General features: G+C 47.7%; 2 protein-coding genes and 1 non-coding gene across 5 annotated transcripts; 2 read left to right on the top strand and 1 right to left on the bottom strand.

The window, feature by feature from the left end:
* Nucleotides 1–610: 610 nt before the first annotated feature.
* On the top strand, nt 611–25,456 carry Slc37a2 (solute carrier family 37 member 2). Of its 2 annotated transcripts, XM_040730034.1 has the most exons (19): nt 611–997; nt 14,384–14,465; nt 14,916–15,009; nt 15,127–15,205; nt 16,428–16,563; nt 16,960–17,036; nt 17,796–17,962; nt 18,457–18,494; nt 18,766–18,918; nt 19,251–19,341; nt 20,686–20,748; nt 21,078–21,163; nt 21,702–21,750; nt 21,897–21,970; nt 22,205–22,283; nt 22,409–22,506; nt 22,738–22,802; nt 23,006–23,061; nt 24,468–25,456. In XM_040730034.1, exons 1-18 carry the CDS (start codon nt 939–941, stop codon nt 23,034–23,036), a joined length of 1,521 nt encoding a protein of 506 aa, XP_040585968.1. In that variant the 5' UTR covers nt 611–938; the 3' UTR covers nt 23,037–23,061; nt 24,468–25,456. The 2 variants fall into 2 exon arrangements, with proteins under 2 accessions (XP_040585968.1, XP_012980461.1); XM_013125007.3 differs by lacking the exon at nt 23,006–23,061.
* Nucleotides 25,457–31,508: 6,052 nt separating this feature from the next.
* Nucleotides 31,509–46,043, bottom strand: Tmem218 (transmembrane protein 218). Of its 2 annotated transcripts, none has more exons than XM_040730104.1 (4): nt 45,877–46,043; nt 36,072–36,182; nt 35,165–35,267; nt 31,509–32,196 (listed from the first exon to the last, which is right to left on the bottom strand). In XM_040730104.1, exons 2-4 carry the CDS (start codon nt 36,179–36,181, stop codon nt 32,062–32,064), a joined length of 348 nt encoding a protein of 115 aa, XP_040586038.1. In that variant the 5' UTR covers nt 36,182; nt 45,877–46,043; the 3' UTR covers nt 31,509–32,061. The 2 variants fall into 2 exon arrangements, with proteins under 2 accessions (XP_040586038.1, XP_040586039.1); XM_040730105.1 differs by lacking the exon at nt 45,877–46,043 and adding an exon at nt 45,634–45,859.
* On the top strand, nt 38,756–38,862 carry LOC121133580. The gene has a single exon (XR_005870463.1). It is a non-coding gene; the product is annotated as a U6 spliceosomal RNA (small nuclear RNA).
* Nucleotides 46,044–56,553: the final 10,510 nt, after the last annotated feature.

Raw genomic sequence — 56,553 nt, 5'->3', positions numbered from 1 at the left:
AAACCCATTTGCACAGACACATTCCTATTTTATATTCTATTAACAAGTTTACTTTTCAGGCGAATACTTCCCTTTCCACCCCCGTCGCTTTCCTTCTCTGTATTTCGCCCTTGGTTTCCTATACAAGAATCTCAGCATAGCTTCTCTTTATAGGTGGGAATACACCCTGCTGTCTTCAAGCTACAGGTAGTCATTGTTAAGAGCACTGAAGACCCTTCCTTGTAGCTCTTCACTGCCACCTGGCTGCTTGCCTCTAAAGCGGAGGTTGGAGTACTAGCAACATTGTTACTGCCAGCAGAACAATGGGTATCTAGTGGAGGTTCGGGAAGGCTCCCCACTGGCTTAGTAAGCAGTTTGGAATCTGAGCAGGCAGGACCAGAGACCTGAGATGTGGGTTTGGGGCTAAATACTTTTCCTCCCTGAGACACTTCCAGGGCTCTCGGTGAGCGCCCACACTCAGATCACTGGTCCCACTGCGCTAACTCTCACAGAGTGCCTGATTTGTACTCTGTCACGGCACAGTATCAATCAAGACAGGTAGCACTGCAGAAACAGGATGTCACACAGAGTTGATGACTTGTAGGATTGCTGTTTTCAGTTCCCTATCCTCCGCGAGTAGTGAAACGGAAAAGCACAGACCAGAAAGAGGAGCCCCAGGAAACTCAGACTATCGATCTCTGACGCTGATAGAAAGTTCAAGAAAACAGGCGGTAGTGCACAGAAAACAGTTTTCAGTGAACGCAGAGAGATAGCAAGGGTTTGCAGTTCGTTGCAACCCAGAGGGCAGGGAGGTCAGGTGCAAGGGGCGGGAGCTCCGGCCATGGGCCTGGCTGGGGCGGGCCAGCCGGCGGGGCATTTAAACCACAGTCGACCGCGACGGGGACGCGCGCCAGCTTTGTACCCTCTGTCGTCCCAGCTCCGGGTACCACCCACGCAAGATGCGGTCTTCCCTGGCTCCGGGTGTCTGGTTCCTCCGTGCCTTCTCTAGGGACAGCTGGTGAGCAAGGCTGGGGAGGGAGGCTGTCGGGACGCTCAGAGACGCACTCGGCGGCGGCTGAGGTCTCTGCTTGTTCCTGGGGTGGGGGGAGGGGGTTCTAGCTCTATCTGGCACGAGCTCCTTCAGTGGCTCCGGCGTAGAAGGTTAAAAACACAGACCTATTAATTCCATATTAGCCCAGACTAATGTATGACCCTGGTGAAGAACAGGCTGCTAGGAGTCTTCATCCTTTCCGTTTGCCATCTGTATCTGCAAACACGGGCGCACAGGCCGGTACCTGTAGAGTAACTCCAACTCTTAACCTGAGAACTTAGGGGAACCGAGGCCAGGGAGTGGTAGAATATAGAGGTGGCCAGGAAGCTTAGGCCCCATTTTAGTTTATTTTATTGATTGGATTAGGTAACAGAAGCCAGAAATCACTGGTTCTGGGATCCTTCCTGGGGGCACCGGTCCAGTCTCAGGGATACCTAGCTAGGGCAGGCTTATGGGAGCAGAGCTGCAGCTGCTCCCAACACTGGGTGGTCACCCTTAAAAGCGTGAGCTGGCTTTCACAGCAGCTGTTCCATGACCACAAGGTCACCCGTCCGCTGGGAGGAAAGGCTTCAGCCTCTTCTCCATTAGAGCGTTTGGAGCAATGTGCTTGCTGGGGGGGAGGGGGGGGGTAAAATATTTTGTTAGTTTCCATCATGTAAAACCATAAAACTTATCAAAATGATCAGCTGCTGGCTTCTTTTGAACAAATGACACAGCATTGCCAAACCTAAATTCTCAAATTAAACTAAGGGTCACCTTTATATTGGGCAGATCAATTTAGAGTGTGATCCATTTGGCTTGTTTTGTTTTTTTGGGGGGGGGTTCTTTGTTTTGTTTAGTTTTGAAACGGTTTCTTGTGTAGTGTAGCCCAGATTGTCCTGGAACTAGCTTTGTAGACCAGGCTGGCCTCAAACTAAAAAGGATCCTCCTGCCTCTGTATCCTGGATGCTGGGATTAAAGGCTGTGATACCAGGTGGTTGGCCTGGTTTTAAAAGTGTTTGGTTTCCAGCCCTCTCAATCAGGCTAGTCACCACATATAATATCCATTAGATGGTTTGTCTGATCCTTTTTAAATTTAGAATTATTGAACAGAAAGATATAAAATGACTCTGATAAGGATATTAACATGGGCATGTGCTAGAGAGTGGATCTCCCTCATAATGAAGGAGCTAGAAGATGTCATAATTGAATGGAAAGAGAATTCAGAGAGGGGAGTAGAGAATTACTGTTTAGTGGACATACATATCAGCCATGGGTGAACAGTGCCTCTGACTTTAAATTTAAAGGTGATTGAAATTACTTTTTATGCTATTTATATCTTACCATAATTTTAAAAGCATAATACTCATAAACTCATTTATACATTAAGACTCTTGATGATATCTCACAAGTAGACATATTTTACAAGACTTATCTGTTAGCTACCACTTCAGAGAATAAAATAGCTCAATGTCAAGAAAAACTAAAATCAGGATAAATGATGAACCAGATTCAGATAACCCGGAGAGTGTCCTCTGTTCAATACATTGTTATTTTCTCTATAGACTTCATTTCAGCTCTTTTTTATCTAAGAAAAAAATTTGATCACACAATAAAGTGTGTCTCCTTAGATTTAAATCTCATTGTTTGCCTATGTACAGCAAAAGCATTAACTAACCATGTAGGCCATGTTGTGAGAAGTTTTCATAAGGGATCTTTAAAAAAATAATTTAAGCTGTGTGTGTGTGTGTGTGTGTGTTCCTTTGGTGGGTGGTGCATGTATGTCCCAGAGGTCAACCTCAAGTGTCCTTCAGGAGGTATCCCATCTTGCTTTTTGAGACAGAGTTTCTCACTGAGGTCCAGAACTCAGCACTCAGCTCCATGGAGCTTCAGGTAGCTCTAACCTGTCTCTGCCTTCCCAGCCCCGAGCACAGATGCCGCCTCCACTGCGCTGGGCCTTATGTAGCTGCTGGGGATAAAGCTCAGCTTGTGCAACAAGCGCTTTGCTGACTGAGCCCCCGCTCCAGTCTTTCATAGGCAGTTGTGTGTTGTGCTGTTTTTTATAGTCATTTTACTGTTTATTGCCTTGAGATAAGATGCCAAGAATGTTTTTACCAGATTTTACCCGCTGTAGCTATAGATTTGGACAGATCCCTCTTCTGCTAGGTCCCCTAAATATCCTAAGGCTTTTAGACCCCCCCCCCAAAAAAAACTGAGTGACTGTCTTCTCTACCTGTAAGACCAAAAAACCACTTTCCTTGGGAGTGCTCTGTTAGTACTGACTTCATGTAGTGAGCCTTGGTTCCTTCAGAGGAGTTGTTATCGTTATTATTAAATAGCTGTCCTTCAAGCTCCTGAAGTACAATGAAGTGAGGGAGGAGTAATACTATGAATAAAGGAGTCAAGACCATGATGGGGAAACCCATAGAATCAGTTGGCCCGAACTAGTGAGAGATCACTGACTCAGTTCTGACAAATGGGGAACCCGCATAAGACCAAACTAGACTCCCTTAATATAGGTGACAATGGTGTGACTGGGATAGTATATGAGGTCACTGGCAGGGAGTCCAAGATCTAACAACCTGACTTGGTAGAGCCCATTCTATATGGAGAGATACCTTGCTCAGCCTAGACACAAGGGGGGCAGGGGTGGGGGTGGGGGTGGAGTGCCTTGGTCCTTCCTCAACCAGAGGATGGGTTTTAGTAGACTTCCTGGGGGGAGGCATTTCCCTCTCTGAAGAGCAGATGGGAGGTGGAAGGGTGGAGTGGGAGGAGGAGAGGAGGGAGGGGGAACATGATTGGAATATAAAAAATAAATCCAATATCTAATACAATATCTCCCCAAGGCCTTGACTGCCTAACCAGCTCTTTTAAATCTGTTCTTGTTAAAAAAGAAAGAAGAGATTCATGCAGAAGCTTTACAAATAGCCATACCACCCTGTAAGATTCAAAGTATTTGCATTTCAGTTTATAAAAAATACAATGCCTGCTGGGCAGTGGTGGCACATGCCTTTAATCTCAGCACTTGGGAGGCAGAGGCAGGTGGATCTCTGTGAGTTTATGGCCAGCCTGGTCTACAGAGCAAGTTCCAGGATAGACTCCAAAGCTATCCAGAGAAACTGTGTCTTGAAAAACAAAATAAAACAAACAAATAACCCCCCAAAAAATGCCTATTAAATTGCTGTGGGTTATGGATTGCTTAAGAGGAAAGAAAAAGGTCTTTCTTATACAGGTGTCCTGAAAATGGAGTGCTATAATAAGATTTCAAGCACAAGTGACGGTCACTATCAGTTCACTTACTCCTGGGTTATTAGTGCTGGTCCTCCACATCTTAGCAATCCTTGGAACTCAGCTTCTCCAGACAGAAATCTTCTAACCGTCCACTACCCATGTACTTACCGTTGTCCAGGTGGGACTGTCAGAAGAGCGAGTGTTCAACTTATAAAAATGAACACACACAATTTTTAGAGAGGAAAACCCTTAAGAGAGAGCCAACACAAAAATTCTGAGATGGACTGGAGAGATGGCTCACCCATTAAGAGAGGTGGCTACTCTGGCAGAGGGCCCAGGATCTGTTCCCAGCACCCACATGGCAGCTCACACTCTAATTCCAGGGGATCTGACACCTTCTGACCTCCATGGGAACCAGGCATGCAAGTGGTACACAAACATACATATAGGCAAACACTCATACACAAAAAATAAAAATAAATACATTCTTAAATTCACATAATATACCAAGACCATAACCAAACAAAAAAGAGTAAGTTTGGAGTCAGTCTCTATGCATCTGATTCGTGGGTGAAGACCAATGGCCTGGATGATGCTATGTTTCAAATTAAAGAAATTGAGTTGTAGCCTGTGCAGCTCTGCATGCTGCCATCAGACAAAATGACATCAGAGTCAGTGAAAATGTGGCTGGGTCTGTAATTCTCTTCTACTCAGGAAGCTAAAACAGGAGGGTTGGGAGTTCAACCTGAGCAAGGAGGAGGACCCTGTCTCAAAATAAAAATGTAAAAAGGCTAAGCATGTGTCTTAGTGATAGAACACTTGTTTAGAACATACAAGGTCCTAGGTTCAATCCCCAAATATGAAAGGGGGGTGTGGGCAGAGAGGGCATCCAGAAATCTGTGTAACTTCTCACACAGAAATTTCTGAACAATTTGTACAAATTACCTATACGTTCAATGTAGAGAAAACTGGTTATCTCTTCTGATTTCCTGGGGATTCTAACAATAACTGATAAACATTGGTATACCAAGCCTTATTAGTTTCAGGCTTCTCTTTTTAAAAGGTAAAAGACCAAATCTGGGTGGTTTTCCAGGAACCTGATTTTCAGACTGCTGTGAGACAAGTCATCAAACCCGAACCTGCTTTGGCAAGATCTTAACACACTAATTGCTTCTTTTCAGACTCATTACTTGAACCTACTACAACATCCACAAAACATATTTCATAACCATGTGTGGCAAATGCTCTACCACCAAGCTACATCCTGAGCCCAAAGTAGCACACATCAGGGAAAACAAAGCGTGACAAGGGTGGATCATGGTAAAGAATCTGGCACGCACCAGCCCCTCAGCACAGGAATGCACACACACAGGGTTCTACACACATCGCTTGTTTGCTGTCCTTTAAAAACAAGGTCTCTAGCACATACTGGCCTTGGGCTACTTATATAGCCAAGGATGACCGTGAATTTCTGCTCCTACTGCCTGCCCCCACTTAACAGCCAGGACTACACGTGTATTCTACCACTTCTGGTTTATGTGGTACTAGGGATGGAAGCCCAGTGTGCTAGCTAGGCAAGTACTCTTCCAACTGATCTTGCACACTTCTTAAAGTGTGACTCTAGCTGCCATAGTCTCCAAAATTCTAACATCTCCAACATTCAGGACATACAGGCTTAGGAATCCTCTTACCACTCTGTGCTTTTACAGACTTTTTGGAGCCTCTGTATTCTCATCAGTAGAAGCTAGGAGGTTCTAGACTATTGTCTGATAGCTCATGTAAACACGCTTGACTTCTGTGACTGATGGAGGATCCTCAATAGATGCTCTTTTCCATCTTTCCTAAAGAGTGTGAACTTAGATGCTCCCCCAAGAGCCAAAGTATAGTTTTGCTTTAAAAAAAAAAAAAAAAGACATTGTGGTGGGGCTTGCAGAAAAAAAGAAGATATTGTCCTACCTTCTTGGAATTAATGGTAGATTTGGAGAGTTGCTATGTACATAGCTGTCATCAATCTTATTTTTATTTTGTTTTATTCATTTGTGTAGCCCTCAGGTTGGAGCCCAGGGCCTTATGCTAAGTCCCCACTCCCAAGTTAACAACTTCAGCGGTAGTGTACGCACTGAGTGTCAGAGGGTGATGGTTCGTATGTTCTGTGCCTTATAGAGGTCAGTTAGGATTGATTTTGAAGAAAACTCCTGAAGTGTGCCTGATACGTGAAGTCTTAGAGATTAGAGGCAGACATGACTTGGCATGTAAGAAGCATGCAATAATGGTGGCTCTCTCTGTAACTGTTACTGGTGATCATTACAGATGGATGTTAACCCAATGCACATTTCCTTTGCTAAACAAAGTAGAGGCTGAGGTGGAGACAACAGGATAAGGATGTATAGTGTGAAAGAAAATTAGAAAGGAGCTCTGTGGCACACTGCTTTCACATGGCCCTGAGCAGACTCAAGACAGCAGGTAGTCTTGGACTCCTCACCTGTGAAATAAGGACAACATCTGTACCTACTCCTAAGATCGCTGTGAGGTTTAAAATGGGGAGTATTTGGATGGGTGCTTTGCTTATGTTCAGCACAGAAACCTCACCACTGACTGCCGTTCTATAACTTTCCATGCTACTGTTTACCAGGTATCATTGATTTGTCTTTTTTGTTGTTGCTGTTATGAAAGGTTAGTTTCCCCATGGGACATACTGGTCAAGCATGGTATTGCTGGCAAATGACTGCACTGGGGTTAGATCCGGGTTAATCTGACTCCTAAGCCTTTGGTCTTCCCCGATGTACTCCTGATGATCATATGGGTGGGAAATAGAAATTACACTGTCATTTGACTTTAGACAAATCACTTAATCTCTATGAGGCTACATTTTCTTAATCATACAAGGAAAAGGACAGTACCTATATCTCAGGGTATTGAGATTAAATAAGAAGCTTGATAAATTTTAGCCAGGTGTGGTGGTGCACACCTTTAATCCCAGCACTCAGGAGGCAGTGGCAGGCAAATCTCTGTGAGTTCAAGGCCAGCCTGGTCTATAAAGTGAGTTCCAGAAAAGCCAGGGCTGTTACACAGAGAAACCCTGTGTCAAAAAACAAATCAAAACAAAAAAAATTTTTAATTGAAATAGAATTATCATTTTCCTTCCTCCAGCTCCTCCCAGCTACCCTCCCTTAAACCCCTCCCATGCCCCCCACTCAAGCTGATAGCCTCTTTATCTTTGCGATATATATGTAAATGGAAAGCTTCCTGAAGCACTTAGGCTAATGTAGTTGGGATTTGCTAGGCAGATGAAATGTCTCTTGTAGAAGGGATTCCCCCTTAGGAGGAGATCACCTTTGACTCAGTGGATCTGGCAGTCTGGACAGATTATATGGTAGCCCAGCCAGCGGGAGCAGAGCAAGCAAGCAGCCCCTGAGGGGGGCTGTGAGCAGGTGGCACCAGGTATGTGGAGGCCATCAGAGTCTATGGAGTTTCCACCCAGCAGGCGATACTCCACCCCTGTCAGTTCTGAGTAGCCAGCCAGTCCAGGGCATTTCTGAGCCACCAAATACCCAGGGGGTCCCTAGCCCTGGGTCTGCCTGGTTCCTGGCCTTTTGTGTGTGGGCACGCCTGGGGGTGGCGGACAGCATGGGCATCTTTCCAAAGTGATGACTGTGGCTACTGCTGACAGGGCTGGGTAAATTTCCCGGGGCCTTGTGAGGAGGAGAAACTCAGGACCTGGAGGAGGGAGCGGGGTGACACAGCAGCTGGATGAGCAGGAATGGGTGTGGGAGGGAGGGAGCTTCCACAGGAGCAGCACACTGGAGACTCCCACACTGTTTTCCCCAGACCTTCATCTTCCAGTGGAAGCCCAACAAGGAAAAGCCTGGAGTCGGTGAGGAAGAGAGAGCAGAGAAATGCTCAAACATACTTCGAGATCCTGCCCGGGTCAGATCCTTGTACTGCCATTTGTCGGTCCTTGTGACAATCTCGTGTGGTTGTTTACTCTTTTAGGAATAGAACTGAGACTTGAGAGGTTAAACGAGTTGCTCAAAGACTGACAGTAAGTTAGCAGAACCAGAAATGAAGACTCAGCCTCTCTTGGCTTAAGTCTGATGTCCTCGTCCCCATTCTGTAGCCTGAGGGCCAGAATCAGATCTGAGCCCCAGATGGTTCCCGTCTCTCATCTTATTTTCCTGGTTCCCGCAAAGACGCGCTTGAAAAGGGCAGCAGAAAGAACTGCTTCTGAGAGCCGTGAAGGCCGGGCCTGCAGTACCCTGAAAACCAGTGATCCCGGGATGCTGGAGTCTAACCCATTTTTCTGTCGCCCAGCATGTGACCCCCGAGGCCCATCCCCCACGTCTTTATTATTGCAGCTCGCTGCAGCTGCCTTCTGGGCTTCCCCTTTTCTCCCTGATGTTTCCTCTTTCCCTCCTTAAAGGACAGACCTGTGTGCCCAACCCCCACCTCGGTGAGGGGTGCTGTGTGCTCAATCAGTGTGGACTGGCCTAGGAGGCAGCCAGAGGCTTAGAGTTGCCTGTGTGGTTTGTTGAGACTCTTCTCTGCCAAGCTGTACCCAGTACTGAGGACAGAGTCAGGCAGTCCCAAAGCAACACCAGCACAGAGGCTGCCTTGCAAACAGTGACATGAACTCCATGTTTCTGGTCCCGTTCTAGCTGGGACTGAGTGCTGGATCAGAGGGATCTAGTGGATATAAGGCTGTCTCCCAAGATCCTTCCCAGAGAAGAAACCGCCGTCTAGTTGCCACAGGATCTCGGAACATTCTAGATGAAATGTATGGTTAAGGCGATGATCATTTTTTAGGAAAGAGGAAATATGTATTTGAGAAGAAAGCCAATTAGGGGAGCCCCAAATGCTCAGCAAGGATGAATGAACAGGGCTATAGGCTGCTACACAAGGTCATTTAGGCAAAGAGGGGAGTTATGAAGGGAGCGAGTTTGTGGGCTTTAGAAGAGCTGCCCAATAGGGGTAGAGCCCCAAAGCCAGATCCCCTCGCCCCATTTGATTGTCACTGAGTTGGTGTGTGTGGTGGGGTGACTGGTATCACAGCTTCTCTGATCTCTAACTTAAGCTGTGGGTCTTGAGTTCTGCATGCTCGGGAGACTGTGAGGGTGGGGCGAGGGCCAGGCCTCTGAGGGTCCCGCAGAGAAGGCCATCATCCTACTTCCCTGGGCAGGACAACAGCTATGTGGCCACGAGCACCCCGCCACCCATGCTGTATGTGCAGCCATTGTTCCAAAGACTGGGAGGTTCGCCAGTTAGCTAACTGAGCCCCAAGTCATTCCTGTCTCTCAGAACAGAACCATCTAGGGGAGGAAGACAAGAGGCATGAGATCCATGGGCCTGATCCCTACCCCAAGGAAGCTTTCTCCTCAGGCCTTCCCAGCCTGGCCCGGCCCCGCTTCCTCTTGACAACTGCAGGCATGACTCAGGACTCTGCCCTTGGGTGTCTGTTCTTGGCTGGCCCTTCCCTACTAGGATATCTCCCAGTGTTGGTGGAGGGCTTGGTAGAGGGTGAGGGTGGTGGCACTGTCCGCGTTGACCCTGGTCTGGCTGTTACCGTACCCAGCCCTCTATCCTTTTCAGAACTGCTGACCCTAGGCACACCCAAGAATAGGTCACCAGGTTCATTTCCTCAGGGGAAGTGCCAAGGTCACCTGCAGCCACATCCCAGTGTTGGTCTTTGAGATTGTCCTAGTTGAAGCATGCACGGGTGGTAATGAGTTTAAACCCCATCATCTCACGGCCTTGGTCATGGTTGCAGAGCAGTGGAGGAGGAGACAGTGCGCAGGGGTGACTGAGGCGAGGGGCCTGTTTCTACCTCTCCAGACATCAGGCTGCTCTTGGGGTCTTGTGGTGGTGGTGAGGGGGGTACCTAGGGGTAGTGTTTGCTCATTATCTGTTGCTACTTTGAGACACATAGTTCTCTGTTCCTAGCCCAGAATTAATCATTCTTAGTTGATAAAGTCTTAATGAAGTTGATAAAGTTATTATCGAGGTCCTGGGAAAAAATGAGTTGGATTGTCAGCTAATAGCTAGGAGATAGCTGGTCCCTCTCTATCTGACTTGGTTATTCAGTAACCACCGGCTGGTGGAGGAGGTGGGACTCTAAGAAGTGCCACCCCTTGCTAAAAAATGCTTGGGGGGGTTGGGGTCATGAGGCAGCTAGTCCCACGTGGGTCTAGCTAGTCTGGGGGCCTTCTCCCACATGTTCCTTGACCCCCGGACTACCTGCCCTGTCCATCTCTGCACCACAACAGCCATCTCTTGCCACATGACTCCCTGCTCCTCTTGTGGGGTGGCTTGGTTCCTCAGGGAAGGGCTTGTGAGAAGTGAAACCTGCAGGTCCTGCCCTGGCTGGAGTCCTCTGCTGTCAGGCCTGTGAGTAAGCTTGAGTTGCAGCCTCAGTCTATCCCCACCCTTGACCTACCCCCATGTTCCCGGGCCCCTTTGAATGACAGCCCCTGGGGCCCTTTCCATGAGCACTTGAAAGGGGCCTGACCAGTAGGAGGCCGGGCTCCAAGTAGGCTGGGGCCCAGCCAGAGTTGTGACTTGGAGCTTAACCTTCTACCCTTTAGAGGCCAGGCAGGAAGTCCCAGAGGAGACAAGTGTCAGGCTAACACCACACAGTACAGCCAAGGAACCCTGGCTCTCAAAGTCCTGTCCCTCCTGCTGACTTAGGGGTCAGGCTTTTTGTTGGAGGTTGGGATCTAGGTTGGGCAGGCCCTGGCAGGTCTGGAAAAAAAAAAAAATCACAGATCAGAATGCCAGTGTGGACTGGCTGGTCCTCCTGTCTGCTCCCAGGAAGACCTCAGCTACCTAGAGTCTTTCCTGTATGGTTACAGTCTCTCCCACCCACGCTAAACAAGGCAGGGCACTTGTCTTTGTGTCCTAGGAGACTGAGGTAGGCATCCTGGAGAGGTAGGGAGGAGCGGCTGATGGCTTCCTAATTGCTGCTAGGCAAATAAAGACCCAGACCCCCCCTCCCCCCTTGTACTTGCTGCAAGAGCTGCTCCTGGTCCTCTGGCTTCTTCATGTGCTAATCTGAAACGGTACCAGCCATTTTTAAGGGTCAGCTGGGTGTCAGGAATGCTGTAAGGTCTGTAACAAGCATCTGTCAGTAATAGCTCCATGAACAAGGTGGAAAAAGTACTTCTCAGAGGAGTTAACACATCTGGGGAATAAAACTATCTTTTGCCTGATTCTAAGTCCTTACTTTTTGACCCTGTAGACATGACCTCGAAATCTAGGGCATCCTGTGGAGCTGTCATGCACCCTGAATTGGTGGACAGGATGGGAAGGCACAGGGACTGTCACCACCTTGTAGTGAGGAAGCCCACAGGGGGCTTCTCCCTGATTTCACCTGACTCATCTCTGAAACACCCTTGCCCAGGAGAGCCCAGCCCTTGTGAAGTCTTCCAGTCCTCGAGAGAGAGCCCAAACTCAACTTCTTGGCTCACAGGGCCCTACCTGGCCTAGGCCCTGCCTCGCCCAGCCGCTTTTCCTCCTGTGCTTGGCTCGGTCTCCCCTTCCAGATCTCCTGAGCCATGCAGCATTCCCATACTGGAACTGTTATTTCACGCCTCTGTGCCTTCCCTGTTGCTTGTTCCCTGGCACATCTCCCTGCCCGGCCTTGGTTGACTTAGCCATCTCCCGCTTGACTTCGAAACCGTCTCCTTTTCCTGACACCACTGCCATCCCACTGGAGGCTCCCTGCTTTCATGGCACAGTCACCCCAGTTCTCTGTACTTGCTTCCCCCGACTGACCTGTGAGCTCCAGAAGACAGGATCTTCCTTCCCGTTTCTCATGCAAGTGTAACATTCCCAGCGCGGTGCCTACAACACGGTAGATGTGTGTGGATGCAAAAGCAGCCTTGTTTTCTTCCAAGAATGTCAGGATTTTAGGTTTGGACATGAGTATGCCTGTTCTCTGCAACGGTTTTTCCTACCCATGGTTGGGAGGTATGGAACTCTGGATGGCAGGGGCATGGAGCAGATAAGGATGAACACCTGGGAACTCAGATGGGCGAAAGCCGGGGAAAGATGGGCTGAACCTTCCTCCCTAGGAAGTGCCTGGTGTGCGTGTGGGGGGGGGGAAGTAGTGTGGAAGCTGGGAGTTGAGGTGGAAGGGGAAGGATTTGGACAGCTGGGTTGTCCCTCTAGTGCCTCTTTGGTTCCATCTCTCAAGGCACTGGGGGTGTCTGCTGAGGTGTAGCCTGACTTCCCAGATAACACTAGGGTCTGTTATTGACCAGTCATCACTGCTGGGCTCTCAGGGGATACAGTGGGACTTGAATTCTGATACATTGCAACTGTGGCCACACATCCTAGCAAGGACCCTGGCACCTCTACGTGGTCAGCCAAGGTAGTGGTCACAGAAGCTGAGCTGTTGTGGCACTTAAAGCTGATACCACCACAGGTACCCAGGGACTAGGATAAGAGTGACCTGGGGAGGGTAGGACTGATGTTACCATCCATGTACAACTGAAGAAGCCAGAAGCAGAAGGCTTACCTGGTGAGTGAGTGGGAGGTGTCACTCAAAGCTGTCTGCTTTTCGCTGGATTAGGCAATAGCCCAGTTAACTATAGGGCTGCAGTTCCTGTCCATCTATTACTCTTTGACTGGGTTAGCTGGGTCTTCTCTCTAAAGTTTCTCAGAGAATTCTAGAAATCCCCGAACTGGCAATCAGCTATATGGCAATTGGTGGACCTGGAAAACTTTGGTGTCATTAAGTTTTTTTGATGTCAGTCCTGGAACAGGCAGGCATCTGGGGTAGCCTTGACTTCCCTGAAGTCCCCCAGAAGACCTGTGTAATTGACACAAGTGCCTTGGAAACAAGTAGTCAAAGGAAGTGCTTTGAGATTGGGTCTCATTATGTAGCCCAGGCTGGCCTCAGGTTCCCATTACTCCTGCCTCAGTCTCCTGAGTGCTGGGACAACAGGTGTGCACTACCATCCAATGTTGAGAAGAAAAACCACAGTGTCATAGAGAGGATAGAAACCGATGCCCAGGTAGGAAACTAAAGTCCAGGGAGACATGAGACAGGGTTCAGCAGCTCAACTCAATTAAGGCTTTGCAGAAACACTTTTTGTTTCACAAGAGGTGGCCTACATTGCTTAATTACATGCTTCTGGGAAGTGAATTTAGAGTTTGGGGCCAGATTATCAGATAGGGCAGGGTGAGCATCCAGTGTCTGCTTTAGGTTCATGGAGCCAAGGGAGATGAGGGCTCCAGGGCCTGCTCACACTTCCTCCAGACCCTTCTCTTTTATGAGCAGAGTCCTCTCCTAATGTCTGACTTCCCTTCCAGTCTGCTTTGTTTGTTGGTGGGTTGGAACTTGGGGCCTCCAGCACACTAATCCCGTGTTCTGCTGAGCTGTACCCTCAGCCCCATTCTGAGATCTATTTTCCATATGCCTCTTGGTTCCTGGTTGCGGATTCAGCTCAGCTGATGCCTTGCTGGGGAAACAGTGACTCAGGGGGGCCCTGCAGGATCCTGCCTGGACCCTTGGGTGAGGTGAAGGGGTACAGTGCTGTGGAAAGTTTGAGGCTGTTGACTAGACTGCACATGAGATAAGGGAAGGGTGGGGGAGGGCACACGGAGTATGTGAGCCACAGAGGAAATCATCTTTCTGTGCGGTGGAATTGACCAGCCAGGGACCATGAGGCTGAGGACTCAGGTTTTGTCACCAGCTGTCCCAGCTGAGTCATCTCTTCCTATAGTCTGAAATAAGTCTGCTGTCTTCTAAGCACAATCGGGATATGAACCTCACTCTATAGACAGACCCCTCTCCCCTTTAACTCCATTCCATGCCCATCATTTCTGACATTTAGAAAGTGATTCCAACTCTCTGTGGCCATAGCTGTTCCACACATCCAGACAGAGACAGCCTTGCCTCGGTGAGGCCCTAGAAGGGCTAAGGGTTGGGAAGAAGGTGGCTGGAGCAGGGAAGGTGCTTCCGACAGTCGGATCCTTTGCTCCTAGACACTCCTGGTCTTTGCCCTGGGAACGTGGGTCTAGAAGAGAACCCGGAGGTAAAACGTTGGTGCTGAGGTCTTAGTGATGCCGTCGCTGGGCCTCTGCGGACTGTGCAGGGATGCCGTCGCTGGCCTCTGCGGACTGAGCCGCTCCTCTCTCCTCCAGGTTCCGTGGCTTCATCCTGCTGCTCACCTTCCTCGTTTATGCCTGTTATCACATGTCCAGAAAACCCATCAGCATCGTTAAGGTGAGACTGGTTGCTAAGGGACAGTGCAGGACATGTTGGGCCTGGCAGACGTGTGCTGCAATTGGATACTCTAGACCCCAGACAGTCAGCCATCTTCCAAATTCCTCTACCCTGGTCATTGGGACTGCTCCTTCTGCCTGGCAGATACCCATTGCTGGTGGCTTTCTCTCTTTCCCACATCATGCCTGCAATGTTTCCCTGCACGGTCCCTTTGAGTTTACCTTCCAGACGGCACTGCTGCTTGGTTGGGTGAGCTAAGAAGGTAGAGGCTTTAGGCTCTGTGGATTCCATTCATGAGAGTCTTGTTGGAGCAGGTGCTGGCAGGAGGGAGCATGGCAGGTGGGGAGCAATGGTACTTGTGATTGAGTAGCAGGCTAAGCATTCTCTCTGGGCTGAATGGGTGCCAGGGGATGATGTGACCCTTGACCCATGTGTGCCATTGCCTTCCAGAGCCGCCTGCACCAGAACTGCTCAGAGCTGGTCATTCCCAATAATGACACCCACGATCCCAATGACACCACGTGGTGCAGCTGGAGTCCATTTGGTGAGAATAGGGTGCATCACTGGTCTCCATCCCCCGCTCCCTCCCCATCTGGAGAGAGAAAGGGTCTGGGGGGGGCAGCCAGCCAGCCAACTTTGTGTCTTTCCCAACTGCTTCCAGACAAAGATGACTACAAAGAGTTACTGGGCGCTGTGGACAATGCCTTCCTAGTGGCTTATGCCATTGGCATGTTTATCAGGTAAGAGAAAGGCAGAGTCTGTGCCCACTGGGGATTGGGTGGGGTAGGTGTTCATAACTACTGCTTCTCCTGACTGACCTGGGGCTGCGGGCTAAGGCGAGGAAGCTGATAGTGCCTGGGTGTGGGCCTGAGGCCAAGGCCCCACCCAGGCCATTAGCCTCCTTTTTTCACGGTGGTCACCATTTCTCCACCTGCTTCTGGTGGACAGGAGCCTTGGTGGCTGCTGACCAGGGTCCTCTAAGCCCCGGACGTGTAGATTCCAAACAAGAGCCTACCCAGCGCTGTCTAAATTATGTAACCAGTGTGGGTCTCACCTAGCCAGCACTGAGCTTGCTCCCAGGAATCACAGATAGACAGGCAAGGCAGGGTGTGGCCTTTAATGAGCTCTCAGCCTAGTAGAAAGACCCTTATCTTAGCAGCTAATTGAAAATTGTTGAAGTGTTGGGTAACCAGGTAGCACAGGCTGGGATTGAAGACGAAAGGCAGGCTGTATAGATGAGCCCTGAGATGAGAAGCACCCGGGGCATGGCTGGGGGGAAGGACACCCAGACCAGAGGCTTGAACACCACCAAGTAGGGACCAGCCGGGAGTGCAGGCGGAACCTTCAGGGTTACCGGAAGGGGGGCTGTGAGGGATGTGCCAGCCGGAGACAGGGCTAGAGGATCAGCCGAGGGCCTGCTCTGGGCTGTGGAAAGGGAGAACCACCGGAGGAGTTTGGCTATTTGTGAGGGAGAAGCTGAGGTAGGCTTGAGGTGCATAGCAGGGAATAGCGAGGTTATGTTTTAGTGTAACAGCTGCCTAAGCTGCTGAACTTGGGACAACTGGTGTTCCAGAGGCTTCTATGATGAAAGAGCGAGGGAGAAGTTAGAATTTAGAGTATCGGGTTTCCATTGCTTTAGGGACATCCAAGTGATGCTACCCAAAAGGCAATCTGAATATGACCCACATGCGTGAAGGGACACATGGGAACCGAACACAAACGTAGAGGATGTGCTGGGGGGGAAAAGTGACTAGGAGTGGTCAGCCAGCAGGGAGGGACATGGGCAGCAGGATTGCCAAGGTAGTGTCCGATAAAGCAGAGGACTGGGGTCAGTCTCAGGATGCAGTGGGACACAGGTCATCGCTGGTTACCATGGCCACCGTGGCTTCAGCAGTGTGTCTCGAGAGGGCGCTGGTAGAATGAACCCAGTAGTGACCTGCAGCTCATCGTCTTTTTCTCCAGTGGGATCTTTGGGGAGCGGCTGCCCCTCCGTTACTACCTGTCAGCTGGCATGGTGCTCAGCGGCCTGTTCACCTCCCTCTTTGGCCTGGGGTACTTCTGGAATATCCACATGCTCTGGTACTTTGTGCTTATCCAGGTATGAGCCTGACTTGCACTCGGCTCTTTGTTCCCCTCAGAGATTGGTCCCCTGAAGTCCCCGGCCATCCCCAGGTCAGAGCAGACAGGGATTTGGTCTCCTTGCTCCAGTTCCAAGCTCCTTCTGTCACCCCGCTCAGGGCCCTGTTCCCCCAAAGTCTCACAAAGGCTCAGTAAAGTGTGCCTCGGGCTGCTTCAGATGCACAAGAAGTCTGGTCTGAGCTCACATGACCTTGAGCTAGGAGAGGCCAGTGCGTGTCTTGGTGCGTGGACGCGCCAGTGAGAGAAAGGCATGGTTTTACAGCGTAGGGTGTGGAGGGTTCCTCAGCCATGACAACTGAGCCTCCTGTACCCAGGGTGCTTGAGCTCACTCTCACCTTCCCTTCCTTCCCCTCAGATCTGCAACGGGCTTGTTCAGACCACAGGCTGGCCGTCCGTGGTGACCTGTGTTGGCAACTGGTTTGGAAAGGGAAAGTGAGTGTGACGAGGGAGGGGGTGGGGAGGGTGGGGCTGGGAAGGGGGAGGGGTGCCTGGATTACTTTCAGGGGAAAAGATCAGAAGATGTGTCTTCTTACTGTTGCCTCACCCACTGAGAAGAAACAGCTCTGGGACTAAAGGGCAGCGCTGTTTTTCTCACTGTGAGGATCCAGCCCATAGAGCAGACGTGCTCCCCAGAGCAGCTGTATTGAACCTTTTGATTGACGGTAAAGGGCCCCACAACTGTTTTCTTGGACTGGCTTTCGTGTGAGGTTGCCTCAGTTTCTCACCTTCAGCACCGGTGGTCTGAGCTGTTTAGCTCTTGGCTATGTGGGCTTCCCGCACACAGTTTCTGCAGTGCGCGTGGCATCTCCCTAGTACGTGCCAGTAGCAAAACTCAAGTCTTGGCCACTGAAAATCTCCAGATGTTTCCAGATGTGCCCCGAGGGGGCAGAATCGCTCCCCCCATCCCCCGCTGAAGACTACTTTTTTAGAGTGATATTGATGGGGGTCAAAAGAGAAGGAGGTTCATGGTTTCCCTGTGGTCAGAGTTCCCATCTGTGCCTGCCCAGGGGGCTGGTGGAAGCAGGGACCTCCAAGCAGTGCTGTCACCTGCTTGACAGCGGCCTGATGCTTTCTCGGCACTGTCTTTGGGGTCTCTGAGACTCTCAGCTGTGTGAACGTCCTGGAGGACAGAGGCAGCCAGCCTTTTGAGCTCGGCTGGGCAGGTTCTCTTCTTCCTTCCCTTCTCTCCAGGCGGGGATTCATCATGGGCATCTGGAATTCCCACACTTCTGTGGGCAACATTCTGGGCTCCCTGATCGCCGGAGTCTGGGTGAACCAGCAGTGGGGCCTGTCGTTTATCGTGCCTGGCATTATCACCGCTGTCATGGGAGTCGTTACTTTCCTCTTTCTCATTGAATGTGAGTGGGCCCTCCCCACTCCCGTGCCCTATGAGGTTTTTTTATGGGAGGAAGCAGCTGGGTATTTGGTGAGCATTGCTGTTCAGGGTACTGGGTGACTAGCTCTGTGATCTTGAAACTGTTTTTTTCATCTGGAAAGTGACAGTAGTACTTGCCCCCAAGGATTTCTGAAGGTGTAAGAGGGACAGTGTAGCTAAATGTTTTGTCTGTAGTGGGTCCTCTGCCAAAGGCTGTGCCTCCTGCATTCAGAGTGCTGCCATTATTCTCCTGTTCTCAGACAACCCTGAGTTGGCAGGGCCAGCTGTATAGCTACTAGCCCAAGAGCAGACATGTTCCTAAGAGGCAGGCTGGCTTAGGAAGCCTGCTCCCTTAATGCTGGGGCCATGGGACATGTAGGGTTAGCTCTGCACTAGCTTACTCCCGCTGTAAAATAAGGGGCTAACCTATTGGCAAGCTTCTGAGAAAGGTATTTGTCTCCTCTTCCCCCTGCCCAGATCCAGAAGATGTGGACTGTACCCCTCCTCAGCACCATGTGAGTATGCCATCCCAGCCCTGCCCTCTTCGAAAGAACTGACTATGGGAGGGCCAAAAGTTGGAAGAGAGAGCTGTGGCCCTCCAGTGACTGTACAGGCTGTTAGGTCCTTGAGTTAACTGCCCCACAACTTTTGATGGGCCTGTCAGCCCAAGACAGAAACATATACCTTCCCCAGGATGGGCACCCCCACCTCTCACCTGGGCCATCCTTCCCATTAGAGAAGGTTGGTACATGGCCCTGCCCTCAAGGAGGGATCTTCTCTTCTCAGAGTGACCAGGAGAAGGGACCAGACAATCCTGAGGATCCTGAGAATGGTCCCTATTCCCGCAGAGACAGTAACGTGGACATTGTAGCCAGCTCCTCCAAGGAGCAGGGCTCTGAGCCTGCAGCCATCAGTTTTCTGGGGGCACTGAAAATTCCGGTGAGATGTTTGTGGAAGGAAGGGAAGAGGATCTTTCTAGAGTTTTCCATTAAATATTAGGCAATGGGGTGTGTGGGTAGCAGGTGATTTCAAGGATTTCTGTACAGACTGTAAGATAGCTTCATGGGAAGAGCGTATAGGAGGGCTGCCTTGACACAACATGAAGCATCAGACACATTACATTGCTGCCTTTAGGATGGGGTGCATATTTGAGGTTGCTTTGTTTGGGCATGATGATGGTCATGGGGTACTGCTATGCCATCTGTGGGACCTCCGCTGGACCAGGCATCTCTTGAGCACCTTTCCATTGTGCCCTCTCTTGTGCTGCCCAGGGTGTGATCGAGTTCTCATTATGTCTGCTATTTGCCAAGTTGGTCAGCTACACCTTCCTCTACTGGCTGCCCTTGTACATCTTCAATGTGGGTGAGTCCAAGGGGAAGAAGAGCTTAGGAAAAGGGTCTCTGCTGGTGCAGGGAGGACACCGAACCTGGGTTTGATTCCGGTACACAATCCAAGAAAGGCTGGGCCTCTCTTAGGCTGGGAGATTTGCTTGGCTACTTCATTAAGTAGGATGCTGAGCCCATGCACTATCTCCTGCCCCCCTGGAGCTAAGGTGGGCCTTAGGAGCACAAAGCTCTGTCCTGCAATCCTCTTTCTCCAGCCTGTGTGTGGGCTGCTTGACCAAAAGTGGGCTGAAGTCTGCCTTGAACACCAACTCAAGGAAGAGGCTGTATGAGCTTTCCTACTCCATGGCCTCTAAGGCTCTCCTTCCAAGGGTCATCATGACAGTGATGTCTTTGTACTGGGGTCTTCTGGGCTGCACTGGGGAGTTGTCCCAATGCAGTGGCTACTCTCAGTGCCGCTATCCAAGGATGTAAAGATGAGAGAAATCACTGTTGAGGTTAGAAGGGCTGTTTGAGTTCCAACTGCTCAGAGTCTCTGCTTTGCCATTGATGGGGTAACACATCAAAAAGCAGCATGTTCTGCTTTCCTGACCCCCAGGATTCTGAGAGCCCCACCCCTTATCCAGGACCCAGGGCTGTCTCACTCTTTCCAAACTCTGAAAAGGAACAATGGCTCTCCTGCCCCACACACATTTACTCTGAATGGGAGACCAGGAAACCATGGGGATTAGTCACTGACAGATCTTGAGCTGTCTCTTGCCCCATAGCTCTGCTTGGGGGCCCTCCTCTCTGATACTGGAGGAGTACTAGGGCAGTTTTGTAGGCACTGTGACCCTCTGTCTTGTGGCTTTGATGCTGACTTCAGAGTATGAATCAGCCTCGAGGGTGGAGCTACAAGTCAAGCTTCTAGATGTTCCCCTTGTCTAAACCCAGGGTCCCCATCTTCCTGTTGTAGCTGCGGACATTAGCACAGACCTAAGGTTGCCTGGCTAGGAAGAGCCCTTGTAGAGCTCTCTTCTAGGTTATGAGTGGGTCAGAGAAATGGCTGTTGGGACAAAGCCCAGGCAGAATCTTACACTCCAGGAGAAAGAGCTAGAGGCACACCAGGGTTGTAGGAGACACCTTACTCTGAAAGGTCTAGGCCATCCCTCAGGAAAAGAGTATATTTTAGGACTCAGAGCCCAAAGGATTATATCCCAAGCTACTGCAAACTTACCCTGTGGCCCTGTCCAGTCGCTTGGCCATCAGCTTCTTGCTTGGGCTGGACCAATGCCTCACAGGGACTCTTCCAGCTGTGGCATTCAGGAGCTTTGCTCCAAGCCCCTGGGAGTGTCTGATCATGTTTTCTTTGTGTTTTCCATAGCTCACTTTAGTGCCAAGGAGGCTGGGGACCTATCCACACTCTTCGATGTTGGTGGCATCATAGGTGAGGCCCTGTCCTTTTGTTCTAGCAGGCTGTCTTCCTGCTTGCAGAAAGAAGGGACAACAGACCATGATCTGGACAGTGGCTCCAGAGAAAAAAGGCTCCTGGCGTATTCTCATTTCTGCTCCTGCGAGGTGGGGTGGGGGGTTTAAGATAGACGGTCCTCGTGCTTTGGTTTCTTGGAGTGATGGGTGCAGGGGAGGGTTGCAGAGGGAGACGGTCTTTCTTAAGACTAGGTCAGCATGGGGCGGGGTGATGGGACAGAACTGGGCAGCAGATGAGAGACAGCATGTTTATGTCAGGGACAGTGCGTGAGTGAGCATGTGTTCCAGGTGGCATCATGGCAGGGCTCATCAGTGACTACACCAATGGCAGGGCCACCACTTGCTGCATCATGCTGATTTTGGCTGCTCCCATGGTATGTATAATCTCAGAGTACATATGCTTATGATCAGGTGTCTGGGGCCTCATACCCGTGTGTCCATCTGTACATTTGCACACATAGCTGTCTCTTCGTACATGTGTGCACGTGTATTCCTGGACACGGGCAAAAAGAGAAATGAGAGTCAGCAGAGGACCAGGACCTGTGAAAAGAGGGACACCAGCTGCCACATGTTTTAACCAAGGACTGAGGACAGGAACAAGAGAAGACTTGAGAGGAGAGGAAACTATAGAGCTATGCCTTGGGGTACATGCCTACAGTCCCAACACTTGGGAGGTGAGGCAGGGGAGTCAGGAGTTCAAGGTCTTCCTCAGCTACAGAGTGAGTTTCAGGACAGCCTGTGTTGCATGACATTCATCTAAAACAGAAAAGGAAATTAGAGACTACCATGGTTGACAAAGACTTGAGAAGTCTGGACGTATAAGGCAGGGAAAACAAGTGATGTGTGGAATTGCAGATTCTGGTCTAGCCCAGCAAAAGGAAACCGGCTTCAACCATCTCCTCCCTCTTTTAGATGTTCCTGTACAACTACATTGGCCAGAATGGAATAGCCAGCTCCATAGGTGAGGAGGTGGTGTGAATCCCAGTCACGGGAGAAACTCTGCCTGGGAAGCTCCAGGAAGCGGGTGTGGGGCCAGGGCCAGGGAGTGTTGCTTGCTCTGGACACAACCCCTCATCTCTAAGAATACCATCCCTGCTGTCTTCCCAGTGATGTTGATTATCTGTGGGGTCCTGGTCAATGGCCCGTATGCACTGATCACCACAGCAGTCTCTGCTGACCTGGTAAGTGGACCGTTCCTGGGTATCAGGCCGGTCTGAGGGCTTGATCGAAGGCTCTGTCTACAAGTTCAGTTCCCTTTCTCCCTTTCCCATCTGTTGTCCTGCAGAACCCCCATGGGCTCTTTCCTTTCCACCCTAAGCCCCCATCACCCCCCTCCTCAAGCTAGCTTTCTCCCAGTGCTACTTTGCCGTGCTTTTGCTCAGTTTGGGCTGTCCCACCCTACTCTGTCTCCCCAGGGCACACATGAGAGCCTGAAGGGTAACGCCAAGGCCCTCTCCACGGTCACAGCCATCATTGACGGCACCGGCTCCATAGGTTTGTTACTGGTTTTGGCTCCTGGCACCTGAACCCCAGCCTTGTCTTGGGTGGACCCCTCGGTGCACTGCCCACAGTGGTCGGGGAAGGTATGTATCCTGTTTTCATGAGACTGTTGTGTATAGGTGCGGCCCTGGGGCCCCTACTGGCTGGCCTGATTTCCCCCACGGGCTGGAACAACGTCTTCTACATGCTCATCTCTGCCGACATCCTGGCTTGCTTGGTAAGAGTTCCTGGGGTACATAGACGGCTACTGGGGATGCTTTCTGTCTGCAGACTGGAACTCTGGGATGAGATATTAGGACTCTGGGACGGTGAGCAAACAGCCGCTGCCCTTTGCTGGGAGTGTCTTCCTGTGGGGAGCGCTGCTTTTCTCAGCCACCTGTCCCACGATCAGCTGAGCATGGAGGATGACGGTGTCTTCCCTTCCCTCTCTGCCTTGAACTCCCCACAGCTCCTCTGCAGGTTGGTGTACAAAGAGATCCTGGCCTGGAAGATGTCCCGGAGCAGAAACAGTGGGTGAGTTCCTGGCAGTGCAAGCCCTGCTCCTAGCCTGGCTTCTATGACTCTATCCAGTGCTCTGTATTCTGTAGACCACCTGTGCTGGTCCATTCTGGGCCTCAAGAACATCAAAGCAGTTCCTGCCCCTTGATGTCCTATTGGACCCCATCCCACCCCAGACCTGCTAACCTTTCCTCTGTTGTCCCCGTGTGTCTCCATAGCTCTAACCTGGCCCTAACCCACCCACGATAGTATTTTCCTCAAGTCCCATGAGTTTGTGAGTATTTTCTTCAAGTCTGACTAATACGCCATCAGAATGTGGGCCGCGTGTGAATCTTCTCCTCTCCTATATGTGATTTCCCCCACCCCAGCTTTCTCTGTTTCCTTGGGAGCCATACCTGGAGGTTCCAGCTAGTCAGCATGGTGCTTGGGACGTGTTTCTTAGGGGGTCTGAGATGCTACAGGGGGATTTGGACACACCTGTTGAGCAAAGGGGGCAGAGATACAGAATTCTTTCTTCTCTGAGCTGAGGCTGAGCTGCAGGTGCCTCCTAAACATCAGCAATCGAAGTCACCTGCCCCCTCTGCCTGGGGTGTGTGGGGAAAAGGCAACTATGAAATCGAAGCCTCTGGAACAAATTGCAATCAAAGTGACTAGTCTGGTGTGGCTTCTGCCTGGTGTCAGTGGTGGCGGTATGGAAGGTGCATAGGTCAGTGACTGAGTTGGCGGCTGGCCAGACGCTGGGGTGCTGGTGATTGGGCGACTGTCCCTGGGGCCTTTCTGGCTCTCCTTCTAGCAGAAGTATCTTATTAAGAAGGAGCCGGCAAAGCCTGGACCTGGGCTGGATGATAAACGTGAAGAATCACCTCCTGGGGTCCTGGTAAACTATACAGTGTTTGGGGAAGTACTTCCGCCTTAAGAAGGCACCATACAAAGAGAAAGGTTGGAAGTAGGAAGCAGTACTTAAAGCAGAGGCATTCACGGGGCCTATCCTGCCCTGGGTGAGGGGAACAGGGCACTGGACAGGGATTTGTCTCCTTTCACCTAGATTCTCTGGGCAAGGCTTGAAAGGAGTCTGGAATAGGAAGAAAAGCAGAAAGAGAAGAGGAAAGTATGTAATTAGTTAGAATGGAGGCCAGCATTGGGCACGGTAGCTCATCTCAGTCACTTTGAGAGGCAGGCATTCTCATTTGAAATGAGGGGCCAGTCCTGGAAGAACCTAAAACTGAACCCAGGTTTGTGGCCTTTGTGGGCACTGCAGCTCTCCCAGGCTGGCTCTTTCTGCAGGGCCCATTAAGAAATGGACAGTGATTTACTGGAGCAGGGAGTGCTTGAGGCTGAGAACCTGAAGTCCCTGGACATCCTTGGTTTCTCTGCATACTCACGTCTAAGACCTTGGCTAATGCCTCAGTCCCTGCATCATTGAACATAATGGGGATGTTTCCCTCAGAAGCCTGCTAGGGTTGGTCTGAGGCGCTCTGAGAAGGTGGCTTACCTGGTTTGATGCTTTGTAAAGTGGCCACATGTGGCAGAAACACTTTGTGTGTCATATTATTCTGACTTGTTAGAGCCTGCCCGCAAAGTACAAGGGGAACCTTCATTACGGACAGTCCACATGAAAGGCAGAAGCTTGTTAAGTTGTGGCTTACTTTCTCTTCCTTCTCATCTCTCCTGTTCCTACAGATACAAACAAATATGAGGCCTCGATTGGAAGACCAGCATTAGGGTCCCTGCTGGGTGCTCCCCATGAGCAAGAGAGTGGAAAACTTCCATCATAAGGCGAGGCAAAGCCTCCTGATCCAACCAGTTCAGCCCAAACCCGCCCTGCCTCTAAGGGTACAGAAGACTATGGGAAGGGACTGCCGAGCACCAAGCATGGGAAATGGAAGACCTCAAGGCCTGAGCTCTGGGAGCTGCAAGCAGAAGGGAAGGCATATTCAGACTCTTGCTTGTTTGGATTCCAAGCAAGAGCCAAGGCCTAGAAAAGGTGCCTAGCTCCTTCCCATGTTAAATTATAACCTCTATAATTGGTCTGTACCTATGCGGGCATGTCACCTTGTTTCAAAGGTGCTGGGCCTCACTGTGTCCCTTTTGTCCATGAACTAGTCTTTGTGTGTTTCCCCAAGTAGGGCCCTCTTGTCTATCCTCCACTGATCCTGTTGGCAACTCGGCCACTTTGAAGCACTAGCACTGCTCCTGCAGAGCCAAGGCTAGAGTGGAGCAAGGGAGCTTCCCTGAGTACTGCGTGTAGGGGGAGCTCACTCTGCTCCTGAGCACATCCATCCGGTACCTCCCTGGCCTCCCCGGAAAGATGCCTCAGTGGGTGAAGACACTGGGGTCACTGCTGTGAAGACTAAGGGGTGTTGGGCACAACTGAAAATGCCAGTGTGTGTTAAGCACATGGCAGCTCTCCTGTAGGAATGAACAAGAAAATGGTCAGCACTGAGCATAGGCGTCAAGTTTAGCAAGAATGAGTATACCACTTGATTCATCCAAGTAGCTGCTACGTAGCAGTTGCGTGGAGTCATCTTGCAGCCACCCTCTTGCCTGGTGTTCTGTGCACATGCTCCTTCCACTCTGAGTCCTCGATCATGACATGCCAGGCTGACACCTGGCATTTCCACATGACCTCCAAGCTGCCCATCAGCACCAATACAGATTTGTTTTGTCAACTGTGCCTGTGCTTATCTTTGGTGGGGCCTGGCATAGCAGCAGCTGTGGGACTCATGAGGGGCAATGAAGAGATGTCACAGGACTAAAGAGACTGGTGTTCTAGGGCTGTGACAGCTGGCATTCCCAGAAGGCATATTCACGACACTGATAACACATGTAATCCAGCAGAAGCCTAGACCCCCAGGGATACAAGATTCAGTCATTGCATTTACTAGGATGCTGTGTTGGTCAGTGTGTTCGCTGGACACATTGCTTCAGCAGTAAACTATAAAGCTCATATGCCTGGTCCTCACTTTGAGTCTGCAGGAAGCAGCCAGTCAGGAACCTCTTCTATTCAGGACCAGGTAGGGAGCAGGGGCTGACACATGAATTTTGCTCAGTGTTCACGAAATCTTTCCAGACTGGAAAGAATTTTAACATTGTATGGAAGGGGCAAACTTAAGGGGAAGCTGTGTTACTTCTATAGACCACTAGATGGTGATACTATCCCGTGGTAGAGTCTAGGGTGGGCAGGTGTTGCCATTCTGTTTCAGAGAAGGAAGCCTGAGATTTCCTGACTCTCAGACTCCTCCCTAGCATCCCTTGAAGGTCAGTGTCCAAGCAGTGTTCCTGGAGGCCTTCTCCCTCCCTGCCTCATTACAGCATGTCCTTCCTGTTTCCTCATCTAGAACGGGAGTAACGTTACTTGTGTCGTAGCAGTGATGTGAAGGGAGATAGAACTGATCACACTGGCTGCCCTTATCTGCATAGCAAATAAAACAGAACCTGAAAATAGAAACAATACAAGCAAAAAAGTACATGGAGATAAGTAGCGACCTAACTTGACGGCTACACCACCCATCAGTCCGGACCTGATAGGATAGGGCCAGTAGGGGTGACCCTGGTGGCTTCACATGTGACAGCTCCTGAAGGAAGAGTTCCTGGGCTTTGTATGACAAGGCCGTGAGAAGCGGCAGACCAAAGCAGCTCATACGAATCTCGTCACGCCTTCCTGTGTGAGGCATGAGGAGCAGCACATCTACAAACACAGACAGGCAAGAGAGGCACGGAAACACTTGAGAAGATTTGTGGGAGCCCAGAGCAGGGCCTCAGAAATCAGCGCTTAGGCTGCAGGTCTACAAAGAGGGAGGGGGAAAACCACAAGGTTGGAGGACACCCCCTCCCCAGGTGTACACTTCTGCATTCACTTGCCAGACCAGGTTCTCTGCACCCCCTCCACACACACACACACACATGCACGCACGCACGCACACGCGCACACACACACGCACACACACACCAGCTCTGGGTACAGTCTGTTCACCACACACACACACACACACACACACACACCAGCTCTGGGCACAGTCTGCTCACCAGAGGCCCAGTACCTGTCTTCTCTCAGGCCTCTGCACTCGCATGGGGCTAATGCAGGAACATTACGTTAATTAGTTATTCATTTAATTTAACTTCACATTTGGTCTCAATTAAGCTTAAAATGTTCTTCCTTATAGATGCTACAATAGCATGTGTAATTAAAAGGCAATAACTCTTGGTGTTTCTCCTTTAGAGATCCATTGGGAGGCTGAGCTAGTATGTATGAGGAGGGGCTGGGCGGGGGGGGGGGGGCGGAGGAGGTGGAAGGGACAGGGCCGCGTAGCAGCTTCTATCCTTCTAGAGCAACACTGCTCCCTCTACTGGATGCTTTCCGGTTTAGTGTCCCTAAGCAAATGGCACAGAGCCCATCCCAATCAGAGCCCATCCAGGACATCTTTAAGTATATTTTAATTACTTTGTCCCACACTCCTCCCAATTCCAGACTTTGGATTTCAGCTGCTGCTTCTAGGTGTTTCTCTCAAGTGGATCTGTGTTGTCTGTTAGTACGTGATGGACACATGGTCTAATCTAACGGTGTTTAGGAGCTTACACCAAGCCGAACGGCCTCACGTCTAATCTTGACTCCTGCCTACCCTTTGCTGAGTGACTCCCTCCAGTCTGCGCCTGTTGTGTGAAGTGAGGACTAACAAGACCTACTTTGTAGATCTGAAACACGAAAACATAAATGCTTACAGTGTACTTTGAAAAATACCTGGTGTCTCCACTACTTGTAACAAAAATTATCATGTCTGCATGAATGGCATGCATTTGTTTCCAAGTTGGGGTTGGGGTGCACCTACAGATTAAAGGTTCAATTCTATCAACTATAAAATGTCCTTTCCAGTCCCAAATGATCACATTCTATCTAGGATAATCAACACATTTCCAGATTATTTTGTGTCTGGTTTTCACGTCTGGTTAAGCCAAAGGCTGGACTGAAATGTTTGTCATTTGTTCCTATCAATGTTAGTAGTTCAATAGAACTTTATAGATATGAGTTAGGGAAGGGGTGAGTGCAAACAGCTAACCAACGTTAAACAAGGGGTTATTTGAAAGCAAAAGTTGATCTTTATACTGATATATGAGGGGCAAGGAACGCATGGGGAGTTGGTGCCAGTGCATCAAGTCTGGGAGTCACCACTACTAGCTGTGAACTTCCCATGCCGTCCTCTTCTCTGCCTGCTTCCCATCTGTGAAGTAACAGCACATCTCTTTACACATCGAGACTCAGATAGACATTCCTAGCCTCAGCAGCAATGAAGTTGAGTTGATAGAAGAGCTTAGATCTCGAAGAGCAGAACGGACCCTTGATTAATGTATTAGAATGATGACATGGATTCCTCCATCCCATCCTCCCATCGCCTCACTCCATCAGCACTCATCAGTGTTGAGGAGCAGAATGTGTTCCATGGATGAAGGAAACGCCGTGCTCCCGGTGCCTGAGCACAGACACAATTCCTCTAGTGCATTTTTACATTCATTATCCGAAACCCTGGATCAGAAAAGAATCTACTTTTCCCTCCTTTTTACCAGTGAGAAACTTAAGCTGCTTATCAAAACATTACTCAGCATGCTTTTCTGATTTGAGACAGTTCTAAAATAATAGACAGTATTGCTTCACTGACCAGACAAGCATTCTGTTGTAATGGAGCTGGGAGGGTCCTTCTACTTTAGCTCATCGGGATACTGTCCTGGAAGGCTACGGAATGACTTGTTCTCTCGTAGACTTCCTCTCCTTTTTACTTTCCAAACAGCAGGGACTTGACAGTGTTTCTGAACAGTGAACAAACAGCACTAGCTGCCCTGTAGAAAGAATGGCTAATGGACACTGCAATGATTTGGGCTGGCATCTGAGGGCTAACCCTGTCTCCAGGCAGGCCCGGAATATAAGGATAGATACACCAGTAGGGGTGTTGAAGCCCTGTCTCCAGGCAGGCTCTAAACATAAGGAGGCATCACTGTAGGGATGCCCCATGTTGACATCTCTGAAATTCATTGTTTTGCTCAGCCTTCCACTTCTGGATTTTTGTTATTTTTTTAAAGGTTGGACATGATTTATCTTGACTATGTAAGAAGTAATCATTTCATCTCACCTTACTAGTTATTACAGATAAGAACTGTGGAAGGCAAGCCGAGCTTAAATACTTTACATGGTGTATGTGTGCACACGTGTTTGTGTCTACATTGTATATAGTCAGTTCTTAATATATAACCCTGTCATTTACATCAATTTACAAAAATTGTACAGAAATGATATCTGGGAAGGAATTTAGGGTTCTTTCACCTTTACCAAATTCCCATGCAGATAACTGAAATCTCATAGCTATTAACTAGTGACTTTATAGACACCTTTTATTGTTTGGTTTTGTAGAGGTTTTTAAAGATTTATTTATTCATGTATTTTATGGATATGAGTGCTCTATCTTCATGCACACCAGAAAAGGGAATCAGATCCCATTGCAGATGGTTGTGAGTCACCATGGGGTTGCTGGGAATTGAACTCAGGACCTATAGAAGAACAGCCAGTGCTCTTAACCACGGAACCATGTTTCTAGCCCCAGTTTTGTAGGTTTTTATTTTTAAGCTCAAGAACAATTCTATCTGAATTCAAAAGACAAAACCCCCAGCTAGGTAGGCTGTTTCCTAGAGGAGGAAAATGCGGAAGAAAAACAACTTTGTGAGACGAGCATTTGTCCAGGACTGGCAGCTGGCACCACATGGCAGGAGGCAGTGGCTTCAGAGGAGGAGTGAGGAAGCCCAAAACTTCAAGAAAAGCATACTTGGGTTCTGACAGACATCCGAGAGAACGAAGAGAAAGAAAACGTTGCCTCTTTTTGAGTTAGTGCCTAGAGGTGAGGGGACCTAAGTGCAGCATCTCACTAAAAGGATCGCTATTCCAGCTATCTTGTTAGTGTGGCTAAAGAGAACCTGCTATCCTGGGAGTGATCCCTTGGCCAGGGGACTGACCCAGCCCAGCTGGGATGTTAGGTTTCTACTCAAGCCAGGGATTCCACTCTCTTGACTAGAAGTTTAGCCTCAATGGGTCTTTGCTGCTATTGTAACATTGCTCCCTCTGAAGCGGTAACCCTAAATCATTTATGAACTAGATCAGGGATCAGAGCCCCCAAACACTTCTGGTGTCTTTGGCCTCTAGTTGGACACACTCACAAAGGAATGAGAAAGACAAATCCATTTCCAGGAACCTCTATAGGCCCTTCCAATGTTGCCTTGGCAACAAGCTTCTCAGGAGGAGAGACACATGACAGTCTGTGATTGTCAGGGTTGGTGCTCTGGTTGGGCCGGCTAAGGCACCCTGTAGGAAGGCTCACAGTACCCTGGAGGCTTTGGGGGTACTGTGAAGGGGCCTGAGTGCCAGACTGCCCACGTCCCTCACAGCTTCCACATGTTCCCCTCTCCCCTCCATTCCCAGAGCAATGTTTTCTATTTCTTCCCCATGGGCCCGAGGCCACACTAAGAATCCATTTCATTTGAGTTTCTAAATAAAACTTCATCTGGAAGCTTTCCCAAAGTTAAAGAAGATCAAGGAACCAGTTCAAGTGTACCCGTCCTCACCAGTCTTCATTCCCAATAGTCACTGGTTCTGGCCCCTGGTCACCTGAGGCTGAGCTCCCGTGAGGCAGCGGGACTGGCTTTTCTTACACCTCACCAACAGCATCAAGGAGAGACAGGAAACAGAAGTGCTTTCAAGTTCTCAACAAAGGAGGATTTTCCTCTATCGTGAGAGACTGGATCCTGCCACATCTAGGTTTGCAAATTGGCTACTGTGTTAAGCCTAAGTGAGTTCATCACCTTAAACCTCAGGATTTTTCTATTTAAAAGTAAGAGCAATCATAACAAATAGACTGTCAAAAAACTAAAGTCTCAAAGGAGTCACTACAGCCCAGGCATCTAGCAGGCATTGAGTCACCTTTCCTGTGGCTTCTGGCTCTCACACTAGAAGTCCCAGAGGGATCTGCTCTGGAGAGGCAGGACGGCACTTCCAAAGCAAAACCAGATCAGGGCCTCCACCCCATTTAGTGACAAATTTTATTGATCTGGGAAGTTAGACAAATGTCAGGTATAATGCCGAGAATATACATTCCTTATTAACTTTGGAGAAAGAACCTAAAGATGAAAATAGAGAGGCAGGCATTGGGGCACACCTGTATCCTAGCAGTCAAGATGGCCTAGGTAAAAGGATCAAGAGTTGAAGTCAGCTCAGGGTCCCTAGTAAGACCCTGTCTCAAATCAACCAACCAACTAACCAGCTGACAAGCTAGATAAGAGTCAGGTCTGATGGTTCAAACCTAAAATCCCAGCTACTTGGGAAACTAAGGCAGGATGGCAAGTTCAAAGCCTGTCTGGGCTACTTAGAGAAAGTTTCAAGGCTAGCCTGGGTAACTTAGTGCAATTGTTCTTCAAGAATGCTTGCCTATCATGTGTGAAACCCTAGGTTCAATTCCCAATACTACCAAAGAAAAAGGGAAAAGAAAGGGCCAAAGCCCAAACAGGACTCCTACACGACACTAAATACTTAAATAAGGCACCCAGAGGCTACCACAAACCCCAGGAGAAGACCCAAGACATATGGCAGGAAGACATCTAACATTTCCATACCTCTCCTAATCTCTAAGCAAACTTAAAATGTAAATATACAAAAGCTGTAGGCAGGAGTTTGAAGAGAAAGCCCTTTGGTAGTTGTTTATGGTTTTATTGGAACTCAGGCAAGTGCCACTCACTGCCTTTACAGAGCTCTGTGGAATTACATAAGGAGTGGTCAGTAACCGCTGCCTGACACACCTTCTGAGCTGTTACATTACAGCAACCTTTCGTGTCTGAGTGGTTCCAATCACTCAACTAAGAACTTATAACTTACACGTTATCAAAAGGGACCAGGTTCTTCTGTTGGTGGACAGAGCCTAAAACTCCATCTCCTTAAATGCACTACTGACGGCTTGACTGAACATCTATCCCAAGCAGATCACTGTCACTACTTTCCATTCAAAACAGACAGGAATCCCAGAGCGTGGGCACTAAACAGACCGTCGTATCCATCTTCAGACAGTGACCATCTACACCCATGGAGTCTGTTTTGCTACTGAGTTCTTGGAAGGCAGGGCTCAAGAGGTTTGTCTTGGTGACAAATGGTCATTCCTCTGGTTGAAAACACGAAGGCTGTCATTGAGCCTCCAGAGAGAGCCTCTGTGCTCATCCATGGCATCAAAACATTCCGTTTCCATTACTGCGCTCAGCAGGACCGCAGTGGTTTGGCATAGATTGGTTCCAGCACATGTTGAGTAAGAACCAAGAAGAGGCCTCCAAGAAAGATGGCGCTGAGAAAAGCCAGCAGGGCATAGCGGCCGATGAAAAAGGCATCCACAATCTGGAGAGAGAAAATATCAAAATGGAAATCACCGCCATGCCAGCGCCCTGTCCGTGTTCCCCTGAGATGTGATGGCTGTGCCCAGGTTTTCTTGGTAACTTCCAGTAGCATCCTGCCCTGGGTTCTCTCTGCACATGAGTAAGAAAACTTTCAACTCCCTGAGTAGAAGACACAAGGTTTTTAAAGAATGGCGTGGGGGAGGGGGGGAGAAGAGCAACAGCTAATAATAATAAGGTACAGGAAACAAATTGCTCAATTTAGAAGAAAGGGTGGCTTTCAGATGAGGTGACTGAAGCTTTCACCAGAAGAGTTCTGAGCCCTAATTGCAAGGGAGTGAGGAAAGTGGCCACTTATCTAAGATATTAAAACACTAAAAGGATATGTAACTTGCCCCGCCATACAGTTGGTTGCTTGGTAACCAGTCATATGTGAAGCCCTAATTCTACTGGTCTTTGTTGACAAAAACCTGTATCTGATCCTGGCTCTACCCAGATGTCTGCTATCCATTTCTAGAGAACAGAGCTGTCTTCTACCCAGTTAAGCAGTGGTACTTAAATGGCTGGGGACAGCAGGCCTCATAATCCAAATGAGTGCCTAACTTCATAGAAGCCATGCGAACTCATTTCCAGGCGAGGTTCCCAAATAGCAGACAGTAACTGTCACAGCCTAAGCAATGGCCCAGAGATCCTAATCCCTAGAAGCACACTGATTGCATGACAGTGGAGTTAAGGTTGTGACCTTAAAATAGGGAGATTGGCTTGGATTATCCAATCCAGGCAGGCCCAAAGTAAACAGAGTCCTTGAAAACTAAAGACACTCTGGAGGTAGAGGTAGGCGACCTCCAGTGAGCTTCAGACCAGCCAAGGCTACATAGTGAGACCTTGTCTCAAGAAACAAAATAAAATGAAAGAAGAGACAGAAGACAGGTTTGGGACAAGAAATACGAGATGGACACAGTCAGAGAGGTGACACATTGATGACTCTGAAGAGGGCCATAGACGGAGGCCGTGGGCCAGGCACTGGGATCAGCCTCTACAGCTGGAAGAGGTCAGGAAATGGGCATTCCTGCAGAACCATTGGAAAGATGCATGGGCCCGCCCACCCTTGATTTTAACTCAGGGAGACTGATGATGGACTTGTAACCCACACAACTGTAGATGATAAATTTATGGCAGGAGCCATTTCGTTGGCAGGAATTTGTTATAGCGGCAACAGAAAGCTAATACAGTGTTGATGCAGAAAGTTCTTGTACCACCTAAGCAGCGGTACAAGAGATCCTAAGACACCAGGAAGAAGGCTGCAGCCACCTCCTCTGCTCCAGAGACTACCCCACCAGTCAACTTACAATCAAGGTCAGTTTGATAAAACGGCTTTAACATAACTTTGACCTTGGCTCTGGTACTGAACAAGTCTCTTGTGGGCTACATGTTTGCTCGCTCGACTGTTTCACTTTTTAATTAGCCAATTAGCAGGCCTTGGGTGCAGAAGGCCCAGGCCATGTATTATTGATACAGTATTGAGCCAGGCTGCTGCAGGGGCCAGGGCTCAGAACCTGAAAGTGAGAACTCCGATTCTGCTGGCCATGCTGACAAACATATTTTTCTCAATCCCTGTTGTCTCCTGAGTCTGAAACTCCTATGACAGAATAGAGGGATTGATTTAGAAGCGGTGCCCGCTCCGTGCAGTTTCCAGCGGTCACATTTGCAGCAATTGCAGCACACATCACTCTTTTCTCCTAAAAACAAAGACACTGGGGTGGGCCAGATGTAGAGAGAGCCTGACACCCAAGGGAATAACCCCTGGGATCTGTGTGGTAAGCACAATTTCCCTTAGAGTTTCCAACTAACTTTCTTCCATCATTAGTCCTGGGTAGAGATAGAAGTATGTGTTCATTTTATGTCAAAAATTATGTAATCCTGTGGATGTAGCAAATTGACAACCTGTCAGATCTGGAGAATGGCCTCTGATATTCTGTTGAGTTCCAACAAGTTTGAAGATTTTGAGGACAGAGCTCAGCTTAAATCCTTATTCTGCTTCTTCATGGACAGTGTCAACTCAGGCAGGTCACTGGAACCTTTTACCCAGAAAAACAATAGTACCTCCTTCATATCTCTTGGGGTTGTTTTGTGGTTTCAATGAGACCACAAAGTGTTTAGCTTAGGTGTTGGCATACAGTAATCCTTTAAGAAATGTTAGTTGTTATCACCTTGTTTCTATTTCAAAATTAAAATAGTTACAGAGAGGAAACAGAAGGCCACAAGAAGATGTAACGGGACAGAAAAGGTCGGTACCCTTAGCAAGAGCCTATGGGTTTGAGACCAGCTACACGTGGTAGAACGGGAGCCCTCAAATCAGGAATGAACCAGGACAGGTGAGGTCTGCAGAAATGGGACAGAGAGACAGGTGACACAGGACAGGTGAGGTCTGCAGAAATGGGACAGAGAGAGGTGACGCAAACCGATTTGCAGAAGTCGGGGCTGGAGGATGTGGTCGAAGCAATAAGGACCCACCTGCAACTTCCCCTTCCGCTTCCCCCACTGTTCTTGGTGGAAATGATTCTCTTGGCACCACGAGTAGGAAAAGTCAACCTCAGAGGATAGAAAATCATGTCACTCAGCACCCTGAGAGCACTACATCAATTCTGACCCAGGATCTGCGATTCTGAACCAAGGCTACCAGGAACGGGGAACACCACACTTAAGTCCTCTGCCAGTTTCGGGTTCCCAACTCTTCTCTGTCTGTCTCCACAGTAAGCAGTGGCTTTCCACACTGTCATTCCAGTCTATGCAAGCAGCAGATGACAGCGCACCAGTGAGCCACTGCCTTGTGGTGCTGCAGGTGGGAACGGCCCAGGGTAAAGGGACGGGGCCTTGCGACGCCCTTGGAGCCCCGTCGTCGTTGTTTGAACAGGTCACAGGAGGATAGAGGAAGCTGACATAAGGGGCGAAATGAAACCCAACAGCTTTACCTTCATCTCGACCTCTGGGGCTGGGAGTTCACTGGCGCGAGGGAAAAGCAGCAGAACTATAGTAATGATCAGAGCACCGAGGAAGACAAAGACGATGGAGAACCTGGGGGCAAAGAGACCTGAGTATCAAAAGCGCTGATGACAGTCAACTTCTGGTCAGCTGGGCCCGTGCTGGCTCCTCCCTGGGGTCAGCATCTGCGTCGCAGTCCCTTAAGGTCACAAAGTCCGCCACCCAAAGCCTTGCTCTCTAGACAGGTACCACCTGGGCACATTCCTGTTTATTTCTGGTAATTCTAAACTCCTAACAATGGGAATTTATAGTTTTCTGCACACACACACACACACACACACACACACATACACACCCCTCCTCCATCCACCACACACTTCTGTTATCTTCAGACCAGAACATTTCAGTAAATACTGTAGCTCTCTGTTTGTTACTGACATGACCCTCCCAGAGAATGTATCTCAAGCGTCTCCAGAGCTAGGTCATAGCCTGATACAGAGAGCCAGGCCAACCCACTGTAACGTTGGTGTCCACGGGCCCAGGCTAGAGCCTTAGGGACTGGACCAAGCATGTATCATAAATCTCAACAATTAGATAAAACTTCCGCCTACAACTCCCAAGGAACTCAATAGCAGCCAAAGCAGATTTTCTTGTCATCTCTGGTCTCCCCCATCCCCTCCCCAGTGAGAACTGAAACACACTTCCACTCTCCTCCCGCCTCTGCCTGAGCATAAATAACACAGTTAGTGCTTATGAAAAGAGGTTAAAATGCAACTCATTCAAACTGCCAGTAATTACAAAAATGATCTTCTGAATTCTAAATGTTTAATGAGCGTCAGCGATTTTTTGCCTCTAATTGCTTTTACCTAGGACTCCAGGCTGGAAAGAATGCCTTACCTAGCTATCCCAGAGGCTCTGGACAACAGCACACACAGCAGCAGCACCAAGACCCAGATCAGGGCGAGGAGGAACACGCCAGCACCCACTCCCAGCACCATGCCAGCCATCCTAGGGGATAGAGAGCAGCATTAGCCTCTGGGTGGACCCCCTCATCCCCACCATAGAGTGTGCCTAGTATTCAGACAACATAGAGAGCCTGAACTCAACATGAGGCAGCCGATGACCAGCACATCTGGAAGCTCACTCATGATGGGTTTTTAATTTTCAGGAATGTCCAGCCCCAGAATCCCTTAATGAAAACCAGGAGTGCAGAACCCAAGCTTTCTTTGTGTAGGAATAGGGGTGGAGGATCTAGGGGCTGGGGTGAGGTTGCTTTCTGCTCTCCTTGTTGTCAGTTCAAATCTGGTCTCTTCGGCTCTACTTTGACTCCTACCAGAGCTCACATTAGAAATCTGAGCTCTCTCTGTCCACAAATCCTAACCAAGGGCTCTCAGAAGGCTGCAGAGCCCACACAGAAGTTGAAACTTCAGTTAAAGCTGAGTCATGAAGTTGGACTTAGCAGTCAAACACAACGTAGAAATTTCCACTCTGTTGTCAAGTATTTACTCACAGAAGAAAGAACCCTTCCAGTCCCTAAAAGAAGATGTCACCCTTTGGGGCACTTACAATACGCTAATTGCTTTGCTAGACCTGGCGTGTTTAGTCATGGCAATCAGAAACATACTATTACATCTGAGCTATAAAAGGTATCTTGTAGGTTTCTTATTTTAATTGCAGTTTCTGTAGTTAATTGTAGTTATTTATTTAGTTATTGTATTTATTGTAGCTATTCTGTAGTTTATTGTAGATGGATTTTTCACTGGGTGACCAGCTCACAAAAAAATGACACAGAGACTCATGTTAATCATGAAAACTCGACCTTAGTTTAGGCTTGTTTCTAACTAGCTCTTATAACTTAAATGAACCCATTTCTATTAATTTGCTTTCTGTCCTATGGCTTTATGACCTCATCTCTGTACCGCCCATCCTGCTTGCTCTACATCTCCCAGCATCTCCACCTTCTTCCCAGCATCCTCGCTGTCTAGAAATCCTGCCTGGCTATTGGCCATTCTACTTTTTTATTAAACCAGAATGACACATCTTCATAGTGTGCAAAAGGATGATTCCACAATAGCTTATCAGCTTATTGTCTCACAGAACAGTGGGTGATTAGCGAAATGGCGTTTTTAAAACCTTAATATGTAAAATGGTAACATTCTAAAGTATACACCCAAAGCCTGATGGGTAAGCAGGAGCTGGGCTCACAGTCCACAGTGGCCCTGACTGAGACCTCAGCCCATGGTGCATAGAACTAGAACCAAGGAAAGAACAGTGTATAATACTGGACCCTCAAAGGGTCAAGCAGTATTTGAATAGATTCTGAAAAATCTACTAAGAACTTAGTTGAAGAGAGCAGGCCAAGTGACTCAGGCTATGACAAAAAAAGAAGAAGAAAAAAAGCCAAACAAAGTGAAATCTGAATCCTAACCCTGTATTACCTGCAAGCACAGAGCTAGGGTCCCACTAGCAGACTGTATGGGATTCCTAGTAGAAAGATTAATGACAACAAGCTGATAAGCTATTGTGGAATCATCCTTTTGTACACTGTGAAGATGTATCACTCTGATTGGTTTAATAAAAAAGTAGAATGGCCAATAGCCAGGCAGGATTTCTAGACAGCGAGGATGCTGGGAAGAAGGTGGAGATGCTGGGAGATGTAGAGCAAGCAGGATGGGTGGTACAGAGATGAGGTCATAAAGCCATAGGACAGAAAGCAAATTAATAGAAATGGGTTCATTTAAGTTATAAGAGCTGGTTAGAAACAAGCCTAAACTAAGGCCGAGTTTTCATGATTAACATGAGTCTCTGTGTCGTTTTTTTGTGAGCTGGTCACCCAGTGAAAAATCCATCTACAATAAACTACAGAATAGCTACAATAAATACAATAACTAAATAAATAACTACAATTAACTACAGAAACTGCAATTAAAATGAGAAACCTACAAGATCCCCAACAGACTAACGAAAGTCACTGTTGGGGACACCGCTCAACAGGCATACAAGGCTTCTTCAAGAGTAAATGTGGGGGCACTGGGGAGGTGGTTAAGTTGGCAAAGGGTCTGCGGCACAGCATGAGGCCCTGAGTTCCAGTCTCCAGTACTCATGCAAAGGCAGTGGTGTCCATCTGCAATCCAGCACTGGGGAGCGTGGGAAGGAAGGCCCTGGAGCTCAAGGGCTAGCCAGTCTAGCCAACTGGCGGACTCCAGGTTCAGTGGGAAATCCACTGAAAAGCAAGGTGGAGAAGCAATCGAAGAAGACACCTGGTATGGACCTCTGGCTTCTACCACTTGCAAACACACATGCACACACACATGCACACACCCGCATAAACTCACACCCAACCGGCACACAAAACTTTCAAAGAAGACATGAATATGAAATAGTCTGGGAGACACAGATCAATGGTAGAGCACATGCCTATCACAAATGAGGCCCTAGGTGCAACCCTCTGTACCACACGGAATATAAAATTTTTATCTTACATTTATTATGCAGCAGTAATCATGGACTCATAGTAAATGTAAGCACCTCAGACTTGACTGTTGAAAGATTCTTATCCTGGATTATAAAAAATGAAAGCAGCGCTTGCTTCGGCAGCACACATAGTAAAACTGGAACGATACAGAGAAGATTAGCATGGCCCCTGCACAAGGATGACACGCAAATTCACGAAACGTTCCATATTTAAAAAATAAATAAGTAAAACAATAAAAGCAGCTCTTTAGAAAAGTGACAGAAAACACAAGTGACAAGATGAAAAGCCGAATGTGAAAAAGATATACGAGGCACACACTAGCAAAGCAAATACAGGGAAAGGAGGAACTGGGGACAATGGCAATAAACAGAGTTCTAGTCTTCAGGATGAAGGCTCTGGAGATCTGCTTCACAGTAATGTAAACACTGAGCACTACCCAACTGCATGCTTCGAACGGTTAGGACAGGAAATGTCATCGTGTGTGGTCTGCATAAATGGGGAAAGCAAAAATAAAATGTAAGCCAGTGAAGCCGTATTAGTAACAAGAAAATACAGTTCTGAAAACAATAATTTAACCAAAAAATGTAACCTGAAGGAAATATGGACCTAACAACAAAACCTCAAAGTGTGGAGTCAAAAGAGACAGAGGCACCGCAGTAACTGGCAAACCCAAATGAATGGAGTTTACTGTTGTTTCAGAGATAGATCAGAGAAAAAATGAGAATAAACATCATACAGAGGGTAGCTGAATGGCCAATATAGGTAAAGGTCCTTACCTCATTAGTCACCAGAAAAATGCAAATAAAAAGCAAATGAAGTATCTCTGTGTATATCTACCAGATAGCCAAAAGGTCAACGGCAGACAGTCCATAAAAATGTAGAGCGTTATGCACGCAATCAATCATACAAATGACAGTATAAAGCAATACAGGTGAATATATTACCATTACACCCAACAATATAGGTGAGTTTCACAAGCATTAAGTGAAGGACAGAGTAAAAACTTCACTGTAGACTCCAATTATATGATGTTCGAAAACAGGTCCAATTGCTCCGGGGTACCTTGAGTGACTGATGATAAAATTGGTTGATCTGGGCGTTGGTTACCTGGCTTTGTAACTTTGGTAATCAGTATCTAGCTATAGATACTTGGGGTTTGTGCCATTTTCTATTGTGTTGCATTTAACTACAAACCCTTTTGTGAAATGACTCACTAGTTAAGTGAAATATACTTTCTAAAAGGTGTAGATTCCCTTTAAAATAAAAAAAGGGGGGTACAGATTCTTTATGACACACGAATCTACACAGACACACACACAACACACTCCAGACAGCAGAACACTGGGCAGGACATTCCATGATATTTAGGGGGTGGGGTGGGGATAGGGGGCTGGTATGAAACACACTGGTCATGAGACAGCTCCTGAAGCTGGGTGATAGGTGAGTAGATGTTGACTTCACTATTTTCTTAACATTTGAATGGAGTTCAGACTTGCATGATAAAAATATGTATGCACATGCATACATGTATAAATATGATGAAAGCAACAGATATTTGTAAGATTTTTATAGCTAAAATTATGCAGCTTCATGAAAAGGTCTTTTAAAAGTACCTGGACAGTGGGGTAAAGCAGGTTGTGTAGAGAAGTAACTCCTGCTTTTAAATTTTCCTAATGTAAAAATTCAGTGCAATTCTAACCAAAATCCAAAAATATGTTTTTTTTAAGGAACTGGAAAATGAATCCCAAATTCACACAGGAGAATAAAGAGCCAAGAATAGCCCACAGCACTTGAGAACTAGGAATGGCAACATGCCTTTCTTGTCACCAACTGCCGCAGACACATTATGAAACCAAGGTAATTAAAACAGTGGGACAAAGACACATGGACCACAAGCACGAAACTGAAAGCTCAGATGCAGATCTGTGCATTCGTGGGAATTCTGTACTCCCGAGGAAGAAGACAGCTTCATGGCCCAGTGTGTAAAGGGTTTCACAGTGGTGGCAACATGAACGATTATCTAACCAGAAAACAATAAAGCTCGACCTCTACTCTGTATCATGTACAGAAGTCGATTTTTAGTGGAAGCTATTCATAATGGAACAGCATATGTTTAAATATATGAATGTTCAGACTGACTACACTAGAATACATAATGAAGTACAGTAGCCAGATGCTTGCACCTAAACTTAGAATCACCATGAGTGGGGAAGCGCCACGTGCACACTATGCAGGTGTGTTGTGCTGGCAACTCAAATACCACGAGCTGTGCTGCCCTTCAGTTACAAGATTTTTCTAGACTGAGGAGCAAGTCTTGTTAGAGCTCCAAACCACAGATCAGTATAATTTTCCCTTGATTTATTACATTCCTGGAAATTACACTTCATTAAACTGTGCCAAAAATTACATTATGTTAACACACACACACACACACACACACACACACACACACACACGGAGTTAGGTTCTAGGCCCAGATAATTATTCAATGAGAACACTGGAAAGTTGCACGAGATGCAGGGCAATTCTTCATTTGAGGGCTGTCCCAACGTTGCACTCTCTCAGCTCTCTGGTATATTCTAACTACAATGATAACTAAATATGGCTCACAAATGCTCACATGTCCCTAAGGGACATGCACCTCCCTTGAAAAGTTCAAACAAAATTCTAGACACTGTCATATAATATAAGGAGATACACACGAGGACATTCATTGTCATTTCAATAGCAAAATAGGAGGGAAAAAGCTACGCACCTGTCAAATGGACTTATTATATCCTCACAATGAACACTTCAAATGAATGGATTTGATCTCTATACATTGACATGAATATATCTCAACAGCAGTGCTGAGTGACAAAAGAAAACAGCAACCCAGGAACAGTGGCACCTGTCTGTAACAGCAGCACTTGGGGACCCAGGAACAGTGGCCTGTGTCTGTAACAGCAGCACTTGGGGACCCAGGAACAGTGGCCTGTGTCTATAACAGCAGCACTTGAGGAAACTGAGGCAGAAGGATTCTAGCTCAAAGCCAGCGAGGCCTTATCTAAAACAGTCACAAATGGTACACGTACAAATCTATAAATAAATAAATAAATAAATAAATAAATAAATAAATAGCTGTTCTTTCTTTTTTCTCTCCCGGGGACGGAGTTCAGAATGGTCCAACATTTTTTGACATACCGTCATGGGCTTTCCTACAAAAGAGCCTTTAACAAAACTAGGCTGTTTTGAACCCCTGGCAACAGGATGGTTCATCTTCATACCAACAGGTTGGGAAAGCACTAAATCTGAATGTGGTGTGGGGGGGGTTCCTGCTGTAAGACCTCAAGTCCATATGAGGTTATCTAAAACAAAGGCACACATCAGCAGGGCCTACAGTGGTCCTACGTGTGCTAAGCATGTCCATGACAAGACCAAGTGTGCCTCCTTATGGAGGAGCAGAAAGTCATCGCGGAAGTGTTCAAGGCACGAGCACAGAGGTCAGAAAGTGACGTAGATATGGAGAAGCAAATAAATAAACGTAAGCTGTAAACTGAAATCCAAAGCATACAGTTTATATTTTAAACTTTAAAAAAAAATTGTCTTCAGCTGGGCGAGGTGCCACACTCCTTTAATCCCAGCAGTCGGGAGGCAGAGGCACATATAAATATTCAAAGTATAACAGTGGTGTGGGTACGGGGCTGGGGAGTAAAGTGCTTGCCCTGAAAGTGGGAGGAGTTGAGTTACATCACTGAACCCATGGGAAAAAAATGCATATAATTCCAATGCTGGAAAGGCAGAGACAGGGGGCTTCCTGGAGTCGCTGGCCAGCCTGTCTAGCCTAGCTATACTCCAGGTCAATAAGAGACACTGTCTCAAATGACAGAGTTCTTGAGGATAACACCTGAGGTTATTCTCCAGCTTCAACATGTGCATACATGCAAGCGTACCAACCCCGAACACACATGTTAAAACAACAACAACAACAAAAAACATGAGTACAAATTATATACAGCAATTCTGGTGTCTCTGGGAGGCAGGAGGGAAACAGAATGGGGCCAGCAAAGGGAACAGCAGGGATTTTAACGGTTTGCGATGTTCCTTTCTTTAAAATAAAAACCATGAGCAGAATGCCAGAATGCTAATATCTACTAATCTGGTTGGTAAGAACAACTATTTTATTATATTATCCAAACCAGAGATTTCAACAGCCCCTACTTTTTTAAACATTTGGAGGACTTCTTTTTCCTTGGTGTTTTGCCTTAATATGTCTGTGTGAAGATGTTGGATCCCCTGGAACTGGCATTACAGACATTGTGAGCTGCCATGTAGGTGCTGGGAATAGAACCCAGGTCCTCTAGAAGAGCAGCCAGTGCTCTTAACCACTGAGCCATCTCTTCAACTGTAAAGAGACTTCTTAAATTTTAAAAGGTACTGATAGCTTCATCTAGTGGCTTTAGGCCTATAATCCCAGCTACCTGAGTAGTTGAGGCAGAAGAATTTCCAGTTCAAGGTCCACCTGGGCAACTTGATAGGACTGAAAATAAAGTCACCAAAAAACAAAGACAAAACAAACAAACAAAAACCTAAGGGCTAGAGAGTTAGCCAATGGCAGAGCTCTTAGAACCAATTTCCCTCCCCCATATCAGGGTGTGTATTTCCAGATAAGGACACTCGTTTTACCTGGCAGGGGTGGGACAAACCTTTAATCTCCCAGCACTCAGGAGGCAGAGACAGGCAGATCTCTGTGAGTTTGAGGCCAGCCTGGTCTACAGAGTGCCAGGACAGTCAGGGCTACACAGAGAAACCCTGTCTCAGGGAAAAAACAAAACCAAAACCAAAACAAACAAAAAGAGCACTTGTCTTAGCTGTGGGAAAGGGGTCAAGTTAATATCCTAAGTGACCAGCATGACTGACTGAGCTGATGAGACAGCCTTGAAGGAAATGCCCACCTAGAATTAGCTGCACTGTTCTGGACACCATACAACAACCCGGAAGACGTGAACAAATCTCATCACGTAGAAGGCAGGGAAAATGACAGTTGGAGCTGGTAACATCAGAGACACTGATCTTCTATCCTCACAAACGCTGGCAAGCTTAGTGACATCAAGTTACACCAATGTTACGACTTCTAAAATGACAGTCATTATTTCATAACTGAACTATATATTCTCTTTTAGACTTTTTTATTTGTGTGGATAAGAGAGAGAAAGAGAGAGAGAGAGAGAGAGAGAGAGAGAGAGAGAGAGAGAGAGAGAGAGAGAGAGAGAGAGAGAGAGATGTGTACAGGTGTGAACCCAGGATCTCATCATGCATGTGTGTATATACATGTGTGATGTTTATGCAGGTGCCTATGGAGGCTAAAGAGAACAACAGATTCCCTGAACTGGATTATAAAATGCTTTTTTTAAAGTCTGGGAATTGGACTCCAATCTCTGGAAGAGCAGCAAGTGCTCTTGGCAGCTGAGTCAACGCTAAAGTCCCAGTGTCCTTCTGATTCTCCTGCATCATCTCCCCAATGCCCTTCTGATTCTCCTGCATCATCTCCCCAGGGCTAAGATTTACAGGGGTATGGACCACTCCCTGTTCATGAGGTGCTGGGGACAGAAATCAGGGCCTCGTGCACGGTAGGTGAGGCTGTGACTTCTAGGCTACATCTGCAAACCTCTGGAATGGCCAAATTATTTGTTAGTGAGATTTGATTAAAACAAAAAGTGTTTATTTACTTAAGATTCAGAATACTATTCAAACAGTCTTTGAGAGCTCATGGCTTAACCAACACAATTTTAAGAGTAACTTCATTTGAATCGGGTGACCTAGAGTAGAAAAAACAATCTGTGTACATTTAAACACCTTGTCTACAGCTGACAAGAGCAAGACATGGCCAGGTGTTCTGTTGTTGGTTTTCTCCCTGTGATGGAAGCCGTGAGGTTCTTGTTAAGTTTCTCTGCATGTAAGTGTGTGTTCTTCATTCATCCTTCATCCAAGGTTGGTTCTACGTGTCCTTTCAACAGTTGCCAGGGGAAACTGAAAGTCCTGCAGTCAGGGCACACTGGACACAAACTACAGTGCTCACCACCAAGTTGAGGATCTTAAGGGAGAAAACTGAGATCTGTCACAGAACAACTTCCTGTCCGGGGCAGATGGAGATTGCAGGGACAATACTGTGGTTTGAGGCTGCTGGTGGACCACACCTTGCCCACACCCCAATGTTCAGAACCAAGTCCTTGAAAGCAATAGAAAATGATAGGTTATTGAACAGGATTGCCTTTCCAGAGAAATCCTTTGAGATTCTCCTTGTTTTTTGTTTGTTTTGTCTTCGCTGTTGTTTTTTTGAGATAAGTTTTCTTTGTGTAACAGCCCTTGCTGTATTGGAACTCAATCTGTAGACCTACCTGACTGGCCTCGAACTCACAGAGACGCGCCTGCTCCCCAACCCCACCTCACCCGGCCTCCAGAATGCTGAGACTAAAGGTGTGTGCCATTACAACCGGCTCCTTTTTTTCTTTTCTTTCTTTTTCTTTTTTTGTTTTTTGTTTTTGTTGTTGTTTGTTTTTTCGAGACAGGGTTTCTCTGTTTAACAGTCCTGGCTGTCCTGGAACTCACTCTGTAGACCGGGCTGGCATCGAACTTACATAGATCCGCTTGCCTCGGCCCCCAAGTGCTGGGATTAAAGACGTGAGCCACCACCGCCTGAGCCTTTTTCTTGATTGCTTATTCCAAACCTTCAAAAGCAGTGAGAACAGCCAGATGTAGTGATGCACACCTCTCATCCCAGCATTCAAAAGGCTGGGGAAGGAGCATCGTAAGTTTGCGGCCAGCCCGGGATACACAAGACTCACCTCAAAAATCAAAACAAAAGAAAAGAAAACAAAATGAAGTCCTGAGAGCTCACACTTTTCTTTCTACTTTAAAAACTTCTGCCTCGTTTGGGCTTTAAACCATTAGGCTAATGCCTCCATCTTTGTTGGTCAAACCACAAGCAAGTCTGGGGACAATCACCTGCCGGGACGCCTAAAGACCACCAAGATGACACCTGATGATAACGAGAGGGTGCTCCGTTGTCCCTGATGCTGCCCTGTTTCCTGGGCCGGCTAACGATTCCGTAGGCTGGCCGTACCACACAGCAGCTCCCAGCCGCACAGCAGCAATCCCAGGCCGGCCGTAAGGGTGGCTTGCGGGGGCCCGCGCGCCTCCCGCCCTCGCCTTCCCGGCCTCCGCGGCCGAGCCTCCGGTGGTCCTCACCTGGCTCTCGGGTTCCTTAACCGGACTCACACCTCACCCTCCATCCTGCTCACCGGGGCTTTGGTCTACTTTGGACGAATCACAAGTGGGGTTTTATTTAGGAGATTTATGATGGACCAATCAAAGTCGCTCTTTCAGTACTTAGCTTCCTTCTCGTCAGCTTACGGTTTTGCTGTGGCTCCAGGCAACGCAGAGCGTGGTGGGCGGTGAGCACGTCGGTCTCCTTTACGCCCTCCGATTGGTCGGTCATGCACTGTCCTCAGTTTCGATTGGATAACCATGCTTGTCAATCACATCTCCTTAACCTCTAAACCCTCGGACAACAACCAGAGGACCAGTTATTATCTTCTCGCTGTCCGAGTTGAGATTGAGAGGAGCTGCTGGGTCAGTCCACCTGAAGGTGCGGAGGTTCCGCGGTCTACACTTTAGCGCCTGTCCTGCCATCTGATGACCAATCAGTCCCCAATCCGCGGGAGGGGCCCAGGATTGTGGGGGCAAGTTAAATCCGCTGGGCCCCTCAAGGGCTCCTAACATCCCTCATGAATTGAGTCCAGATCATCAGTTAAAATAACATCACGTTCTATTATCCTTACCCAGCCGTATTTTATTGGTCGTTATTCTTCCCTTTGTTTTTGACATGTGCCGAAGCAAGGATCAGTGAAACCAAGAGACAGACTGGGGGAAAGGACCGAGATCAAATTATTGCCACCCTATCCAGGCAGCTGGTCCACACTTAGAGAAGAGTGGTCTTCCTTAGCCTAACTGCTACCCAGAGTTTGTCGCGATTTTGTGCCCAGGCTTTGATTAAAAGATCAGGCCAGTGAAAGGAAACAGGGCAAGGTCTGCATCCTCCACTGTGGACGCAGGAATGGTAAACAGACAACAACCGAAAGCAATGCCAGATTTGAGAACTTTGGTCCTTGAACCTGTGTCCTTAGACAAAATATGGAAACACTGGGAAGCAAACTATTGGGTCCGAATCTCTGATTAAATGCATTCAGTCTCCCCGGCCCCAGCCCCATCCTTCCAATCTCAATATGTAGCCCTGGCTGTCCTGGAACTCGCTCTGTAGACCAGGCTGAGACCAGTTTGAGACCAGGCTGGCCTCAAACTCACAGATCTATCTGCCTCTGCCTCCCGAGTGCTGGGATTAAAGGCGTGCGCCACCACCACCTGGCCTGGTGTTTAAACTTTTTATTTCCTGTGTATGAATAGTTTGCCTACATGTGTGCATGTGTACCACATTCGTGCACATGTTCCTAAAGGTCAGGAGAGGTTGTCCCACGGTTCCCATCCCTTTCCAGCAGTCTGTCTAACCATGGCCCCATCTAAGGTAATGAATCCACTGATGAGGTCGAGGTGGAGCATTCAGGATCCAGTAGTCACTTTCTCCAAAGCCACGAAAGCCCATTCTCTACACCTTTGGGGAGCCATAGATCCAAACCATAAAGAACAAATCGTTTTGTTAAACAGTTTTCTTCTCTCCCAAGCAAACAAATGAAAACAAAACAACAAGAAACAGTGTTCACATGTCCTTCTCAAATGTGTGAAACCATTTGTTCTGCTATCAATAGAGTTCAAGTCCAACTTGGTCTACAGAGAAAGTTCCAGTACAGCCAGGGCTACAAAGAGAAGAACTTCTGTCTCAAAACAAACAGAAAACAAAACAAACAAACAAAAACAAAGCAAAATAAAAAACCAAGCCCCTTTCCTTTTTGTGTACACTTTGTATACATAGAATTCAAGTTTCCATGGCCATAAGTGAAGTTTGATTGCCACACAGTGTGCTCATTTGCTTTTATGTTGATTGTGCCTAGATTCCATGCAATAACAACAGCTGGGCTGTAACCACAGACTACGGGGTTCATAGCCTAAAATACCTAACTTCTGGGAACTTCAGGAAAAGGTTGATTCCTCTACCTTGGATGTCTCCTGTAAGGCCATGTGTTATAGCTATAGTTTAAACACTGAGGAAGCTGCGGCAGAAGAGTCTCAAGTTTGAGAGCAGCCTGAGTCACATAGCAAGCATGAGGCCAGCCAAGACTTTATACTGAGACCCCATCTCAATAAAACAACTACTAAAATGATGCTGATAACGAAGCAGGTTCAACTGGTTATCGGAACTGAACAGACCTTAGAAGTCAGACATTATCATTTTTTTTTCTCAGACTGGTAGAGACTAAGTTACTTCTTTTCTAAAACCACACAGTCAGTGGACAGAGAAAGTTCCAGAAGCCTTTTCTATCAGTACAACGTTTCTTCCATCTATGTTATCTCCTTTCTCAGGCAGAGCTTACCTTACTCAGGATGAGGCCAGTATTCTGTAAGCTGGAAGCATAGAAAGTTTGCCAAAACTTGCATAATTTTTATCCTATGTCCCATTGACACTAATACCATGAAGCTCCTATCAATATGTTAGGCATTTATACTTTATTTCAGCAATTTTGAATTGCCTTCTCTTTTCCATTTTTTTCTCCTTGCTTTTCAAAAATAATGTGGTCACTGTGTTAATCAACTTTCCAAAACCGATACAAAAGAGTGAGATAACTTCAAATGAGGAGAGGTCTAGTTTGACTCACAGCTTCCGAAGCTGGGTCTATCCTCCGTCGGTTCCGTGATTTGGCAGCCTGGGGCAACACATCATGGTGGGAATCATATGATTAGCAAAGCTGCTTAATGGGCTGTTGTCAGGAAACAGAGAAAGAAGAAGGAGCCCATGGCCTATTCAAGGGCACACCCCTCAGCTACAGTGACCTAACTTCCTTCTCTTTAGCCCCATGTCCCAAAGGTTCTACAGCCTCCCAATAGCACCCTGGATTGGGAATCATACAGGTCTTTAAGGGACACTTGTCTAAACCATAGCAGCTACTATAAGAAATCTTATCATCACATCTTCTCTTCTAAAAACATTTTGGTCCTTTCTCTTTCAGCCAAGGAATTTAGAGGTTCCAGCTAAAGATTGCTAAGGGAAGGATGGTTGGGAAAGCTCAGAACACACAGTTTTAACTCTGGAGTCCATAGGTAGCTATGTGTATGGAAGGCAGAAGGGCTGTCCACAGACTCCCTGGAATTGTGCGGCTTAATGATGCAAATGTAGAATAGCTGTAGCTTTTCTACAACTTCAAAGGAAATCCATGACCCCAACAATATTTAAAATTATAGATTCTTGCCGAGGAAGACTACTCCAGTGGGTAGTGGTGGAGAATGACCCAGGTCCCCCAATCTGTCAGGCCTTGCTGACTTTAAGGGAAGGCTCCATGCCTGCTCACATTAGCCCACTCAAGTTTTACCCTCTCTGCCACTCGGGAGGTGATAAAAATTCATCAGACTCACAGAATGGTTGAAGTCAGATGGTGATAAAATCCCCATATAATTCTCTCTGAAGAATGTTCTGATTAATAGAAACTGCAGAGGAACTAATTTTATGAAAATAGCGAACGGGATTGTTTCAGTTGAAGCGAGCCGAGAGAGTTGGTGCTGACGCCAAGCAGGAAGACGCAAACAACCCCATTGTGTGCGCTGACAGCTCCAATCCTGCCCCTTATTTATCAAATGTCTTTCCGCTGTAAATTATTAAGCTTGGATTTGGGGAGATGTGGGAGCTGACAGAATAAGACAATAGAACAGAAAGCAGACCTGGATCCCTTCCTTCAGTATTATTTCAGCATTGTGTTTTGTGAAAAGCCCAGCCTGCCTCCCCCCTCATCAGTGCTGGAGAAGGAGGATGGTTCTCTCTTTCGAGAGCTCAGAAATGGACGAGACAAAGATGAGACAAGTAATATGTTTTTGATTTAGGAATTATTTGCTAGTCCTTACAGATTGGAATGGTTTTCAGAGAAAATCAACCTGTTGGCTCACAACTGGGTAGCAGCGATTTTGTCTATTCTCTGAAAAGGTTGCTTTTACCCAGACAAAGGAGAGCTTGGCCAGCCTTACCATTAGGAAGCCCCAAATCAAATGTTTCAGGACACACAGCTGTCATATCTAGTTCACGTGTCTTAGCTGATAGGTGGGAAGGCCTTTCATACCCGGAGGGAGCTCCAAGGTTTATTTGTTAAAGCCAAAGAGTAGTAGACAAACAGGGAAAGAAGTTGAATTCTGACGATGTTCGTCTCCATTTGAGAAACCACCATTCTAATGGAGAGAGGAGTAATGCATTCACATGAATCTTAGGTGCAGGTTTTACTCTTTGCCTTCTAGGCAGCACAATGGGGGGCTGAGGCTGTTTCTTGCCCAGATACCGACTATTTACCTCTCAGGGCAAGTAATGGCACGGGCGGCGGTTGGCTGCCTAAGCAGGACCATTCATCCCTTGCGGCAGTCACTCATCGTTACTGTGTATTTTGTGTTATTTTGGAAAGTAAGAGTAAGGAATGAACAGAACCACAGAACTCTCGTCTTAGCAGGCAGAGTCAGTTATCAACAAATAAACACACAGCTGACGGCTTTAAGTGACATGAAGATACTAAGTGGAGGAAAAGGACAGTAAGTGGCGAAGGCTCACGGTGGCTGGGAAACACTGCTGCAGAGATGGCGGCCAAGGAAGGCTCCTCTGGTGAAGTAGTAGCCTGGGGAAGACCTAAGAGCTAAGCAAGCATGAGGAGCCCACAGAGGAGAGGGTGATGGGGCTCCCCGTAGTGGGACTTGCGGTCACCAGGAAGCATAAACATTTTTCTGAATGGAATGGCAGGCTGGAGTAGCTTTGAGCAGGCAAATGACATGATCTGACTGGTCCCATGCAATGTAGGACTGCTTCCTACAACTCCAAGCCACACACCAGGTTTTGGTGATTCCTCCTGGATTGTGTGAGAAGGCTCATGTCAAATCTCATCTGTGGGGCAGGCGGGGTTTCTTTGTGGAATTATGATTAGGTGGAAGTTAACATCTCTTGTCCTAAAAATCAGCGAGAGAACATAAAACCCTGGGTGGGCTGGAGAGATGACGTAGCTCTTGCTGCTCCCCTGGAGGTCCCAGGTTCTGTTCCCAGTACGCACATTGGCTGTGACACTGACCAGGCCACTGGTTCTGTCTTCTGGCCTCCACTGGCATGCACACAGAGACATAGACCCATACATATATACAAGCTAAAAAATAAAATTCTTTTTAAAAAAGAATACAGCAAACAAAAGCCCAGCCCTCCCCACAGCTGGGTTTGCAGTCCAGGCGTCCTGTGTGGGAAACAGATATCAACTGCATGGCCAGAGGCGGATTCCATGATGTTCTTAAGTCCAGTGAAGCACACATTTAGAGGGCTGAAGGAGAGACACAGAGCCAAGCACCTTCTGGGAGGACATGTGATGGGTCGGTGCAAAGAAATGCAAATGCTTTATGGGAAGGAGTAATATAGGGGGAAACTTAGGACTCCGCCATTAGCCACGTGACGCAAGACACATATGGATGTGGTAACGAAAGGGCGGAACCGCGCCGATAACCACACCCACTTTGGGCATGACTAGACACAGAGCAGCGGAACTACGCCACTAACCAGGCCCACTTTTGGGCATGGCACGGGCGTGTACGGAGGAAGGAATAAAAGACTGAACGGCAAAGCACTCTCCCATTTTTGGCTTCCAGTCCGGTGGCGGAAAACTACTCGACTCATCAGGGTTGCTCGTGTTTAATTTCTACAATAAACAGTTACCTATACCCTCAAGTGTGCCGTTTATCGTTGCAGCATCAGAGTAAGAGTATTGGGAAAACCATATAGTTTTCAAATCCCCACATGTCCTGACATGGTTATGGCCCAAGACAGGTCTGGGCCAGTGTTCCTCCCAGACTTGAGAAGCAGCTGAAAATGATCGGGTCCAGCTGGTGTCACATCAGGGACCACATGCTGTCTGTTCTATCGGGGCTTTTCAGAGAGGTTCATACTGAATCTTGAGTGATGGCTCCATCTTCCTGAGGCTTGCAGCAGCCAAATGGAAAGACTTCACAGATTTGCCATGTGTCCCCAGACTGAAATGACAAATACTTAGAATGGAGGCCTAAAGCTAACTGAGGGTCAAGACCAGGTTTGGGTGTCTCATGCCTGGAACCCTAGGATATGGGAGATGAAAGCAAGAGGACTGCCCACGACTTCAAGGCTTCAGAGTGATATCCCATGGCGAAAACAAAACAATGTAATTCTCTTCAGCAATTACTTGAGTCAGGGATAGTGGCACATGCCTTTAATCCTAGCATTAGAGAGGCACAGGCAAGCAGATCTCTGGGAGGTCAGAGATCTACATAAAGGGTTCGAGACCAGTCAGGGCTGTTTAGTGAGACCCTATCTCAAATTTTTTTTCACGACTATTTATTTGTTGGGGTGGGCACCATGCTTCCATGTGTCAGCCCTCTCCTTCCGCATGTCAGTCCTAGGGACTGACTAGACTGCCAGTCTTGGCAGCAAGCACCTTTTGTAGGGAAAAGGGACCAGTCAAAGAAACACACTTTGGCCCTGCAACCAGAACCAAAGAAATGTACCCTGACCCTAAAACCAGTGCCAAAAGAACACACTTTGTCCCTGGAATCAGAGTCAGTGAAAGAAATGCACCCTGGCCCTAAAATTGGAGCCAAAAGGCTAAAAAGGACCAGAGAAAGAAACACACTTTGGCCCTGAAACCAGAGCCAAATCTGACTCTAATCCTGTGTAAAAAAGTAACCAATCCCGGAGCAGAGCTCTAGCCAATCTAAGCTCAGCACTGAAATCGTACCAATCCCTACTCTGGAAAAACTTCCCCAACCCCAAGAATCCCTATATAAACCCTGTGTATGTTCAGCTTGGCTGGTCCAGCTGCCTTCCAATAAACCCCTTTGGATGAGCTTCGGGTGAAGATCTTCTTTTGCGGCGGCGACAGAGCAGAGCAGAGCAAGCAGAGTCGAGGCGACCCTGGGCAGAGCAGAGCAGAGGGAGCAGCTCTGTAACACTTGCCCGGGGAACCCCTTGGCAGAGCGCAGTTGTTCCACTCTGCTCCCGGCTCCAGGAGCAGAGCTGAACTGTAGCAACTTCACCAGAGAAACCTCCTGCCTAGCAAAACTGCTACACTAGGCGAACATCCCCAGCTGGAAGACCCTGTCCTGCCGGAGGGGAGCTAATACACCGGAGAAGCCTTTCTCTGAGGCAAGGCTGTAAGCTACCAAGCTTACTGCAACCTGTGGTGGTCCTTGGCTCCCGAGCTCCAGGATACCTTTCCACCTGAGCTGTGTAACACTCAGTATTCTGTGACTCCCGAGTGCCAGGATACCTGACCCACTCCTGTTCCATCCTGTCCCGGCCAATCCCGAAACGCTTACACCTTTACCCCCTGAGCCGTCTCACTGGTTCAAAAGAAAACAATTCTCTTAGCACCCCATAAGCAAGTGTGGCTTAAGGTAAAGAGTATAGTCTCACAAATGTGCCACTTTTGTTTATTTGTTTAGATCGGGGAGAGCAACTGAGAGGAGAAGAAGCCTTGGTGATTTCAGTTTGGGCTAACCTTTGGGACATCGCACCAAAGTGGTCTCCGTAGGAAGCGTTACCATGAGTTTGCCACATAAACTCAGAGGCCTGAAGGCAGTAGATGGGATTTAAACTTAATGTAATCAATACACAATGATAAACAGAGTCGCTGCTGGATAAACTAGCATGTGCCTGGCTAAAACAGTCAAAGGAGTCAGCGGTCATGCGATAGGAAACACAGAGGGCGCTGGGGGGTGATGAAGCCAGGGAGTAAGGACACTGAAGAGAATGAAGGCTCGCTCCTGAAAGACAAGGTACCGTGTGACATCCTGTTCAGGGAGCGCTGGCCGGGAGGGCTGTTCTCTGAGTAAATCAAGACTCCAGGAACCCTCTGTTGGTGAACTTCACACACCGCCTGACTCCATGGCTCTATTTTGACCTGAGGAATGCAGGCCTGGTGAGATTCACTTCACACGCCGAGAAGCCTTACGGCACAGTGGTAGAGACTGGAGAGGTAGAGATATGACACATTTCCATATCCTTCGCATTGTATTGTGCAAGAAAAGAAAAACCAGATCTACCTAGGGTGTTTGGGGGGTATAAAGGAGGGAACTGGGCAAGGGGGCATGACTTTTCTGAATGATTGCAGATTAGACAGCCCATGGGACACGTGTCCACATCTGGTGGCGTGTCCACATCTGGAGGCATGACTGGATGAGGCAAAGCAGACGGTGGGCCAGAAGCTAGGCAACTTTGCAGCAGAACTTCTAGGGCTGAAATTGAGGGGTGTGGGAGAGATGGCATAGGGAGTTGCTGGAGCTCCTTCTTTCCAGCCTGGTCCTGCAGCTGATCAGCCCCAAATAAGCACAAAGAGACGTTTTAATTATTAAACTGTTGGCCGATGGCTAGCCCTCTTAATTATCCACCCATAGCTACTAATGTGCGTACTTCTACACGGCCTTATCTTACCAGAGAATGCCTGGCATGTCCTGTCTTTCTGGTGTCTCTCCTTGGTGGCCTCTCTCTATCTCTTCCCCCAGAATTCTCCTCATCTCATAGCCTATACCTATTGCCTGGCTAGTGGCCAATCAGTGTTTTATTCATCATCCAATAAGAGAAACATATACAGAAGGACATTCCCCCATCAATAGGGGTCTCCAAGAAAGTCTGAGGGCACAAGTCCGGCGGCTGCTTGTGTGACGTGAAGAATTTGGACTTTATCTCACTGATTGCAGTAAACCTCTAGCTGAAAAATAAGCTATTACAAGGGCAAGTATTTAATCTGGACATATTTTCCACAGATCTCTTATTGGGTCATTTGACTTCTGCATGAATATATTCAGGGTTGGGGCACTCTCAGCCCCCCAAAGCTGCCCATGTTACTGTTGCATGCCTATCCTAGAAAGCTGTTTCTTACACTGAGCCAAATTCTGCCTCTTCAAGATTCCTACTCATTTGTGTCTCATTGTGCCATTTGTAGCAACACACAGAAGGCCATTTTAAAAATACATGAAGGTATCTGTCAATCTTTCCCTTAGTTTTCAGTTTCCAAATTTTCACAGGGCTACCGTACTCTGAGTATATTTCATTGTTTCTTGACTCCAGTCTCGGGGATCTGGATGGGCTGGGGCTTTGTCAGTGTATCTTTTGGAGTCTGGTGTTGGGGTGTTGCTCGGGATACCTCAAAAGCGCTGAAGGCTTAGATGGTATTGATGATGTTACAGTTGCCTTTGAACTGGGAACCATATGTCCATCAGTGATTCCAGGGCCCTCAGTTGGATAGCGGTCACATTTCATTGCTTAGCCTTCCGACTGACCGAAGTGGCCAGTGCTTTCAGCCCCTTGACTGCTGTCAATCCCCGCCACACGTAATCTGTGTAGTTTGGTTTTGAAATCTAATTATAGGAATTAGCACTTATTTGAACTATACCTTGTTAGCTTCAGCTCAGCTTTCCAGCGTAGTAGACTGCTTGGAAAGTCTTGATTCTCTTTTCTCTGAGAGTACTGAGTCTTCTTTCACATTTGATAAATGGTCTCTGGATGTTTTCACCCAAGTCCCTAAAATATTGCTTAGAACTCTGTTGCACTGGAGATCTTCTCCAGGCCTAGCGAGTGTTCAGACAGCTTCAATTTTATCTAATGACCCATTTTACAACATTATTTATAATATTGAAGATTTATTAAATAGTGTGTTGAAATCCCTGAAGATTTATTAACTATTCTGCTAAAATCAAGATGTGCTGTTTGGTGTTTCCTCCCACAGGAATCAATAAACGTACCGCAGCCTGCTCTGACCTTCACGATTTAATATGTCCTCCAGCTCTGGTAATGAACCACAGTTGTTCCCCGAACCTCTGCCGTGGACTTGCCTCCGCTTTGGATTTCTCAGTTGATTTCAAATGCCCGCTTCTGCCACGGCCTCTCTGGCTTCTCTGTCTCGCCGTGAGTCTCACTTGACCTCATTCCTTGTGTCATTCTCTGCCTTAGGTCTTCTGCTCTGGCTCTGTGACTTGCAGGATCTGCAGGATCTGGTTGCTCGCTTTAACTCCAATTCTGGCAATCACTTTCTGGAGCCTGCAGTGTAGCTGAAAAGAGGGCTAACTCATTATACACTGTATTATTTACAATTGATTGGTCACTTGAATGTGCTAAGTGTTCTGAGTTTGGAGACAGGATTGAATGGGGAAATTCAAGAGTGTTAGGAGGAATGGAATGTGTCTTTCTGGGCAGATACTTTTTTTTTTTTTTTTTTTTTTTTTTTGCAAGACTTGTCTGGGGCCACAGACACTTCCTTGAAATGAGAAAGGGGAGTCAGGTGGAATCTCCTGTGTAGTTTCCTATCATTGGCTCCTATCTTACAAGAGCTACCTTGCCTGTGCCATCTAGTGGTTACCACCAGAAGCCTTACCCGCCTCAAGGAGAGAGCAATTTAACGCCATTTCCTACTTAAGCACCATATCTACGGGGCGTGAAATTAGTTCCAGCAAGCAGCAAATTTGCTGCTAATAAAAATATTTAGCGATTCACTTGTCTTTAAATCAGCAGCAGAATATTCTTTTACTTGCATCAGTGCCTGTTTCTCCCAATTCTAATATTTGATAATCAAGCTAGAGTTGTTTAGCTTAAAGCTGTGAGACAGCAAGCTCTTCAGCTCTGCAAAAAATCCAAGTTTCTGGAACAGGAATTCCTATTTCCTTTGATAGGAAGTAGGCTTATGTGTTCCTCGGATCATGGAGACAGAGCTGTGCCACTGATTAGAG

This window comes from Mesocricetus auratus, unplaced genomic scaffold (assembly GCF_017639785.1).
Source record: "Mesocricetus auratus isolate SY011 unplaced genomic scaffold, BCM_Maur_2.0 Super-Scaffold_100022, whole genome shotgun sequence".
NCBI lineage: Eukaryota > Metazoa > Chordata > Mammalia > Rodentia > Cricetidae > Mesocricetus > Mesocricetus auratus.
Note: the sequence above shows the minus strand (reverse complement) of the source record. Positions and strands in the feature narration are given on the sequence as shown.

Bases quoted from the DNA above. Each gene is read 5' to 3' on its own strand.
- Slc37a2 (XM_040730034.1), top strand. From the start codon at position 939: ATGCGGTCTTCCCTGGCTCCGGGTGTCTGGTTCCTCCGTGCCTTCTCT. The intron at 14,466-14,915 runs GTGAGACTGGTT...ATTGCCTTCCAG, and splicing joins AACCCATCAGCATCGTTAAG to AGCCGCCTGCACCAGAACTG. The intron at 19,342-20,685 runs GTGAGTCCAAGG...TGTTTTCCATAG, and splicing joins CTTGTACATCTTCAATGTGG to CTCACTTTAGTGCCAAGGAG.
- Tmem218 (XM_040730104.1), bottom strand. From the start codon at position 36,181: ATGGCTGGCATGGTGCTGGGAGTGGGTGCTGGCGTGTTCCTCCTCGCC. The intron at 35,268-36,071 runs GTAAGGCATTCT...CTTTGCCCCCAG, and splicing joins AGAGCCTCTGGGATAGCTAG to GTTCTCCATCGTCTTTGTCT. The intron at 32,197-35,164 runs GTAAAGCTGTTG...TTCTCTCTCCAG, and splicing joins CCCCAGAGGTCGAGATGAAG to ATTGTGGATGCCTTTTTCAT.